Source organism: Akebia trifoliata, chromosome 8 (genome assembly GCF_017979445.1).
Source record: "Akebia trifoliata isolate Shusen 1 chromosome 8, ASM1797944v1, whole genome shotgun sequence".
NCBI lineage: Eukaryota > Viridiplantae > Streptophyta > Magnoliopsida > Ranunculales > Lardizabalaceae > Akebia > Akebia trifoliata.
This window is the reverse complement of record NC_141382.1, coordinates 16,133,886-16,205,974: the sequence shown is the minus strand read 5'-3', so window position 1 is coordinate 16,205,974 and position 72,089 is coordinate 16,133,886. Positions and strand designations below refer to the sequence as shown.

At 36.5% G+C, this 72,089-nt stretch overlaps 5 protein-coding genes across 5 annotated transcripts; all 5 read right to left on the bottom strand.

Annotated features, from left to right (window-relative positions):
- Positions 1-10,771: 10,771 nt before the first annotated feature.
- LOC147396286 (germin-like protein subfamily 2 member 4) lies at positions 10,772-12,176 on the bottom strand. The gene is made up of 2 exons (XM_086451281.1): positions 11,972-12,176; positions 10,772-11,558 (listed from the first exon to the last, which is right to left on the bottom strand). Exons 1-2 carry the CDS (start codon positions 12,078-12,080, stop codon positions 11,014-11,016), a joined length of 654 nt encoding a protein of 217 aa, XP_086307407.1. The 5' UTR covers positions 12,081-12,176; the 3' UTR covers positions 10,772-11,013.
- A 9,997-nt stretch (positions 12,177-22,173) lies between these two features.
- On the bottom strand, positions 22,174-23,853 carry LOC147396285 (hydroxyproline-rich glycoprotein family protein). Its single transcript, XM_086451411.1, has one exon. It carries the CDS (start codon positions 23,561-23,563, stop codon positions 22,313-22,315), a length of 1,251 nt encoding a protein of 416 aa, XP_086307537.1. The 5' UTR covers positions 23,564-23,853; the 3' UTR covers positions 22,174-22,312.
- A 957-nt stretch (positions 23,854-24,810) lies between these two features.
- On the bottom strand, positions 24,811-29,492 carry LOC147396284 (protein REVEILLE 8-like). The gene is made up of 6 exons (XM_086450082.1): positions 29,397-29,492; positions 28,612-28,738; positions 28,348-28,509; positions 28,064-28,198; positions 25,319-25,428; positions 24,811-24,867 (listed from the first exon to the last, which is right to left on the bottom strand). The coding sequence occupies exons 1-6, from the start codon at positions 29,490-29,492 to the stop codon at positions 24,811-24,813; spliced, it is 687 nt and encodes a 228-aa protein (XP_086306208.1).
- A 2,779-nt stretch (positions 29,493-32,271) lies between these two features.
- Positions 32,272-62,262, bottom strand: LOC147396283 (uncharacterized). Its single transcript, XM_086450081.1, has 27 exons — positions 61,988-62,262; positions 60,825-61,012; positions 59,425-59,865; positions 59,070-59,297; positions 58,782-58,961; positions 56,783-57,010; positions 56,495-56,674; positions 54,492-54,719; positions 54,207-54,383; positions 52,589-52,816; positions 48,760-48,987; positions 48,472-48,651; positions 45,033-45,260; positions 44,703-44,928; positions 44,606-44,656; positions 42,551-42,579; positions 41,511-41,789; positions 39,669-40,241; positions 39,314-39,541; positions 38,567-39,225; positions 38,246-38,333; positions 38,082-38,142; positions 37,471-37,609; positions 37,219-37,335; positions 36,887-37,064; positions 33,710-33,772; positions 32,272-33,290 (listed from the first exon to the last, which is right to left on the bottom strand). Exons 2-27 carry the CDS (start codon positions 60,961-60,963, stop codon positions 32,599-32,601), a joined length of 6,048 nt encoding a protein of 2,015 aa, XP_086306207.1. The 5' UTR covers positions 60,964-61,012; positions 61,988-62,262; the 3' UTR covers positions 32,272-32,598.
- A 1,901-nt stretch (positions 62,263-64,163) lies between these two features.
- Positions 64,164-71,481, bottom strand: LOC147396282 (protein phosphatase 2C 32-like). Its single transcript, XM_086451233.1, has 4 exons — positions 68,435-71,481; positions 66,149-66,262; positions 65,117-65,381; positions 64,164-64,867 (listed from the first exon to the last, which is right to left on the bottom strand). The coding sequence occupies exons 1-4, from the start codon at positions 70,661-70,663 to the stop codon at positions 64,752-64,754; spliced, it is 2,724 nt and encodes a 907-aa protein (XP_086307359.1). The 5' UTR covers positions 70,664-71,481; the 3' UTR covers positions 64,164-64,751.
- Positions 71,482-72,089: the final 608 nt, after the last annotated feature.

The following is a 72,089-nucleotide window of genomic DNA, read 5'->3' as shown; positions in this document are numbered from 1 at the left end:
TCATAGGTGTATTGAGTTGATTTTTTACCCGCATTATGGTTTCTGCCTACGAATAGCCTATAGGAGTGCTAGTGTGTTACCTACTACTTGCGATAAGTTTTTGTGGGTTGGGGATACCTGCGAGAAAAGCATAACTGTTGTTTGAGAGTTGCGACAGGTCTGTTAGAACTTGTGAGGGCTTGTGACAGGTCTGTTGGACCTTATGAAGGGTTGCAACAGCAGTAGGACTGCTTGTGAGGACTTGCGACAGGTCTATTGGACCTTGTGAAGAGTTCGATAGGTCTGTTGGACCTTGTGAAGAGTTGTGACAGTAGTACGACCACTTGTGAAGGCTTGCGACAAGTCTATTGGACATTGTGAAGAATTGTGACAGCAGTAGAACTGCTTGTGAGGGCTTGCGACAAATTTGTTGGACCCTCTGAGGATTTGCGACCACAGTAGAACTGCTGACTTGCTATTTGGAGACTACTGACTTGCTATTTGGTCTGCTTCTAACTATTGTATAGGTTGTCGATAGCAACATGACTATTATCTATGTGTTGCGATAGATTTGTTGGACCCTCTGAAGACCTGTGATAGTAGTAGGACTGTTGTTTGGACTACTAAGAGATCTGCAACAGCGCTGTTGCCCCTTCTACCTGTGGTTTTTTCCACCTTGGATTAATACTACGAGAGATTTCCCTTCAATCCAAAGTTTTATTGTTTATAGTGCGCTATGATGACAACTCAAGAGACTAAGGATTCTAACACAACTCTTGGGGCAAATTCCTAAGTCCAGTGTATAACCAATGCCCTATTAGATGGTCGGAATTTTCAGTCCTGGTCTCAGTCTGTGCGACTTTATTTGGGTAGTAGAGGTAAATCTGGATGGCTTTTGGGCACCGTTACTAAACCACCTCTCACTGATCTTAAATTTGAACAATGGGAGATCAATAACTACATTATTCTTGGATGGCTATTTAATTCAATAGAGCCGCGGATCTATGCAATGTTTTTGTATCACGAAACTTTTCCGTCTTTGTGGTTAGTCCTCACTCAGACATATGCTCACACTAGGAATGACTCGAAGATTTATGAGCTTTATCTAGATATTACCCAGGTTACCTAAGAGCATAGAGTATAGCTGATTATTTTGGATTTTTCTAGTCCTATTGGCGGAGGAGTTCTCTCATTATGAGTCTATGGTTGAGCTATTTTTAGAAGCAGTCGGATTTGTGGTTAAGAGGATTGCTCAACAGTAGACATATCAGTTTCTTATGGGTTTACGTCCTGAACTTGAAGTACTTCGAACTCAAATCCTTAATACCACTCATTTACCTCTTTTATTTGAGATATTTGTGATCATTAACAGTGATGAGCGTTGTCGTCATATTGTTTCATTTTAGACTCAGGCACCTGATATTCTTTCTACTCTTGCTATAGATCAAATGGTCATAACAACCAACTCTAGTTTCTCCGACTTTTAGATCTCGGGATCCAGGAGTTGTGATCGTGACAGCCGTGGTTGTAGTAAAAAGAATGGCCTTACTTGTAGTCATTGTGGAAAAACTGGTCATGAGAAGGTCCGTTGCTTTCAGCTTTATCCGCATTTGATACTATGATCTTTGTCTACTTTATCTTTGGGATAGTTTGCTCCTTGTGCCGCTACAATGGAGTCATCATCCATTTCTCTCACTGATCATCCTTCCTCACCTAGCACAATTGATTTGCAACAGCTACAGACTCGGATTGCCACTATTGTTCAGGATCAAATTCATGCTCACACTCACCCCTCCTCGACAGCGGCCTCAATTACTGCACTTTTAGGTACATCCTCTGCTTTCCATGTCACTCAGTTTGGCTTTACTCAACTGATATGGGTTATTGATTCTGGTGCCTTTGATCACATGACCGATGAATCTAGTCATTTTACCTCTTCTACTTTTCCTACCATTCATAAGGAGATTCGCCTTGCTGATGGATCTTTTACACTTATCCATAGCAAGGGTACCATCCATTTATCTTCTAAGATTTCACTAGACTCTGTGCTTCATGTCCCTCATCTATTTCTTAATCTTGTGTCTGTGAGTAGTATTACTAGATCACTAAATTGCTCAGTTACCTTTTTTCCTACTCACTGCATTTTTCAGGACCTGACTTCGAGGAGGATTTTTGATAAGGGGTATGAGAGGGATGGATTGTACTTGTTTGGATCTCAGTCTACTATTGTTCTGACTTCTGTGCTTCCTTCCTTTGGGAGTCATACGTTTTCTTTTCAGACTTTAGATTTATGGCATGTTCGCTTAGGATATGCCAATTTTCAGCACTTATGTCATTTATTTTCTACTTTAAAAATTACTTGTAGTGGACACAAATTTCAGTGCTCTATGTGTGAACTTTTTAAACACACGTACTTCTTATATTCTTCGTATGCATTGAGTTAATAAAATATTTGATTTAATTCATTCTGATGTGTGGGGGCTTTTCCCTATTACTGCTTTTAATGGTCATAGATATTATGTTACATTTATTGATAACTATTCTCGTTGTACTTGGATTTATCTGATGTGTTTTCGTTCTGAGGTGTTTCCTATTTTTGTCAATTTTTTAAAAATGATTCAAACTCAATACAATATTACTGTTAAATCTCTTCGATCTGATAATAAGGTAGAATATATATCTAATGAGATTCGCTCCTATCCTCATGAACATGGTTTGCTTCACCAATTGACTTGTCCTTATACTCATGAGTACAACGGGGTGGTGGAACGTAAGAATTGCTATCTCATGAACATTGTTCAATGTCTTCTCCGAGGAATGCATGTTCCTAACGCATATTGGAATATGATAGTCCTCATTGTGGCTTATCTTATTAATCGCGTCCCTATTCGCACCTTAGAGGGACAAGTGCCTTTTCATGTCCTTCAACCTGATAGTATACTTTTTTCCATTACACCTCGAGTATTTGGTTGCATGTGCTTGTTCAAGACAGGACACCCAATCGTACCAAATTAGATAACAAAGTCATTCGATGCGTTTTCTTGGATTACTCCTCTACGTCTAAGGGATATTAGTGTTATGATCCAATTTCTCACTGTATCATACACTGTCTTGATGTTACTTTCTTTAAAAATGTTCCATACTTTCATGCCATAACTACTTTACAGGACCCGTCTCCTATAGTGCTACCATCTCCCATTTTTCCTCAATTTTCACCAACGCTTAAGGTATACTCTCGTTGCCCTCGCCCCTCTACACCCTTGCTAACCTCCAATTTGGATTCAGGTGTATCATCTCCTACCTCCACACATATACATATTTTTAGCCCTTCCATTTTTTATTCTCACTTACTTATTGCCCTTCGCAAAATAAATGAGGGTGTGTTACTGACTATCTTATTACTCAGTTTGTTTCCTATCAAGGTCTCTCTTCCTCTTATCAAGTCTACCTTGTAGCTAATGATTCTATTCGAGTTCCTCAGTATGTATCAAAGATTTTACAAGACCCTTAGTGGACTAAAGTTATAACTGCTGAGATGGATACTTTGTAGAAAAATAATACCTGTGAGCTTGTTACTCTCCCATCTGGGAAGCGAACCGTTGATTGTAAATTGGTCTTCATAGTAAACTACCTTGCAGATGGTACTGTTAATGGGTTTACACAGAGTCCAAGGAAAGATTTTGGTGTTACGTTTGCTCCTGTCACCAAACTCTCTATTGTTCGATTTCTTATCTCTTTAGCTATGTGTAACTCTTGGCCACTTCACCAACGTGATGTGAAGAACGCCTTTCTGAATGGTGATTTGACGGAGGTTATTTATATGGACCCTCCTCCAAGATTTCGTCTTCAAGGAGAGTATTCTGGGAAGGTATGCCACCTTCTTAAATCTTTATATGACCTGAAGCAGTCCCCCCGAGTCTGGTGTCAACTTTTTTTCTGAGGTTATTTTATCTATGGAGTTTTCTAGATGTCACTCAGATCATACTTGCTTGGTTCGTCAAAGAGTGGATGGTCGTTGCACCATTATTTTGGTCTATGTGGATGATGCACCGTGGATTGACAAAGTTAAGGTGCTATTGGGTCGTGTTTTTGAGATTAAGGATTTGGGTCCACTCAAGTACTTCTTGGGGATAGAAGTCACCTGCTTTCGCCGTGATATTTCGCTATCTCAATGGAATACACATTGGATCTTCTTCAGGATACTGGGATGCTTGGTTATTGTCATGTTTCCTCACCTATGGATCAGAATAATCGTCTTAATGCTGATTCTGGCGATTTTTTATCAGATCCTTCTTTTATTAGAGACTTGTAGGTCGTCTGATTTATCTGACTAATATTAGACCGGACTTGTCCTTTGCGATTAGTGTGGTCAGTCAGTTCATGCATACTCTGCGTATTTCTCACCTTGATGTTATTTATCATATCCTTTGCTACCTGAAGTCGCGTCCTGGTCTTAGGCTTTTCTACTCTTCCACTACTTAGTTACATTTGTCTTGTTTTACAGATGCTAATTATGTTGGTTCTCTCACAGATAGGAAATCTACCTTTGATTTTTGTACTTTTCTATGGTGATAACCTTATCTCGTTGAAAAGTAAGAAACAGAATGTGGTTTCTCTCTCTTCTACTGAAGCTGAGTATCATGTTATGGCTCTTGACACATGTGAGCTAACTTGACTCCGTTTTTTATTGGCAGAGTTGGGATTTCCTGTCTTAGGTTCTTCTACTTTGTTCTGTGACAACAAGTTTGCTATTATGCTGCCTTCTAATTCAATCCTTCACGAAAGAAGTAAGCATATTGAGGTTGATATTCACTTTCTCTGGGAGAAAATTCAATTTGGTGATCTTTAGATAGTCTTCATACCTTCTTCAGATCAGCTTGCCAACATGTTTACGAAGTCTGTTGGTCCGTCAATCACTAATTCTTATCTTTGTCAAGCTGGGTTTAGTTGATATATTTCCCTCAGCTTGAGGGGAAGTATTGGAAATAATCTAATTATTTTAGCTCTAGTTGTTATTTGTATATAATTTTTTATTTAGCTTTTATTTATTTCTGATTTACAAGGGCACTTTTGTCTTTTTACTAGTTTACTAATATAAATTCCTACCAAGCTCTCACAAAGAGACTTGATAATTATCTTTCTACAATTCTTCAGATACCACACCATCTATCCTCTCAAAAACTAACTCTATCTCCTAACCCCACTTTATAAGTGATTCATCTATCAAATTGGTTGACAACCTTGAGAATCCCTTTCCACACATTACAACCATACATACTTGAGACCTCACCACTGTACCAACCAAATCTCTTCTCATCGTACTTACCATGCACAACTCTCTTCCACAAACTACTTTTTTCCTCCCCAAACCTCCACAACCAATTTCCCAACATATCTCTATGGGAAAGCCTTAGACCTCTGATCTCCAATCCTCTATTTTTTTTTGGAGTACAACTCAACTTCTAATTTATCAAGTGGTACCTTCTTCCTCCATTCTTATCATTCCATGGGAAATTCTTCATTAGGCCTCCAACTTAATCTCTGCGGAATATTGGTCAAAATACTCTTAATCAGAGTTACCTTTCCTCCTTTTGAAAGGTATCTCGCCTTCCATATGCTCAGCTTCTTTTCCAATCTCTCCACTATCCCTTCCTAGATACTCTTGCTATTGTAAGGGAGCCCTAACGGTAAGCTTAAGTAAGAAGGAAGAGTGCCAGAGGATCAGCTTAACATGGCTGCCAACATAAGAAGATCAAAAACGTTTCCCAACCCAAACAACTTGTTTTTTTTCAAGTTTATGTGCAAATCGAAGACTGCTTCAAAACAATACAATAGCACTCGCAAAATACACACTTGCTCTTTTGAGTGATCTAAGAACACCAAGGTATCATCTGCAAATTGAAGCTGAGATATTAACGATCCTTCATTGTTCACCCCAAAACCCGATAACTTCCTTAAATCTACTACCCTTTCGAAAAGTTTACCTAGAGCCTCAGCCACAATAAGAAATAAAAACGGGGATAAGGGATCCCCCTGTCTCAAGGCCTTCGTGCCTCTAAAGAAACCTGCCAGACTACCGTTTATAAGAATAGAGAAGGAGGCCGTAGTTGTGCACGTCATAATCTACCCTATCCACTTTGACCCAAAACCTATCTTACCAACATATACTCCATATGCTCCCAACTCATATGATCGTAAACTTTTTGCAAATCGATTTTTCCTACCAATCCGGTCTTTTTTTCTTTCGATCTCGAGTCAAGACATTCATTAGCTATCAATACTCCATCTAAAATCTGTCTCCATTTAATAAAGGCCCCTTATTCAGATCCAATTAAAATTTTCAACACCTCTTTCAATCTAGAAGCCAACACCCGAGAAATGATTTTATACACCGAACCAATCAAACTAATGGGTCTAAAGTATCCTAAGTCATCTGACCCCGTTCTCTTAGGAATCAAAGCCACAAAGGTACTATTCAACCCATTGTCCAAACAATTTTTCTCTTGCAATTCTTCAAACATCTTCATTAAGTCTTTCGAACTAATATCCCAACAATGTTTGAAAAAAACCATGGTAAACCCATCCAGCCTAGGGGCCCTATCCTCACTCATAGAACAAACCACGACTCTTACCTCATCCTCCCCAATTGGTCTCTCCAGCCACACCTTGTCCTCCTAATTAAGGGGGTGAAAATCCAAGTTATCAGCAAGGGCGGAACCAGGATTTTGCTCATGTGGGTGCAGCCAAGAGTAGAAAAAAATTTGTGGGGATAATTAAGAGTGAAAAAAATAGTTGTGGGGCATCTAAGAGTGGAAATTTTTTTTGTGGGGGCAATAGTTGTAAATTTCTTTATCCACCGCTAAAATCTGTTGCAATAGCACATTAATCCATAGAATTTTTGTGGTTACCAGGACGAGGATGTTTGGATTCCCTTTCCCTATACAACTCCATATAATAACCCACAACCCCTTCCCTAATCTCCTCCTCTCCTTCCACCAAAATCCCATTGATTGAAAGCTTAGAAATCAAGTTACTTAAATGAAAATTTGCCACTTTGTGAAAGAATTTAGTGTGGTTATCCCCTTCCTTCAACCATTTGATTCTCGATTTTTTTCTTCAACTAATTTCCTCCATTAACACCACCCTTTGAAACTCCGATTTCAATTCTATTCTCCTAACTCTATCCTGAATTGTTAAATCTCCCACTTCCTCTTTTGCATCCAAAACTTCAATATCTATAAGGATCCCCGCCTTCTTCACATCTAGCTTCCCCAACACCTCCACACCTTCAACTTCTCTTTCAAAAATTTGAGTTTGCTTTTAAACGAATTCCCCATGTTTCACCAAGCCTTAGTAAGATCCAAAATGTTTGGGTGACTGCCACATATTTTCAAATCTAAAAGGTGGTTGTCTATTATTGAATTGCCCCTCCTCCAAGAAAATAGGAGTATGATTTGAGTCTGGACTGCACGTGACCGAATGAACCACATTTTGAAACTTCTCCCACAACTCATCCACCAGAAATCTATCTAATCTAGACATCCTGGGATTTTCTTGGTTATTGGACCCTGTAAATCTTCTTCCTAGCACCAGTAAATCCCTTAAAGCATGCCTGCTAACAAGGCCATTGAAGTCCCATTTTTCTCATAACAAAATCTAGTGACATCAAAGTCCCCACCTAGGACCCACGGTTTGTCCCAATAAACAGCAATATCTTCCTGCTCCTCCCAAAATTGCTCTTTCCCTGGTTTTAGACAGGCCATAAATACTAGAGAACACCCAATGAAAATCATCATTGACGCAATTACACAAGACAGATAATGAAAACGCCTCCACCAAGCTATCGGTTACATGCATCAATTCCTTATTCCACATCGCAATCATACCTCCAGCTGAGCCTAAAGAAGGGAGGGTAATCCAACCAATATCTCCACCTCAAAGCTACTGAATGATATTTTTGTCGCAAACCTCTAATTTTGATTCTTGAAGCATGACTAGACTTGGGCTTTTTTATTTGATAAAAGCCTTCACTGCTGCCCTCTTTCTGTTATCTCCCAAACCTATGCTAATTCTGATTCTTGAAGAGTGATAACGACAAAATTCTAAACGTCATTGATAACCTCACTTACTCCCCCCCCTTGTCAAATTCCTTGATCCCTCCGATAAACTTGCAACCACTACAGGCTCTTTCCCCTGTCTCATGATCTCCTTCCTCAAGCAAGGTCCTGGACTCCTCCTAGCTACCTCCAAAGGAGCGATAACCACTAAATCGTTAGATTGGCATCGCTAAAGCTTCAAATTTCCCGACTTTCTAAATTGACTTGAATCGGATCTATTTTCTCCATGCCATTTTTCCTATTCATCTGATTTAGCTCTCCCATTAAAAGATTCCTCTCTCTCAAGTCCCCAATCACCACCCTTAGAATAAGAGAGGAGTCTTTTTCTTCTGTCTCTAGAACAATCCCAAATGACTGCCAAATTCATCGCTTCACACATTAACAACTCTACAGTCTCTAACTCATTTCTAACCAACCAAAACTCCTCTTGTTGTAAGGTACTCTCGTGTGTCCCTCGATCAACCCAATAACCATCGTTATACCCCTCTGTCTAATTCGCTGTAAACGCCACAGTTTGACTCTGAGTCAAGGCTAAGGACTTTGGAGATAACAAAGGAAGATCTTCCCTGTTCTCCATTCTTCTGTCCCTGATTAGAGAGAACTCACTAACTTGGGCATGATCGATCAATGCTGAAGGATTAGGAGACCTGTAACTAGAAAAAGCGCTGCACACCTCTGTGTGCAAGGAAAAATCCCAAGAAAGAAAAAAAGAAGCTGGAACATGATCTTTATGGAGACAGAAAGTGGAATTCTCAAAGGAAGGGATAGAATGTACCGAAAAATGAGAGAAGGGTCGTTAAACATACCTCCTCTCTTAGAAATACCAGCACCTACCTTCCGAGAGCCACTGTTCTGACCAGCTCATGTACATTGAAACCATATAATTAAACAGTTTATACTAATAGTTCAACACAAAACATTGAATATATTAACAATTCTTCTGGTGTAGTCATGAGATATGGGTGTGGCATGGTGTCTGACTTTGGTCTTAAAGAATGGATTGTCCTAGTAAAAAAGTATGTGAGAAACAAGGCAAATGATGCAGGGAGCTACTAAGTGGGGTCAACCATCTTTTAAATTGTGATGGTGCTCTTGGAGATGATGATGTTGGTATGGTGGGACCATTAGAAACCGTTCGGGAGCTTGTGTTGTGTTTTTGAAAAAGAGTGATCCTAGCCCAATTTATGTTACAGGGCTGATAGCCATCTATGTAAGGCTTCTATTTGAAGCAATGCTTGGGGAATTCAAGAGTACAAATATGAAGCATATTTGGGGGAAAGCGGATGTGTTTGTTTATTTTATTTCTTCTATTGTGATACTGTTTAGGGTTAATTTAATTGTGTGTCATCATGAGCTCGTTGAGAATTGTCTCAACTCAATCGATGGATAATGATCCTGTAATTCTCATTTCTCAGCAAGGCAGCTCCCTGCCCCGAGGAGCTTACCTCCCAAAACAAAAGGGTTCAAACTTTATGGCCATAAAAAATTTCAGCCAACTGTCATCACCCTTTATAGCACATGCTATTACCATTTCATGCCAGCCATTATCAGTTCAAAATGACTTTAATTGGTTATATCATCTCCTAATACACAATTGAAGTGTTTTTAAGGTCCTCGAATTCAAACACTTCATGAACTGCAGCTGAAGCTTTGTTAAAAAAACTGTGCTAAGAAGGTGGTTTCTGGGTAGGCGTGGTTTGGATCAAATTTTCTGGTTTTATGTTAACAATTCATCCAGTTCACACTCCATGGGCCGCCTCCTAGTTTCCGCGGGGGAAAAGCAAAAGAGGAATCTATTGTTGTAGTGGACCCATGCATACTCATCTTTTTAATTATCATCCCACTACAGAAGTGACATGAATGGTTAGGTATTCGGTTACCTTACTATTAAGACACCTATGAAATTGATTAATATTTCTTCCTCCTTACTAACCTATATTGATTTTATTTGGCTTAATAGTAATTAATGGAATAATAATGCATTTTTAGCATATAATCCTTGATTAATTAAGCACAACTCTGGGTAGATCACATCAGAATTTCAAGCTTCAGTTGAAAAAAATCCAGTGGCTAGAAATAATCAGTCAGGTGTGAAGTTCCAGCAATTCAATTGATGGACCAAAAGTTGGAGTCATGTGAGTAACACCTCATTTTTGTTGTATATCATAATTAAAGGATTGAAACAAATGTGCTAAAACCATGATGGGCCTAGACTGACTTGGTGTATTTATTTATTATATTCTTTACAAGTTGGAAAGAGGCCTGGGGGCCAACAATGTGGTCTCCCATTCTTTTTTTTCTTTTTCTTTTTTTCTAACCGAGTGTCCGGGCCAGCTTGCGCGCACCACAACTAATCTCGGGGAGGACTACCACAGCAACCCACCGCCATGGTCCCCCAGTTAAATCATGAGAAAAACCCAGGAGGAGAATCGAACCCGTGACGTGCGCCTAACCCACACTTCACGGTCCCCCAGTTAAATCATGAGAAAAACCCAAGAGGGGAATCAAACCCGTGACATGCGCCTAACCCACACTTCACGTGCTTGCCCTTACCACTTAGGCAACCCATGGGTGGGTGTGGTCTCCCATTCTTATCAATCTCCAGTCCAATATGAGAGTGATAAATACTTAATTAAAAACAATCAATTACGTACTTTATAGATAAAGTTCCCAAATGATTGATCAATAATGGTGATGTAGTACCACCTCCTTTCATATTTCTTTATTACAACTTAAAAAATTATCATCTCCACAGATACAAATACAAAGTCAATTAAAAATTTCACAAATTTTTAATTTTTTCAGTCGAAACATACAAAAACAAGTTTGGTTTGGCCAGAATCTGACATTCAGTGATGGATGGAATTAGAATTTGATGATTCCAGCAGATAGATACATGAAATATGAACATAAACTTCTACTTTTTGGGAGCAAGCTTTGACTTGATCTTCTCAACCTCTTTGGTGCCCACCTGGAAGGCCTTGGTGAGCACATTGTCAGGCACCGATGGAGTTGCTGCAAATAGAGTTGTAGCTATGGACTGTGTACCGGGCAATTGGCTATTAAAGGCAGCGATCACCGCAGCAGGCTTATCCCCATTGTTCTTCTGGAAATGGACTAGACCCTTTGGAAAGACAAAGATCTCACCTTTCTTGATTGTGTTGGAGATGAGAACATTAGCGGTGGTAATGAATCCCACGTCCAATTGGCCCTCAAGGACGAATACGATCTCGGTCGCACGAGGGTGCGTGTGTGGTGGGTTTAAGCCACCAGGTGCGTAATCGATACGGGAGAGGGAGACGCCCAGTGTATTGAGGCCTGGAATTTTCTGTACATTAGCCGTGGTTACAAGAGACCCCATTGAATTGTTGGTAAGTCCAGGTTTAGCTAGACCGGCAAAGAAGAAATCTGCAGCTGTTACGTTGGCCACTTTCTTGCAAGCAAAACCATTGAGCTCTACGCCTGTGAACCAATTTAGTTACAAGTATGTAAAATTCAAATTTAAATTCCATAACATTTTGTGTGTAATTAATGACTTAATTAATTATAAAGATCCAGCTATGTGTTTTGAGTAATTGAACAAAGCTATTAGAGACCAACCAAACATAGATGTGTGTGTGTGTGTGTGTGAAAATTGGACTAATCAAACAGTTTTATTGGATGATATGAAGAAGAAGAAGAAGAAAATAAATATAAGGAAAACAAAGCTACCCCATTAAGAAAAGATGTTCCTTTTTTCTCTTGAAAAGCTAGGAATATTATAGTTGAAGCAAATGAGGAATTAGGGTAGCCACATCATCTTCATCTTTTTTCTTTTTCTTAGGGGAGAGAGAGAGAGAGAGAGAAAAAGTGGGTAGATGGAATGATTATAATACCTGAAGAGGGATCGGCCACACATACATCTTGGAGCATGTCCGGATCTGACACAACAGTGCCGGAAATGATAGCAACGAGGAGGAGGAAGAGGCCGACCAAAGCCGCCATAATTGAAAACTATTAAGGGACGATGATGGGAGAAATTAAAGTGGAATGATGTTTTGTTGAACAAGTAGGGTGAAGTATTACTTACTTATAGGCAGCGAGAGCGTGGTGGGTCATGGGTTGGTGTGAAACTAAAGGTATGAAATAGGCCTTCTTCCAAACAAAGTAATAGTCTCCTCTCCTCTCCTCTCCTTATTATTCCAATAATAATAATAACGTATTAAAGAGGCGTGGTAGTGGGAAGTCTCTCTCTATCTCTATCTCTGTCTATCTCTTTTAATCTTAATCTTATATTGATTATAATGGTGACACCATTTCGCGTCATCTACGGATCGTAAATCTGTTTGACTAATAAAGTAAACTCAAGTAAGGAGTTAGTATTTTATTTTACTAATTATAAGTGCCAGTATCAAGGGTAAATTAGTCATTTAACCAAGCTGGTGTTGTGTTATTATGGTAGTGGCACTATGTTAATAATTGTTAGGAGGGATCGATCAGCCAGCAGTAATCACATCTTCACTTTATAAATAAATAATAATAATTTTCATTAAGTATAAATACCAATACCACAGTTGATGATGTTTGTTTCTTGTATCAGTAACCCAACCACCTTGCCTAACAATTGGGCAATAAAAAATTAATTAATGATCAAATTGTTTCGATCGATTGATCGATCATTAACTAGATCTATGCAGTACTACTCAATCAATCTCATTTTTTTTTTTTTTAATTTTACAGTAAAAAAAAAAAATTAGTGGAGAAACTTACAATCAAAAATGGATTGCCTTCTACGGATGAATATATTTGAAATTGACATCTAAGCAAAACATAGTGTCAAGGGAGGGAGGGATGCCTGCAAAGTCAAAAGACCGATAACTTCACCTTATCCACCAAACTAACTCAACACAACACAACACCATTCGCCATGTTGTCTTATTTCTCCAACTCGCCCTCATAAATTGGTTATTTTAATAATACTTAGGACTTGTCCAATGGTTTCAACTTTGAACTGTTCCACCTTCTTCAACCATTTTTTTACAATTATATAATATTACAAAATATTTCCCATTGTTAAGCTCATATTTTAAATTTTCTTAATACGGCTATTTGCTAATGTGGATTATGGTGTCACTGTCACTATCACTATCACTACATCCATTGGAATTTTATTCACTAACCCTTTCCTCACTTAACATAATGAGGAAAAAGACTTTACAAAGTCTCATACACTGTCAAAAAAAAAAAAAAACCTCAAGATTTGTTATCGATCTCAAGTTCTTTTGACGGTGCATGAGACTTAATAAGATTAATCGGACTCAATTTTATTTTTATTTTTATTTTTATCCCTATAAAGTACCACACAATCATGCATACATTTAACTACTTACCCTATGATTAGTATAAAAGGATCATGTTGGGTTGCCTGATCCAAACCCCATCCATAGGCACTCCTACTCTTGATCTGTGGCTAATGCATGGTAGCTAGGTGCGTCAATGGTCTGGTTTGAGTCGATTTCATGTATATCCAAAATCGGATCTGAACTTGAATATCGATTTCGATATCAATGGATTTTGGTTTCGTGTATGAGACCCTTAGAACCAGAATTGACCTAACAAATACCCGATACCCATTGGGATGCGTATCCGTTAATCTAATTTTTTTTTTTTTTAATATAACTTAATATCTAAAGGTCATTTTGCTCAAATGGATTACCACATTAGCAATCCAACACCACAGTCCTCTAAATTTCATTTAAAAACTAGTATAAAAAAATAAAAAATAATATATTTTAGGTTTGATCCTAGGTTTTGAGAATGGATGGCTACCAAACTTCCACCTAATATTTTAAAAATTCAACAGTGAAAATTAATTTTATTTGAATGTTTTTTTTTTTTCAAAGTGCATAGAATTTTATCTTCTACAATCATAAATCATCAAATCATGTTTTTTTTTGTATCACAAGATGAGACCAAGGACCCTTAGAAAGGGTGAAATCCTTACGAACTTAGTAAGACTAATCAAACTTCTATTTGTTTGTATTATTTGAACTTTGAATGGCGTGTTCTAATCTTAAAAAAGAATATGAGAAAAACCTAACTTGTAAGTATATGAATGCAGTTATGTTCTTTGAAGTTGAAACTTGAGAAGGAGAGAAAGGAATATGGATAAGGTTTATAAAATAGAAAGGATTGAGAATTGATAATTAAGTTATTTGTTTGAGAAGATATTAATTATTGAAATATTTATTATTATTAATTATACTACTGAATAATTAATATAAGCATCCTCTTAAATAATTTTTTTTTTTAAAAGACTTTATTTACCCATTTACCCAATGAGTACCTGATGTAGACTCAATTCTTAATGGATCGTTAAAATTACTACCCATAATCGACCCAAAAATTAATCGGGTCTCTCATAGTGACCCAAAACCGATTAATCAGTGTCGGGTACATTGGGAAATCTGGTACCCATTGACACCCCTAATGGTGACGTTGTGCAGGAAGGACTTGACAATATCTGTCCTATAGCTTATAATTAATTATCGTTTGACAGCATCTCACAAAAGAATTTCATTATCTCGACACTAACAAAAGATTAATTCAAAAACCTAAAAAATGGATTACATCTCAAAAGGGCCACTTTTTTTTTTTAATATTCAAAATAGGGCTTTTTGCTATAATAACTTATGTTGTTAGACATAAATACCCTCACCTATAATTTCTCTAATAAACCCTTGAAAGATAATCTTCTAAATTCTTTACTCCCAATATTTTATACCATCGAAATAGAGAGATTCCTTTACTAAAAAGTCATTAGAGTTCACCAAAGAGGCTCTAGCTTTGAGGAACAATAGTGAACTTTGTTGAGTTCACAAAACGCTAATGATTTTTTGACTCGGAAATGTTCATTTGGTCTGCACTCGGCTGATGTGGCATAGGTACAAAATCATTGATCATTTTCCTTGTGTATCCCAAAGAAAATGATCTATGATTTTGTGCCCTTGCCATGTAACCAAATACAAACTGAGTGGAAAAAATTTAGTTAGAAAATAACGACTATATAAAAATATATAATCTAGACCTTAAATTCTAAAAGTCCGAGTTTTGAAAAAAAAACAGACATAAATAAAGAATTATGATTTTTCAACATCCCTCTCTAACATACACCCCTTGACATGGCATATGCCAGAACCATAGATCTTTTTCCTCAGGATACACAATTGCACATATATTACGAAGATGTGCAATTGTGTATCCCAAGGAATTATATGTGGTTTTAGCCCATGCCACATCAAGAAGCGTAGGGGGGCGTATGTTAGAAGGGGCGTTAGAAAATCACGACTCATCAATAAAAGAGCAACCAATTGGGAATTACTTGCAAATTCCAAAAAGGTTTACATGGAGTTGATCTTTATACTTCTCTACTTGTCAATACCCGTAGGTCGTGAGTCCGATACTCACTATGATCATTAATTCCTTAGGGGCCACCCGAGAGGGCACTCCTTCACTTACTTGGTGTGGGCATCGCATGTGCCCTAAGACTAGTCCTTGCACAAGACCATGGTCTATGGACTTTGCAAAAACTCAGATACCATCCACTGTCTACAAGGATACCCATCCACTGTCTACAAGGATACCCGATTATCAAAAAAAAAAAAAAAATTTACTTCCCTACTTAGAGATATGCCTTTCAAATTTTGGCTCAATAACCCTTTGCAAAACTAATTCACCATATTTTTATTTAAAAGTGACTAATTCCTCCATAAAGTTTAGCGGGAGTTTAATAAAAAAATATCCTATATTAGGGTGTATTAAGTAATTTTATTTTATTTATTACTATTATAATGCCACTTTCCAATTATCAAAACGTTTGAACACTTCATTAAGATTACAAAATTGATTCTCCTACAATTTCAATAAAAAATAAACTAAAAATAACAGTAACAAGGCAAGCCCCATCTATTTCCTTTCCTTCTCTTCCCCGTTAAAATGACATTTTAAGCTTAAATATCTTTACTATTGTAACGAGAGAAGGCAGAGTAGAAAGTGGTTTGACACCAGAAATTTAGATTTCAAAAACGCCCCCACCTTAATATAATATAATCAGGGTCATTTGAGTAAACAAAATAAGAAAAACACTAAAACCATAGTTAACAAAAGATGATTGCGCAATCAATATCTAATATCAATATAGCCAAATGAATTTATGGATTCTAAAAATCAATTTCCATACCCTAATGGCAATTACCTTCAACCTTAAACCGACTTGCACATGAATTATCATATAATTATTTGAAAAATTAAATAACTATTTAAAATAGGTATTTAAAAAAGAGTTAAATATTTTAATATTCACAAAACATAATATATATTTTTTTTAAATTGACAAAAATAAATTAAATTGTTAACGTCTTTGGGTCTATTATTTACAGAAACCAGCTCTAACTCCAGAAGTTGACTTCTGAAAGAAGCAGAAACCCAGAACCTAAAAAGCCACATCCAACAAAATCTTATTCGTTACAAAAGCACATAAACCAGAAATTGATGTTTGTTTGACAACTTTTTATTGTTGGATTCTGATAAAATGACCAGAATACCCTTAATGTTAATAATGTACAAAAAATGATTAGAATACCTTAATAAATATATAAGTACACTAAATATGTATAATAAATTTATATTAAAAAATTATAAAAATAATTATTTTTAATTTAAGTAAATTTTCTAATTTTATTGAAATTTCGACAATATTTCCTCGTAAAAATGGACATATGATATTTTCTTGATAAAGAAAATACCTGCATACACAACCCTTTTACAAGAAAAATTCATTTTTATAAACTGTAACAACTACCTATAATTTACTTTTAGTTTCTTATAAGCTAACGTAAATACTTTCTTAAAATACCCCTCCACATATGTGGAAACACCCATCATCCCTCTGAAACAAAAGATGTAATTTAAATCACCAAACCAACTGAAACTTCCACTATATTAGATTGAACAATATGTGGTCATAGAACAAGTTATATTATACGAGGAAAAACTATAACTTCTCCCTTCAAGAGGTCATGAACAAATGCACATTAGAGATTTATTCAAACAATCTTAAGATCCAAACTAACATACTATTAAAATTCCCATAAAATCATAAAAAACAACAAAGAATAATGTCGTTAGCTTCACACAACCAACCATTAGAACTTCACAAACTTTAACTTCATTTATTGGACAAAATATTAGCAAAGAAAAGATAAAATCTTTTAAGACCCAAACTACCAAAATATCAAAATTCAGATAACACCATAAAAGCAACAAAGAACATTGTCTATAATTTCACACAACAAAAATTAGAACTTTACAAACGATAACTTCATCTACTTAACAAAATGTTAGTGTAGAAAAGATAAAATCTTTCTTTCGAGAGCTGCTATCGACACCCCAAATTTTTTGCTTATTACACTCCAATATTCTTAAATTATTTATCACACCCTAATTAAGGATTAAAACACACACTTACAACATTACAAGATTTTAGCTAAAATTATAATCTCAACATTACAAAACATGTAACACCCTTTGAAATAATTTCAGTACTTGTTTACAATTATGATTAGGCTCATACAAAATCCTAAACCCAAAAAATAGCAATCTAGCTATAAAAAACAAATGAGAGAGGTTCTATTGGCACCCCAACTTTTACTTAGTTCGTAGGTTATAAAAATGACGAATGCATATTTTAGGTTTGAATTGAAAGATTTTACAATTTCAAAACGCTTTTTCTGGTTCAACAGAGCCATCCAACTACAAGTATGTGACATGCTTTGAAGTAAGAATCCAAATATTAGATAAAATTGTGGGTGCCGATAAACATTATGAAGTTGGTTTACAGCTACAAAATCAGATTAGGAAACATACTCGACATCTATACCCCAAGTAATATAATATTTTAGTTATGTTCATAAATTTTTTTGTTTCTTACATAAAAATGACAGACAAAAATATTAAAGTAGATCAGTAAGATGGAAGTCTATCCTATGATTGCAGAACTGTGTTTAGCAACTTGATAGTTGGATCAACAAACTCATGAGTTCATAAGTTTAGATCCAAGCTAATAAGCTACCAAAATTCCAATAAAATCATTCAAACCAGCAAAACACATACTATAATTTCACACAACCAACAATTAAAACTTCAAGTGGAAGAAAAATTGAAGAAGACCAGACCTGAATGAGGAAGAGTTGGGTAATTCCTTGTCAAATCCAGTTGAGGTAAACTCTAAGTTGCTAGATTTCTTGGATACATATTTCTGTTAAGAGGCAGAGGTAGCATAGAGTAGCCATTTCACTATGTTGACATATTTGATTGTTTATTTGTTTTGATTTGATTTTTTTTTTTTTTTTTTGATAGGTACAAATTTATTATTCATGGAAAGAGAAAGGAAGTGGAGAAGATCTGTCGGTACAAGCAGAAAAGTTTAAACTAGCCTTGAACCGAACACATAAGGTCTCAATTGCACAAAAAATACAATCTTAAACTCATAAAAGACCTTATGCTAAAAGAATAGTAACCCAAGAATGTTGATGATCGCTTCTCGAAGCAATTAAGCTGAGTAGGATGTATGTCACACCCTTAATGCTTGACATCTTCTATACCTCATAAAATTACGTGTTGTGCATCCAAACTGCAATGGGTGTCATTGGATCAGCTGGATTGAACAGTCACTATAAATTTATGGGTATAAATCTATAGAACTATGTAGGCATCTATTAAACATAAATAAATATGGTATCTGACATTTATGCAACAAACACCCTTTAATGTTTGTCAATGCAGAGGGTTCCTGCCATGCAGTGAATTATATTATACTACTCAAAATGCATCTTGGATTGTAAAATACACATTTCCCCCTAAACATTCCATTTTACATTGGCCTGTAATATGGATAGGCATGCCTATTAAGCCTGTTTTAAAATATGCAAGGAAACTTTAGATTGTTATATTTCCATGCAAACGGTAATTCTGATGTCACTTTAATAATCATCAACAGCCTTATCCCCAATATTTGGAGTCTATATTCTCATGAGGTGTTGACTAAGTTACAAAATAAAGTACTTGTTGGGGGATTAACCATGGTTTAAAATATCATAACGATTGAATGTTTCGGTTAATAAAAAAAACCGATATGGTATCAGCCTATACATTCGATACAAACCAATACATTCCTATATTTTAAACCACAGGTATAACTACTACACTAAGTGAGGAACCAAGTCCAAAAAGACACCACATTGGTTTCTCTATTGCACACTATCGGTTTCAAAAACTTTCAAAGCTTTGCTAACATTGGTGTTCCAATACAAATTATGTACAAAAATGAAAAAAGGGGTTCATAATTAACTAAATTACTAAACTACTAAGGCTCCGATTGATTCAGCTACCTGAATCTACTGTCAGAATCTGAAACACTGGAAAGCTTGTTTGATAGTACTTTGTAAAAGTGTTGTGCTGTTTACCAAAATCTGGTAATTATTGTTTGATACAGCTTCTAGAATCTATTGTTTTAGGGTAAAATGAGCAAAATACCCTTCAGGTTGATAGTGCACCCCAAATGCATCAAAAATTACCAAAATACCCCTATAAATATATAATTACATTAAATATATATAAATATATTAAAATTATATAAAAATTAAAAAAATAATTATTTTTATTTTAAAATGTTTATAATTCTAAAAAAAATTTATAATTCTATAGAAATTTCGACAGCATTTCCTATTAAAAATGGACATATGAAATTTTCCTGATAACAAAATACCTACATAGTATGCAATTCACATTACATCATATATACATAAGACATTCAATTTATAAACTATATATATATATATATATATATATATATATATTAGATTATCAAATACTCGATAACATTCGATTCGATTTATAATAAAAAAAATTATAAATTTATAAATTAGATTATCGAATACCCGATAACATTCAATTCAATTTATATAAAAAATATTATAAATTAGATTATAGAATACCCAATAACATTCGATTCCATTTATATAAAAAAAAATATTTATAAATTTATAAATTAGATTATCGAATACCTGATAAATTAGATTATCAAATAAGTTACAGATAGTAGTACAACATAGTGAGGCAATTGGAAAACTTTTCAAAAATAGAACTCAGTACACAAATTTCTTTAAAGAAAGCAAAGTATTCACCTTTAACACACAATAGAAAGAAAAAGAGAAGTAAAAAAACCTGCCTAAAACACAAATAAATATCGAATAAGTCTAAAGAGAATATAATTCATCCATGGATCAAAGCAATGAAATTGAGCAACATAGACCAAAATCAAATAAACACCACCACCCACAACTCTAATTAGAAAAATAACCTAGAATTCAAACAGGTGTTCAAGCAATCAAATCAAACAATAATTCATAGGACCACCACTGTAGATCTGATCATCGAAACTCACAAGAAATATAATCAATAAAAAGTTGATTTTTTCAAAAGAAAAATAAAACCCCCTTCTTTATTTCGAAGAACACATAATTGTATTATATTTTTTTTTTCACTAAAATCAACAAAAAGGAGCAAAGCAGATCTCAACAATCCCGATTCAAAGTCTGGGTCCTATAAGTATGATAAAGGGGTTCTTAAAGAGCTTGCATACAGTTACAGCCAGGGAGATGGGGCTAAGGCCTACAATAAAAACTGAGACATCCCATTACCTAGGTTCAATGAGAAAACAAATACTCACATTGATGCATTAGAGAACTACCTAGGACTTCCATCAATGGCCATCCTTATCGTGTGATAACCCATAACAAAAGAAAGCCGTGAAAAAAAAAAACACTCAATGCCACAAATAGTTGACTATTTAGTCGGTTACATAGTTACGGAGATCTAGTGATGGTCTCACCTATTGCTACTCAGGAACAATTGTGATCGATGTGGGGACAAATTCAGTTGAAGTAAACTCTTAGTTCCTACATTTCTTGGATACACATTTCTGTTAAGAGGCGGAGGTAGCATGGAGCAGCCGTTTCACTATGTTGACATGTTTGATTGTTTATTTGATTTGATTTCTTTTTTTTTTTTTTGGATAAGTACAAATTTATTCATGGAAGGAGAAAGGAAGTGGAGAAGATCTGTCGGTACAAGCAAAAAAGTTTAAACTAGCCTTGAACTGAACACATACGGTCCCAATTACACAAAATACAATCTTAAACTCATAAAAGACCTTATGCTAAAAGAATAGTAACCCAAGAATGTTGATGATCACTTCTTGAAGCAATTAAGCTGAGTAGGATGTATGTCACACCCTTAATGCTTGACATCTTCTATACCTCATAAAATTACATGTTGTGCATCCAAGCTGCAATGGGTGTCATTGGATCAGCTGGATTGAATAGTCACTATAAATTTATGGGTATAAATCTATAGAACTATGTAGGAATCTATTAAACATAAATAAATATGGTATCAGACATTTATGCAACAAACACCCTTCAATGTTTGTCACAGCAGAGGGTTCCTGCCATGTAGTGAATTATATTATACTACTCAAAATGCATCTTAGACTGTAAAATACACATTTCCCCCTAAACATTCCATTTTACATTGGCCTGTAATATGGATAGGCATGCCTATTAAGCCTGTTTTAAAATATGCAGGCAACTTTAGATTGTTATATTTCCACACAAACGGTAATTCTGATGTCACTTTAATCATGATCATCAGCCTTATCCCCAATATTTGGAGTCAATATTCTCATGAGGTGTTGACTAAGTTACAAAATAAAGTACTTGTTGGGGGATTAACCATGGTTTAAAATATCGTATCAATTGAATGTTTCGGTTAATGAAAAAACTGATATGGTATCGGCCTATACATTCGATACAAACCAATACATTCCGATATTTTAAACCATGGGTATAACTACTAAACTAAGTGAGGAACCAAGTCCAAAAAGACACCAAATTGGTTTCTCTATTGCATACTCTATCAGTTTCAAAAACATTCAAAGCTTTGCTAACATTGGTATTCCAATACAAATTATGTACAAAAATGAAAAAAGGGGTTCATAATTAACTAAATTTCCAAACTACTAAACTTCTTGGCAAAACTACAATATGCACTGGAATACAGAGAAAAAACACTCCTGAACAAATAAAAAGCATAGAAAACACCTCGACATAAGCGATTTTTCAATCTTCACCTTCCTCTTCAGAGCTTCCCACATCACTACTATAATCGCTACTATAATCATCCTGATCCGGGTTAATATCAAGTTGAACAAATCGAACCTGTATTGGCTCAGCCGCCTTGGGTGGCATTTGAACACTCGGTCGTGGTTGTTGCTCCTCAGCCTTACTGGGAACAAGACCATCCAATGGGGGTAACGGCACCGGGTCTCCAGGCTTCCATCCAGGTGGTGGCATAATTGGTAAATCGCTCGGCAATTCCACCGCCATTCCTGGTCTCCAACCCGAAGGAACCATGAGGCTCGGGGGAATTAGCCCCTGAATAGCCGCTAAGTCGACAAGCGGATTAGTGTCTGATGGTTGTGATGCAGGAACCTCAAGCAACGTCTCGACAGTCTTCTCATTGCTTTCGACCGTCTTAGGTAACCCAACATCAAGATCAGCCATAGTATATAGCTGTGAAGCCCGCATTTGCTCTTCTTGTGGGGCGGGTGGGAGAGCCCCACGAAGCGGAGCCTGCCCAGCACCGAATTCAGGTGGGGCGAACGTTGTGTAACTTATCCGGTGTGCATATGATAAAATATCCGATAAATTTAACGAAGTTCCAATATCGATGGTACCTTCTGATTTGGATCGCTTGGAGGGATGATATTCGGAGTAATCATCGACTAGGACGTCGAGAACGTGTTCAGCTTCTTTGAGCTTGTTAGTGAAAGCGAGGATAGCGGAGTCTTTGGAGCGGACATCGCGGGCAATTTTTTGTTTGGCATCTTGGAGGTCAAGTATTTCTTGGAGTTCTGCGACAGCTTCAAAGAGTTGGGTTTGGAGAGAGATGAAAAGGGTGAGGATTTCTTTGGAGGATGAAGGAGATGAATCAAGAGGAGTTGAATTTAGGGTTTGGGTTTGGGAAGAGAGGAAGGTCGGGAGTGAGCCTCGGAACGAAGCGAGCCATAGTGATCGGTTAGGGGACACTTCGAAGAGCTTAGAAGCGAGGGAGGACATCTGGAAAAGGAGAGATTGAGCTCGGGAGAGAGGTGGGAGGAGAGAGAGGAGAGTTGAGGAGGTAGTTGTGGTAGTTAATGGAGTCTGCTGTTGTTGTTGTTGTTGTTGTTGTTGTGGATTTTGGTAGTGGAGTTGTGGGTTTTGGGATGAGAGTTTTGGAGTGTTAGGGTTTGAAAGAGATGGTGAATTAGGGTTTGTTAGACCTAATCTGGCTGGTGATGGAAGAATTTGGGATGGGTGATTTTGAAGCATTTTGAACCGCACACAGTTTCGATGGTTTTCTGGAAAACAGAGAAGAAAAGGGAAAAGGAAAGGGGGAGAGAAGAAGAAGGAAGAGAGAGAGAAGAACTTGGATGAAGTCGCTGATTCTCCCAAGTAACACTTACGTCGTCGTATTTCCCCACTCGTCTTCTTCAAGGGTTTTTTTTTTTCTCCCCAAAAACGAATAATAATCCTAATATGTCGTTGATCGTCTCTTGAAGAGATTGCTCTTTCCCTTCAAATGTTCTTTTTTGTTCCTTTAAATTAACAAAACGCTTAAGGTGTTAGGGTCCCACAACATTATTCTCTCTTCGCGTGAAGTCTTTTGTTTTTGCCAATTTTTTTTAAATAGAAAGAAAAGATTCTGCGAATAATGGAACAATGATAGGCAATGAGATCAAATCTCTTTTAAGGATGAACAAACATTTGTATCATGGACTAGGTACTATGTTTCTTATAGATTTCTTATATTCATTCTAAGCAATAAGTTTGGTTTGGGTTGAACTACATTCTTTGTAGCTTGCATGCACTTGGATACTAAATGGCACAGATGACAAAACTAAACTCACTCAAAGCAGCATGAAACCCATCAGAGAAGCTATGGGAGGGTCAAGACTAGGAAGTTACATGGAAATTTGTATTGACCGATCGAACTATATGAGTTGAACAAGACCATATCTTACCTAACCATGAACTATAGGGGATAAAACTCTTTTGAAGATCTTGTTTAGAAACACCAAAAAAAAGAGGAGCTGCTATTGACACCCCTATTTAAGATTAAAACACACTCTTTAAACATCACCAAGGTTTGCCTCAAATTATAATCTCAAAATTACAAAATATTAAGCACTTCAAACAATTTCAGTAGTTGTTTATAATTATGATTAGGTTCATATAAAATCCTAAACCCAAAAAAATAGAAATCTAGAAAAAAAACAATACTTTTCTGAAATAAACAAGGCGTTGCAGCTGCTGTATTCAACGAAGCCACGCACTTGACTTCAGTCTTTCATGAAAGACAGAGGTTATTTAGATTAAAACCCTATATTGTTGTAAATATTTGAGAAACCCTATGTTTCAAATTAATTGAAATTCATTAGATTGATTGAAATTCAATATGCCATTTCGTTTTATACAATTTTGCACTCAGGAGCAAATCACATTAAAATTATTAAGTGTCCTCACAGAAGAGTCGAGATCCTAAAGAAAGTCAATTTGAACTTCAATCATTCACTCTTTTAATTATTCACATCATTATCAAGACTTGCCATAACCAAGCCCAAATGCAAATAAATCTGGAAAGTAAAACAATAAATTTGGAAGTGCAGTTATATTGGGAAAAATGTAAAAGAAGTGCAAATGAGAGAGAGATAAGTTGGAACCCTTTTTTATGTTGTAGGTAGGCATGTCCTCCAAATGCTTGCCTACAATGTTCTCAGATTCTCAGAAAGAAATCATAATTTGCAAATCCTTTTAATTTCTAGCTAGGCAACTCCAGAAAGTACTGGCATACTATGAGGTCGAAGTCCAGCCAATTCTTTCAATTTCAAGTAGATTAACCATTGGCCACAAAAAGACTAGGTCGTATGAACTCCTTTTGTCAATTCGACCACAAAGGCAATTACATCCACATATCTAGTGATTCTTTTGCTATCCAAGTATGAATTATTCATCATTGACATTATCCCCCCAAAGCTATGAAACATATTAGATCATAATGATCGAAATAAGTTATGAAAAACTCACAGTTTCATTATTGATGGGTTCCATCTCCTTCAGCTTCTGCAAATGACCTTTTGTGTCTGGATCGAAGACACTCCCAATGAAGCTATATACTTGAGCAAAGTCTGTTATGCCTAGAAGTATAGACACAACGGCAGCCAACCAACTTTGACAAGAGAAAATGGCTGATTTTATAGTCTATTCATGATAAACAGGTATGCAAAAGGAAAGCAGGAAAGAGACGCATTTGAGGAGAATTTGTTATTATATCCATAGTCATCCTATTTCCAAAAACTATTAATTACTTTGCTCAACAAAGAAATCTTCAAGAATCCATGAGAAAATCACACAGATAAGGACACTTGGTGGTGGAATAATGATGTTCAAAAGCTCCTTAGAGAAAAAAGCATATATAACGCTTGAAAAATGACGAGGAACAAAGAAAACCAAACAAGATATAAAATGCTAAAAAAAACAAACAAACAAAAAAAGTAGTAAGTGAAGCTAAATATAAAGAATATGATGATGATCTATCTACATAACAAGATGTATGCATGCTGCTGCTGGAATGAATTAAAGAAAGAAAAACTTAGATCATGTTTAATGTATTAAAGGTGGAGAAAACAACCTTGGTAAAAAAAATGAAGAGAATGAAGAAATGTGGAGGGAGTTATTTCAGAAAATCATTAAATAATGACCAACATGAGGGACCTTTGGACTAGGAGGAGACATATGGGAGACCAAAGAGCACAAATACTTCTGTACAATTGGCATATTAGAAGTGAAACAACACTACTAAAGATGAATACATATGTGTGTAATCTAAAATTCTAGATAACAAGTTGGGAAATTAAGAGATTGAGAAAGATGTATACAAGCTGGAATGAATTAGAGAAAGAAAAATACAAGACTTAAATCATATTAGATGCATTAAAGGCAAGTATAAGTGTCTTGGTAAAAAGTGAAGAGATTAAAGAAATTCAGAGGTGGATATTTTCAAAAATCATTAAATGCAGACCACACTAGAAACTTTGGACCAGGAGGAGAAATATGGGAGACTAAAGAACACAAACACTCATGTATAATTATAGTTATCAAATGTGAAAACAACACTAACAAAGATGGAGACAAGTGTGAATTTAGGACCAAATGACATTAAAATAGAAGTATGGAAATGGCATGGGATGTATTTGACTACATTACTTAACAAAGTTATAGATAATATTATGAAGACTAAAAAATGTCGGAGGATGGAGAAGAATTTTGCGTAGTACCCATATATAAGAAAAAAATGAGTATGCAACTGCATGAATTATCAGAGCATCAAACTTATTATCTGAAGTGACCATTTTTTTCAATCAGGTTCCTTATCCATAAGAATGGAGGCTTCAGTCTATGGTCATATATCATCGTTGCATCCCAACCAAACTAAAAAATAATAATTATACGACTGATGTGATTATGAATGTTGGGCAATCAAGAAACAACATATTCATAGATTGAGAGCATAGTAGAAATGAGATGCTAAGATAGATGAGGAGAAAATCTAAGTATATTTAAAAGTGAACGCATCCATGAAAATGTAATTGTCCCAACAAGGGATAAAAGAACTGAAAGTCAATAGAGACGGTTTGGTTATGTGCAATGATGGTTGATTATAAATATGGTTAAAATGAACACCCAAGTAGAAGATTTTAAAAGAGTAAGAAGACGGCAAAAAAGAACTTGGATTGACATAGATATGAATACAATTGAATTAACAAAAGGATATGGTTTTAGAACGAATTGACTAGCAGAACTTTTGTTCATCTGACCTCAAATTTTTTAGATAAGGCTTTGATGGTAATGAATAAAATTCATTCACATTCTCTATAAATAACAAAGAAACCTTTTTTGGACTCACTAGTGTCCAAACCATCCAATAAACCTCTCATGCACCATAAACATTATAAACTGACTCTCGAATGGACTACTTCCATTTAGGTTACTACACTCTAGCAAGGATTTGTGCAAAACACACATGGCTTTCACATTAAACAAATGTTAATTAGTTAGGACACTTCAAGTTACACAAGAGACACCTAAACACATAAAAAATTTGATTGTACAAAGGGAAGCAACTTGATGTAGGGAAACTTCTCTTGAGCTGTTTCCTTGTGGGAAGAGAGAAGAACAAAGTAAAGTTGATAAGCGGATAAAGAATGCGAGAGAGAGAGAGAGAGAGAACATGCTGTAATTTTTACCTTCATGATAGTGGTCATCAGTCTGATCGATAGACCTTCATAGACAACTATTTGAGTGAATCCAACGGTGAACAATGAATATATGCTCTCTTTCCTTTCCTTTTATTTTCTGTAATTTTCATTTTTATTTGATTATTTACTAATGATAAATCCAACACATTTTTTGATATGTGTTCTAATTGTAATCAATATTGGTGCACATCTCAAGGTGACCAAGCTGCTGAGCCTGATTTGTGTACCCCACATTTTTCTGACATCGATATTACCTTCAATAAATTAAACAAAATCAACAGCTAAAGAATAAAATGTGGACGTTCTATGTTTTGTTTGTGTGTGTGTGTGTTGTTGTTGTTGTTGTTGAATAGTGAGTTCCACAGTGAAACACATTTTCAAACAAGACCCTTAGGAAAATGCATATGAAACAGACGTATTAGCATGCAAGTGAGTAATTAAAGTGCAAGATACAACCATAAAGACTATGCCATATATTTAGCTTTTGGCAATATTTGAGAATGAATGAATTTACAGTCATTAAGACGAGTACCATGAAGTAAAGAACCTAGCTTTGGTACGTCACTAGTCCGTAATGTTTTACTCGAGCTTCCAGTTCCATTAAAGATGTCGTTACCAGTCCTTGCTACTCCTTCCAGTGCACTATCAGCTGAATCAGTGGCATTGTAAGACATAATAAGGGCAGTTCCCATAAATCTTGAAATTTATTTTGTGAATCCCATCTAATCTAAATTTTAAAAGAACAACTTTATCATCGGGATCAACATATTCAAAAAAATGCATATAAGATATGGATGCCTTCAACTGTTTGAAGATTGGTGTATTCCTCTTGGGATAGCATGTTTCCATTTGATGCAGTATTCATAATCATAGATATGCCATCCCACGAGGAATCTCCAGGAAAAAGGTAACTCAGTGTAGACGGAGAAGTAGCCAAGGGTGCTTGCAGTGGCATTAAAGCTGCCAATTAGTCCAAAAGTAACATGTGACGATGTCAGAAATCGATCTCATTCACTTCAAGTTCCACAACATAAACATATTAGCCTAGCTATTAAAACTAACTAATCATTTTTAGTTGCCTTCTGTGGATAGCATGAGAAGTTTTGCGTTTGGGGCGAGGAGGAGGGACATGTGCTATTGCACCGGTCTTTTGAACCTTCAAAAAGTATTTCTGTGCATGATTCCTTATCTGCAGGAAACATAAACAAGGAAATGCGAGCAGACGGTACTAATGTCTTTAACAAACCGTAAAATGTAGGAAACAAAAAACAAGTTAACACTATGTTCATACATGATGCATGAACTTTACGTGCAGCAGTGCTGGAGAATAACAATTCGAAATGGAAGGCATAAAGTGGAAAGTCAATAAAGCTCCAGTATAGAAAAATAAAAGCATTAGAGACAGAATTTGTATCTAAGAAGCAATAAAATGTTTCGTGATTTCTTCATCATTCTCCATTAATAGAAATATGAAATACCAACCTGGAGAGATGTATCTATCCAAAAAAAAAAAAAAAAACAATGAAGCATTAGAAAAACCATGTATTATCACAAACGACCTCTATATACATATAGCTAGATTTTGCAATTATTGGTATGGATATCTTGAACATAATGCTTATTTAATCTCTATGGTGACAGCCAAATTTCGAAGAACTTACAATAAACAAAATGACATGTGCAATGCAAAGAATAGTCAAACATTCTTCTATGATACGAAACATAAAGCCTCGCAATGTTTAAGTGTACTAGAATTTCAGAATATGAGAGAATTTACATTATTACCTATGGGCATTGAAAGGGTGGGACTCTAGACTGAGTGGAATGGAGGAACAAGATCCATTTACCCAAGACCCCAAATCTGTGGGATAAGGCTTTGAAGATGAGGATGACAATCTCTCCTCTGATCTTCCATCACCTGAGGTAAGTGGTAATGGTGACATAGAATTATGGGGCTCAAACTTTTTATTTAAAACATTTTGAAATAACATGTTTCAAAATGAAATTTTTTGAAATCTTGTTCGAAATTTGAACAAAGTAATGGAAATAACAGACACAAACAGCCATTAATTTACCGAAATTGCTAAAATAACAGTATCACTCAAGTCTAAATATTTTTCCAACAAAAAAAGGGAAAGTTACAAAAAAGGGTTAAATATCTTAATATTTACAACAACAACAAAAAAAATCTATTTTTTCAAAAATTACCAAAAACGAATTAAGTTGTTGGACAGTCCAGCGTTTTAGTAACTCACTGGGCTGCTCAGAGTTTTAATGTGTAAAAATACATTGCTTTACCAAAAATGCCCTTTGAAAGCTTAAAAAGCTGCACTTTCCAGCGTTTTAATAGCCTGTTTTAACACCCCAGCAATTTAGCGTTCATTTAAAACGTTGGACAGTCCAGCGAGTTACTAAAATGCTGGACTGTCCAACGACTTAACTTTTCTTTTGAAAAAATAGATTATTTTTTATAAACATTAAAATATTTACCTCACACTTTGACATGAAAGTATATAGGAACCATAGATGATTTTCATTAAGATATAAGTGAAAAAACATCTATGATTTCTATCCACTTTCACGTCAAGATGTGCGATATGAGGTCCAACCTTGAGGTCACTCCAACACGACTCTTTCTAAAAATTAGTTCTACAATCTAGAATCAGAAGCTCGTTTGCAACCACTATTTCTAAAAATTGATTTTTTTAATTAAAAAATAAATAATAAATAAGCAACAAAATAAAACTTATCAAATTACTCCTCCAACATTTTTTACAAAACAAACAAACTGACTTAAAATCCCAATAATACAAAATCTAAAAATGGGTATAAATAAGCAAGATAGACCAATGGGCCTCTTTCAATAAATAACTAATTTTGAAAAGAGGCCTAATTTCCAATTAAAAAGTGGTCGAGGACGACTGACTAGCTGGTGAAGTGGACTGATACCCACAAATGACGCAAAAACTAGGTGAGATCATCGATCAACCATGTGAACAAAATTCGGTTCACCTCCACTGGACCATATATTTCCTCCATTATAACCAACCAAGAAAATTTCGTGGACCAAAATCAATTCTAAAATTAAATTGAATCTCAATGAAGGAACAATAGTGTAGTAGAGTTCACCAAAGAGGCTATAGATTTGAGGAACAATAGTGAACTTTGTAGATCTACGTACTCTCATATTCGATCCATGGTGTATTGAAGATTTTCATAATAATTTATTAATTTTTCTAATCTTCATACATTTCTTGTCCATAGTTATATAAATTGAAAATGGTAGCAAACAAATTTGATCTGATGAAATTTTCACTTAAAGAAACTTTTGTTAGACAATTTCATCAAGGTTCGACAATGGGTAAATTTTATGAACAAAATTATAATTTTTTTGTGAAATCAATAATTTTTTGAGAAAATTACACAAAGGACCCTAACTATGGGATTTATTTCTAAACAATCTCTAAGTTTTGCAAAGTAACTTGATAGGACATTTAGTAAACCTTTTTTTTCTTAATGGCTCCTCGTTATTGACGAACTCACCGCTTTTTTATTTTTTGTCAAATTCACCACTTTTTATTTATTGTCGAACTCAAAGTTTTTTTTTTATTTAGTGTCAAGTTCACAATTTTTGCTTTTGAGCTCATCACCATTTACTATTGAGTTCACCACTATTTATTTACCATCGTAACTCGACGCTTTTTAATTACTATTAAGTTCATCACTTTAAAAATAGAAAGTGGTGAAATCAACACTGGTAGAATCCACTCATTTTCAATTTTCAAGTTTGTTCGACTAAATTACACGGAAAGATCAACTAAAAACTTGAGATAGCAACTTGTTTAGATGATTTCAACCCAAAAGAACAATTCTTTATCAAAAAACAATTTTAACAGTAAAAAAAAAAATCGATCAAGAATGGATTTTTTGGGTTGAAATCATCTAAACAAGTGAAAAAGTCCTAATTTTTTACATATATCTTCAAAATATTTGAATTTTTTTTTTGGAAAATGGCTTCTTCTTCCTTCTTAAACCCCTTCCGATGGAATGGAGTCTTTGAAACTCGATTGAGATTCCAAAAATTCATATATATTTCTTTATTTATGAAAATAATGAGTTCGAACAGTAAGGCATTTAATCATGAGAAATGTGGGAGAAGAAGTCCAAGGACTGTTAAGGAAGAAAAGTTTACTAAATGAACTACTAAGAGCCCATCCAAAACATCGGGATTATGTAGAAAAAAAACACTTCTACCAGGATCCTTTTAAGTTATTTTCCCTAATTTCTTTTGCTACCATTTTCCATTTGTATATGATATAACTATAGATAATAAAAATATATCAAGATGATAGAATATATAAACAATTTAAAAAATAAAAATAAAGCAGAGATTGATAACCTTTTGTAAAAATCTTCAATAGATCTTAAATCAAATAGGAGTGCATAGATCTACAACATTCACTATTATTCCTCAAATCTAGAACCTCTTTGATAAATTCCAAAGGCTTTTTTAGTAAATTCTCATAAAGAAAATAGATTTCTCAATTTCAATGGCATAACATGTTGGGAGGGAGTAAGTTACAATTTAGCAAGATTATTTTTAAAAAATTTATTAGAGAAATTGTTGGTGAGTGCATTTCTGTCCAAATAAGTAACCGTAGCAATAGGTCTAAAAGTCATTGATTTAATTCGAGAAACTAATAACAAACATCAGTAACACTCTTAGTTAGAACACCGTTTTCATTTAAAACCAACTGCAAAATGGGAATTTCATTTTCAAAACAGCTGGCCCCTCACGTCTTCCTTAAGGAAAAACCAAACTGGAAACAAAAAAACAAGAAGAAAAGAAGCAACAATTAACATCTAGATGGACCCAAACAAAATCCAAAGAAGAAAATACATCATCACAACTCATACCGACACACAAATTAACGCACCCAGCATTTGACTATACGCATTTCATCCATCCTTTTGACTTCTATACAAACCCAATATGAACTCTCTCCTGAAAGACGCATCATGCTCAGAGCACCTAAATTAACTTGGTAGTCAGCAAACTGATGGGACCTGCACATCCAAATCCACTTCATCTTCATCTCCGAGATAATACTTACTGAAGTGGTTTACCTTGAACTTCCATTCACCTTTGAATGGATCATACGACACAAACTCAGCACCTTGGTCTCGAGCCTTCTTCATTAGCATTTCCTTGTACTTCTCAACCTTTGGCCCCTCTGTGAACTGTTGGCCTGTTTTCCTGTCAAAGCATTTGATGTTGAGTAGAGTCACCTCGGCAGGCTTGTTGAGACCCTGCCCCACAGGAGGCTTCTTGCTCTCATCCATGTACACGATAACCTCCCGGTTGTTGAACTGTACAAGGGACTCAAGCTCAAGACGCCGAACATCTGTCTCCCCCACGAACTTGATACTACCATACCCATGTCGTCCAACCACAAAGTCCTTCACACGGCGACAGAACCCCGGCTCAGCTCTCTCCTTCGCTGCCAGCTCTTGAATCCGAGGCTCTGTGTAGTAATCAGAGTGCCTGAGCTTCGGCATTAGTGCTTCGATGTCAGCCCCATGCTCATATACAATAGCAGCTTCACCGGCTCTGTGCCCAGTAAGTGTAATGTATGAGTCCCCCTTTTGGGCGGAATGATCCTCATGGACCCCATTTGGCTTCTGGTAGGGTTTGGCAGGATGAGACCGCTCCTTGTCAGAGCCATTTTCGGCTGGATTCTCTGCACCATTGCCAGAATTGTAAGATGTATGAAACAGAGAAAGGAATAATAAATAAACCAAAGGCTATGAAGGGAGAGTTACAAGCACAGAAAAAAGTAAAAAATGTTAAAAAGTATTGTTCTTAGTTGTGTATTCCATCATATGTCATAAAAAGGTAGTGTTGCCCATGGCAGAAACACCATGACTTCCGTGTTACAGTCCTCTAATAAACGCAAAGATAAAGTTTCTTCGTTTCTTTTTCTTTTGCCTCATTAAACATGCCTTGAAAGCTTTTAAACCTATTAAGGTCAAGATTTTAGGTGTGTAACTCAAATGTGAACAAGGAATGTAGAAGCTAAAGAGAGGTCAACAGCACAAAATACAAAAGATAGGGGGTGTAAACCTAAAAAACTGAACTTCAACAGAGACGAGCACTTACTATCTTTATTCTGATCGACATAACCATTTAAAGTAGGGGCTGACCGTTCTTCAGAGATTTTACCTGAATGAGAAAAGCACAGCTGTCAAAAATAATAATGAAGGAAAAAAAAAAAAATAGACATTCACAAAGGATTTGATGTTCTACCAAAATCACAACGCTAAATATCCTTCGACTGAGAATGCAATGCCTAGTCATTATTGAGAAGTCATTATTGAGAAAACCAAATGGCTCTCCCCAGTTTTGACTAACTTCAACACAAATTTCCTAAGCCAAGCACAATTGCCTCCTATGCAAATCCCACCTCAAGTTGGGCCCACAAGTTTGTTCAAAGAGTGATAAACACTACAAACAAGCTGAGGCTTTGTGTGTGTGTGCACATGCGTGTGCGTGTGAGAGAGAGAGATCTCGGCAAGCTTAGTGACCAAAACCTAAGTCAAATTGATTTATGAATTCAAAATTCCTAGGGCATTCAGGTGGATTGGCCCTCTGTCAGAACGCATATCCCCAATCAGTAAAATAGGATGCATCTATTTACTTCTCCCGAGTAAGACTGGAGCAAGTTTGAGTAAAGGGATCCTACATTGAGATAACCTTTCCAGGGATACGAGAAATTTGAGGAAGATCACATTAGAGAAACAACAACCAACAATGTGATAGAGATCCAATGGCAGGGATGATTAGCATTCACTACTGGAATATCAAAATAGTAAAGACTGCAAGTTCTACATTTTACGTGTGACAGTTATATAGAATATGAAAGACAAAATCTCTATTAGGCAGAGAGACCAACAAAATACCCAGCCCTCATCAGTATCAAAAACTTCAAAGCAGCTAGCCCGCTTCAAAGTTTTGAAGGAATCCTCCATGTTTTGGTGAACATTTGTGATACCCCTTTTTTTTTTTAAATTGGTGACCTACAAATCATTGATTTTTCTTCCCAAAATCAACAATCTTCAACCTCTTGGATATGATGATGATGATGATGACAACGAAGAGAGATGGTGGTGGTCGTGGTGGTGAGGGCATTGATGTCATTTTCTATTAATTCACAAGAGAAGAACAAGGTCAAAGGTAGAAGGGAATTTATTCATTTTGAAAGCATGAGAGGGAGGGGGGGGAAGGTATAACAGAAAGAAGGGGTGTGGAAGGAGTTCCTCCAAAATTTTAAGGCAGGCTGATCACTACAAAGTAGGACTCCAGTGTCAATCATTGCAATCCTAGTGTAGAAATATTTACTTCTATTGACGACACTAGAATTGAAGAGGAAGTACAAAGCCTATAAGAGAATGGGCACCACTCAATAACTACACAAAGATTCTAAAATTGAGCTTTTAGCTATCACGATGCTACTCCATAACATAAAAAATAATTAGCATGGATAGTAAATGTACACAACCTAAGGACCACCTACGTTATAACTCATTGCCAAAGAGTAAAAGATGAGGAGAAGAAAGTACTTTCTAGCCCTCGTCTAATATCTTTTGCTAAGATCGAAAGACTCATGAAGAATTTTTTGTGGAATGATAATAATGTTGGTAGAAAGTATCATTGGGTGAATTGGAAGATGGTTTGCACTCCCAAGAAGAATGGAAGCTTGGGGATTAGAGGGCTAAGATTAACTAATAAGGCTCTACTACTTGACTTTGAAGATTCGGGGAAGAAAGAAACAACCTGTGGAAGAGGGTGATTCATGCTAAATATGGAGAAAAGAGGTTTGGTTGGCATAGTGGTGAGGTTAAAGTATCTTACGGGTGTAGTGGGTGAAAAGGTATTCTGAAGGGTGTTGATAGGTTTGATAGGGAGATTGGATTCAAAGTGGGGTTGGGGGACAAGGTTAGATTTTGGGAGGATATTTTGTGTGATATTTCGTCTCTGGCTACTCAATTTCCATCTTTGTACGCTTGTTCATTGAAAAAGTACAATTTTGTGAGACAGTGTTTGATTCGGGATAATAATACGGATACTTGGGATCTGGATTTCAGGAGGAACTTCAATGACTGGGCATTAACTGAGGTCACATCTCTCCTAAATCTTCTTAATTCGCTCCAATTCAGAAAGAATGAACAGGATAGGTGGGAATGGTTCAAGGCCAAGGACAAGAGATTTTCTGTTAAATCCCTTTATAATTGCTTGCTTCCGTCGTGTGAGGTCTCTTTCTCATCGTCCATCATTTGGTCCGCTATTATACCACTCAAGATTTCCTTCTTATGGCTTTGCTTATTTGGGTAGAATCCTAACCTTGAACAATATGATCTTTCGGGGGTGGATTACCCCAAACTTTTGTTACCTGTGCTCAAAGAATGGGGAGTCCACTTACCACATTCTTATTCATTGTTCCTTCTCACATGGTATTTGGGTGTTCTTTTTATCTCGTTTCCAGGTGGTTTGGATTTTCTCTCTTTTTCTTTTCGCACTTTTGGAGGTTTGGAGATTCAATATTTTCTCTTCTAGAAAGAGGTATCTTTGGACTATACTTCCTTCAGCCATTGCATAGGGTCTCTGGAAAGAGCGCAATAACAGAGTGTTCCAAAGCAAGGTGAGCTCATCTCATACGATGATTTTGGAGATTTTGGGGTTACTCTTCTCTTGGTCGAAGATGGATAAGGATTTCGAGGGCATGTGCTTCCAAGATTTTGTTTTCAATTGAGATACCATTTGTGACTCGTAACCCCCCTTCAGGCGTGTAACTTTCTTTTCCTTTGTTCTTTCTTTTGTTTTTGACTTTTTTCTTTCTTTGTTTTTGGCATGTTCGTGTTCTTTTTTTTTTTTTTTTTTGTCGTACTATTTAGGGACCATCTCAGCCACCTTTTCTCATTTCTTTTCAATGGAAAATTTTATATTTATCAAAAAAAACAAATACATATCTTTTGCTAAGTTGCCCATTAATATTATGCCCAAACCATTCTTGGAAGCAATTACTCAGTCCTGCTCAATGTTGAAAAACTAGTGCACAATTCTTTAAGTGCCATTTAGGTGTAAAACGAAAAGGAAAATGCTGAACTGACTTCCTTCGACACTGCGCTGATGTGGCAGTGTGCAGAGAACCATAGTTTTTTCCCTTGTATCTTGATGAAAAAAAAATATGGTTCTTTAGACACTGCCACATCAGCACAGTGTTGAGTGCAGTGTCAAAGTAAGTCAGTTTACTATTGACTAAAATGAAAAATAACTTACCATTTTCATGTACAGGAGTGAGTGTATCCTTTGACAGGGGTGATTTCTCTGTACTGGTTCTCGAGGTCCATTTTTCTGTCGGACGAATTACAAGTGCTCTTGGGTTTTCCCTTGGAATAAAAAGAGCATCTGCCTTTGGCGTGCTGGGTGCTTCTTCGTCATCACTAAAGAATGGTACCTGCATGGGAACACTAATTAAGCAAAATTTGATAGAAAACAACTTCCATACTTGGGAATAATCCTGAGAAAAGGAAACACGGCAATTCTATTAAGTTGGATGACCAAATATGATGACCATTTAAAACTACAGTCAGGAACAGAATCATTCTCACCATCGGACCATCATTTTTTGGGTGATATTTCCTTGTTGGTAACCTAATCCTTCTTTGAGATAAGTGTCTTGAAGTCAATAAGGAGGAGACTCTGACAGGAGCAGGTTTGTCAGCAACCTGTTTGGGAACACGAAACCCCACATGAACGCATAAAACTTCTATAATTGAAAAATTAAATTACAGGTAAAGAGCTTAGAATTGAATCAAGTTCCTAATAATTTAGACCAAGGTCAAAATAGGTATAAAACTTACAGGCATGCTAGAAATTCCATATTGAATTGAGGGTGCAGATCCAGTGTGACCAATTGACATTTGTGGCATTGCAGGTAGAGTTCCAAAAGGATTTGTAACAGGAGTTGGCTGCATGACCATAGTGCTCTGACTGGCAGGCCTGTTAAAATATAATGTTTTACCAGTATGAATCATGAAATGGAGTAAAGAAACAAGACCCATGCGACATAATTCAATCTAAACATTCAAATACATGCATTCAATCTTTAGCATATGCAAGTCCTTTCTCTTTTTCTTTTTTTCTCTTTTGGTTTCACAAGATTAAATAGAAATTGTCAAACTACAAAAGAAACCATTTTTTTATGCAAATCCAACACATGGAATAAGAAATAAATAGAGAAAATGAATGCTAAGTCAAGAAATCCGCATCCAACCTCTGACAACCAACAACTTACAGCATACTTCATGCAAGTGCTGGCCACAACCCATAATGCAATGAGCCCAATATAATATAAAAGATCTCTTAGCCCAAAAGTTGCCTCTAGTAAACATCCAACCATCCATGCTTTATGGTCAAAAGTAGCAAGTAGTCCAGAAAAAAAAATGCAAGTAATAAAGGAGATAGAACATACGCTTGCCCAAAAGTACCCTGACCAAAACCACTTGGCATGCCACCGAAACCACTTGAAGGCACTGAAATGGCACCAAAGACAAGTTTCAGCAACATGGAATAGAAAACTTGCAAGATTTAAATCAGAAAATATAAAAGAAGTATAGCAATTTCCTCTTAGAGTACCTGCTTGTGTCTGACCGAAGTTACCAAAAGAAAAAGCACCTGATGTCTGAGTAGGTTGCACTGGTTGAAAAGGAGTGGAAAGAGAAGGCTGCAGATACATAAGTGTACAAACTAAACATAGTATATAATCCAACAAACAGCACATAAAAAAACCCTCAAGGAAGCTGACAGAAATAACACAAAGGTAAAATTGGTAGAACTTTCCAATAACACAGTGAACATGCAAAGGGCACCTTAGGTTCCTCATATAACATGACAGCCTAACAAGCTTTATGAACATAATCAATAGAAGTAATCAAAAGAACTCCATCAGTAACTTACAGTTGTTTGACCAAAACCCACTGGATTGCTTGTGGAAAGTAATGACGGTGTTGAATTACTTGAGAACAAGTTTCCCCCAAACCCAGTTGGCGGTGTACTGAAAAGGTTTGACTGACCAAAGGAAGGAGTGGTACTCTGTCCAAAAGCTGAAGTAGTCTGTCCAAAAGCAGAATTTGTCTGCAAAAGTGAAGGTGTAGTAGACTGGAATAATCCGGCTGATTGGGTGTTAGCAAAATTCAGGCTAGACCCAAATGCTGAAGCTGTTGTTGGAGCTGAAGAAGAACCAAATATTGAAGGAGATGACCCAAATGCAGGTGAACTTGATGAACCAAAAAGAGATGGGGATGAATTAGCTCCAAATGCAGGGGTAGAAGGTGCACCAAATAAAGATGGGGTGGGTGACGGAGTTGTCCCAAAAGGGTTAGTTGTTGTTGATGCACCAAAGGGTGATGAGCCAAAAGCTGGAGTGGATGACCCACCAAAGCCTGAAGAACCAAAGGCTGGTGTTTTTGAAGCAAATGGATTGGAAGATGAGCCAGAGGAAAACAGATTTGTAGGCGACTGGCCAAATGTTGGTGAAGCACCAAAAGGGGTTGACTGCACAGCAGGTGCACCAAAGCCAATCCCACTTGTCGACTGACTAGAAGGATTTGGCCCACCTAAAATTGGAAATTATAGGTGTAAGAACATAGTTAGTAGATAAATGTCAAAATATTGCAACATTTAACTGTAGTTAATAATGCATACCTTTATCTCCCAACTGGTAATCATCCCACCTCAATTCTTCATGGCTTTTGTCTTTGTAGATAGGCATGGCTGATATAGATTCAAGCTTCCCAGCAGGCTGTGTACTGCTGCCACCATCGACCTCAGGTGTTGGGGTGTAAGAAGCTGCTCTGCTTCCCCCACGTTGCCCCCCAAAAGTTGACTGACCAAAGCCAGTACTGCCGAATGTTGGTGTTGTAGCTTGGGACCCTGCAGGATAATCAGAAAAGATGAAATAAGGTCACAAACATGAAACATCAACTGCAAGAGTTCCTCATAATCTGAAATGGAAGGTTTATCCCTCGATATTCTAAATTGTACAAGGAAAAGAACTAACCGAAAGGGGAACTCTGGGCTCCGAAGGGTGATGGAGACGTTCCAAATGGGCTGCTGCTACCAAATGCAGAACTTGATTGACCAAAAGCAGGAGTAGACCCAAAACTAAAGGATGGAGTACTTGAAGCACCAAATGCAGGAGTACTTGAAGCACCAAAAGCAGGAGTACTTGAAGCACCAAATACAGAACCAGAAGACGAACCAAAAGCAGGAGTACTTGAAGCACCAAATGCAGGGGTACTTGAAGATCCAAAACTAGGGGTGCTTGACGTGCCAAATGCTCCTCCAGATCCAAATGCAGGGGCACTCGATGCACCAAATGCAGTACCTGTGCTACCAAATGCTGGAGTTGTTGTAGCTCCAAAAGCAGGGGCGCTCGTAGAACCAAAGGCTGGTGTACTTGTCGATCCAAAAGCTGGGGTGCTTGTTGCACCAAACGCAGAGGGTGTAGAACCAAATAAATTGCTTCCAAATGCTGATTGTGTTTGTTGAAACGTGCTTCCAAATGGACTTGTTGGACTAGGTGTTGACCCAAAGCCTCCAAAAGCAGGTTTCTGCCCAAATACAGATGATCCTTTCAAAAAGAAAAACAAAGGAGTTTTTACTCAATGAAAATTTTCAACAAGCAGCAAGTCAGGGAACAAGAAATCTTGACAAATAGATATGGCAGAGACAAGAAAAGCAAACTGCTACACACCAGAACATGAAAGTGCATGACATCAAATGAAGAAGATATGCAAAGCAACAGCACCATGAAAGGTGAAAGCATAAGGAAGTACACAATCTTATGTAATTTCAAGAACTACTGAGAAGAAAGAAATGTGTTTTGATCATTATGTTATATTCTTAAAAAGAAAAGGCGAATGAATCAAAGACCCATATGAAGACATAGCCCCACTGGAATGCATGTCGGACCCAAAACAATAATTAGAAGCAAAACACAAGCAATTGAATATTCACCAAACAATCTACCATCAAGTACATTCTTTTTATGAAACTATCCAAATTTCTAAGCTTTTATTTTAGCTTAGTAAAGATTTCTTTAAAATAAATCTATCGATCACGAAGGAGAACATCTATAGACTTATAATAAAAGTTTAATCAACCAGGACCAATACTTAAAAAAATTGATAATATGTATCTTATGATATTCACAGAAACTATCACAAGATGCATGAAAAATAGCTACAAGCAGTTTTTTTCTCATATTTATTTAGTATGTTTTATTTAGATATGTATTCCCATTTTTCCTAAAGAAAATGGTAATAGTATCTAAGGAACTGCATAATGTTTCACCAAAGCAGGCTGTCAGGTATCATCATAGTCATCACAGCCTCATCCAAAACATTTGGCAGCAATCTATTAGCTATTTATTTTTCACTTTCAAAGTTCAGCCAGTATTAGTTCCTATTTGGTGATTTATCAAGATGGAACTCAAGGATTCAACAACTCCAATTCACTCACTAACTATCAAGGAAAACATAAAAATCCAATACACAATCTCTACCAACCCATATTCAGATGAGTGAGTTCCAGATGGAAATGGATTTTTTATTTATTTTTAAGTGATGATGAGAGCCTTTTCACGCCATGGTATGTTTGTATTTTAATTTTGGCTTTGGTCTTTTCTTTCAACAACAACAAAGCCCTTTCCTTAAGATTGGGGTCAGTTAAATGGAGATGTATTTTAATTTTGGCTTTGGTCTTTTCTTTCAACAACAACAAAGCCCTTTCCTTAAGATTGGGGTCAGTTAAATGGAGGGACGACAGGAACAGACTAGTAGTCAGGTAAAACCTATAAGGGAAACACATTACTTATGACCAAATGGATAGGAACCATTACCAAAAGCAGGAGTGGAAGAAGCACCAAAAGCAGGAGCCGAACTTCCAAAAGCAGGTGTTGACGAAGCACCAAACGTAGGAGTGGATACTAATGGTGAAGAAGACTGAGTAGCACCAAACACACCAGTTGATGTGCCACCGAATATAGATCCCCCAGTCTGTGAACCAAATGGTGTAGTAGTACCAAAGGGTTTTGGTGCAAAAGGATTGCTACCAGCATTGTTGGCCTGCCCGAAAACTGACTGGGACCCAAATGGACTATTTGATGACTGCCCAAAAGCTGTTAAATGACAATAAAAGAGTAATTACTGATTAATATAAATAATATCCAAAGATGCAATTCAACAAAAATAAAAATCCATAAACCTCGAAAAGTTTATTAATGATGACAACCATACTCTCACAACTAGAATGCAAAACATAGAGATATCAAATAAATAATAACATTTCTTTGTCAGTAAAGGCTAAACAATTATACCAATTATACAAATATTTTTGGTAGACCTGAAAAATCTAGATGATTGATGTGACGAAAAATCATTGCTTAAATGATGTGGTTATCTAAATTTTTGAACCATGTCAACCTCTACAAAACACACCCAAGTAACAATTTCACTTGCCAAACCAAAAAATTAGCATAACTCATGTTTTTGCATATATATATATATATAGAGAGAGAGAGAGAGAGTTAATCAAGGATGGTCCAGAGTTTCGAACTCACAACCTAGAGGAGCAAACTCTAGTCATGCGTCTTACCGCTGAGGCACACCCTTGGTGGGAACTCCCAAATAAGATCTTCACTACCAGAATGCAATAAAATTGAAAAAGTAAAGAAAATGCATCCGAACTATGATACTCAAGAATGTGAAAAAAGTAAAATCGGAGCATAATGCAGCCAAACCTTCTAAACCCATTACTCACTCCTACAATCCCAAAAGAAGAAAAAAAAAATCCATGAAGATTCACACAAACATCAAATCTAAACCAAAACAACACAAACATCAAGAGAGAGAAAAAAAATGAGTGGGGATAAAATCTTACGATTACTTGAACCAAACATTTTTTCGATTCTTTAATCCGAACCCCACAATGGATTCTGCAACCCAAACTGAAACAGAGGGAGATGAACAAATCAAAGACGGTTAAGTAGCCAAAAGAATAACATTAAATCGATCTTGTCTATTATTATATATATAGTGGTTCGATCGGCTGACGCCGCAAGGCTTGTCTGCTTAAATCCAACGCTAATTAAATCTACGCTAACTATATATATAATAATTTTAAAAAGATAATAATGGATCGATAGAAACTCTTACCTCCTCACGCGTTTTAGACACCGAAGATCAAAACCGTTTAGATCGAAATTGCGGAGATTATGTATGTGGAGAGGCGTAGAAGATTTAAAGAACCTGCAAAGGACAGAGGGAGACGGGGGAGGGAGGGAGAGAGAGAAGATGGTCTAGTGGAAGGAAACCCTCTCCAAGACTTCAAGACAAAGTTTTTAAACTCGTCTCGACCTCCAATAATCCAATATGACTCGTCCGATCCATCTCGTTTTGTACGAGTCGAAGACAAACAAGCTTGCACTATGGTTGTGGGCCTTGGATCTGTTCTGCAATGATATAAGACAAACAGGCTTAATCTACGCCATTGGCCCTATTTTCTTAGTAGGGCTTAAAATGGGTCGGATTTTATTTGAAATCCGAGGGAACCGAATCTGTTTTTTAGTGGGTTTGGGTCATTCTAGTATATCCGAATTAACATATGGGTTGATGTCCATTGACCTGAGTCGGACATAGGTCGGATATGAATCCATCCCTATATCCGAATAATATATTATTTTGTATATTATATTTTTATATTTTTTTTATTTTATCATTCATTAACAAATGTGTATTGAGTGTAGTGGTAAAAATTTCTCTTCAAAAGGGAAGAGGTATTGCGTTTAAGTCACATTTAAGTCACATTTTTTAATAAATTACTTTGAAATAGTTTGAAATTATCCGACCGACCTACCCAAATCAATTAATTCGATCAGATTGGATCCGAATATGTATTTTAAAAAAAAAAAAAAAAATCGGATATGATTTGAGTTAGTTAGATCCTGATTTGGACCCAAATAAAAAATCGGACATGGATATGGGTAGACAGATATCGGCCCCAAACCTAACCCATTTTAAACCCTATTTCTTAGGGATGGTTAAACATCTAGGTAGGCCCATCACTGGCTCCTATAGATATAAAATTGGTGTTGGACCCTAAATGGCCATAATGGACCTTTCGGGATTTGGTTCGGAGTTTGGACTTTAGTAAAAGATTGTTTTGGTTGGGCCATTATTTTTCACGCAGTAGAGGTGATAACCCTTTATGAAAAGGAAAATGCTTTACTGCCTACTCCAACACTGAGTTGACCTAGTAATGCATAAAAAACCATTGATTTTCTAACTTGTATCTCGAGGAAATAAATTGATGGTTATCTGTGCATGGGCAAGTCAACTCAGTGTTGGACCCAGTGTCCAATGTAGGTAGTATAGCACAACTCTTATGAAAAGGGTTAGGATCCCTAAAAATGCACCTCAAACACTTTTAATCTCTATCTTCTCTTCTTTATTTTCTTCTATAATCTTGTTTACCATCTTTCATTTTTTTTAGTGATCATGTAGAAACCTCAATTTGCCCGGGTCCTACTAAAAAAGGCTCATGAAAGTTAGGTTAAAACCTAATTGTCGATCAAAAGGTTTAGAGGCTTAATCTTTGAAAATCTAACATTGTACTCTAATAAAATAGTCTATGTCCTTTAATTAGTCCATGGACTCACAAACAAGTTTTTTCTTTTTTTTTTAATTTAATTTCTTGTTGCGTCCATGCATTCTCATTACATCAAATGTTGTAAGATTCATAGTTTTATTGTGCTTTGTTGGAAGGCAAGAATTGAACTCAAGACATATTGAGAGTTAGTTGTGTAGAGATTTCCTTATTTGGTGAAACCTGATGCGAAAGAGATTTTTTCCTTTTGTGCGTAATTTGAAAGTCAGATTTATTTGCCTTCTTGGTTATAAGAGTTGTAGAAACAAATTTTCCAAACTTTTGTCTCACATTGAATAATTACAAGAGTGGTGTTCACATATAAAGGATTCCACTTTCTCACTTGTAGTGAATTTAATGCATGTAAATCTATAAAATTGTCACTAGCTAGTTAGAAGAACCAAATGACAATGAGCCAAAAGTAGGAGTGGAAGGCACACCAAAGCCTGAAGAACCAAATGCTAGTGTCTTTGAAGCAAATGGATCGAAAGATGAGCTAGAGAACTGATTTGTGGACGAGTGGCCAAATGTTGGTGAAGGACAAAAAGGGCCTGACTGCGCAGCACGTACACCAAATCCAAACCCACTTGACTCATTATAAAGGTTTGGTCCACCTAAGATTAGAAATTATACATGTTAAAAACATAGTAGATAAATGTCGCTTTAGGAAAAGGAACAAAAACTATCCCAACATTTAATTGTAGTTAACGATACATACCTTTCTCTCTTAACTGGTAATCCTCCCACCTCAATTCTTCGTGGCTTTTGTCTTTGTAGATAGCCATGGCTGATACGGATTCAAGCTTCCCAGCAGGCTGTGTATCGCTGCCACCATTGACCTCAGGTGTTGGGGTGTAAGAAGCCACTCTACTTCCCCTACATTGGCCTCCAGAAATTGAAAGGCAAAGGCCAGTGCTGCCAAATGTATAGACTGAAGCTTGGTCCCCTACAGGTTAATAAGGTCACAAACATGAAGCATAACTGCAAGAGTTCCCAATAATTTGAAACGAGAGGTTTACCCCCTGATATTCTAAATTGTAAATGGTAAAGAAAGTGGAACTCAAGGTTCCGACAGGAGATGGAGATGTTTCAAATGGGGTACGACCAAATACAGAAGTTGATTTATCCTTCAACCTACCTAAGTTGCAGCCCTAGTAACTGTGGAGTCGTTTTTTATTTCAAAAAAACAAAAAATGGAATGGAGAAAGCTTTGCAATGATTTATACAAGGTAATTTCTCATATTTGGCTATGGTAAAATACTTACATGTAAAAAAAAAAAAGTTTATGTAATTCAAGCAATACAACTTTTCAAACTAGTCAATATAATTAGATCCTTCCTGATGCTAATCTAGTTCTAGCCTAATGGTTAAGCATGCCAATAAATAGGCCATACCTAACATATCTTAACGAATAAACCAAATAATCTAAAAAATTACAAACTCATATCTAATCTAATTGATGATAAAAGTCCTATCTTGATCTAGTTGATTAGAGTAAAATCAATCGTAATAGGAAATGGTCCCACTTGTGATGAAAGTTTGAGGCAACTATCCTTTCTTTGTTTTTTTGTTTAAGTTAATTATTGAGATCAGAAAGAGATACAACCATCAGTCAAGATGACCAGCCAAAAGTAAAAATAAGCGCACCAACTAACAATCATGACATCCCATCTAAACACGAAACCCTCAAAGAAAACTCCTATTAAGTGGGAATACAACTGCACAAAAAAAAAAACACCTTGTCCCTTGAGATGTCACTAAGAATACTATCATGTGAAGTGTGAATGGCATGCCGACATTTGGTTTACAACAATACAATGAAAACGATCGCACAACCACAACTTGTTAAGTTTTCTAAGATTTCTATTGAAACACATATCAAAATGAAAAAAATAAAAAATAAAAGATGTTTTAAGAGTTCAAACTGTCCATTCCACAAACAAAGGGAGGTCAACTGGCATAGTTAACTTGGCTAGGCACCCTGGTCATCAAGTCAGAAATGAGCATAGCTTGCTCTACCATTAATAGTTGGGATGGGGTGATTGAGAAATTGGAGAAAAGATTGAGTACTTGGAAGGCTAAGTATCTGTCTAAAGGGGGGAGAGTAACTTTGATAAAAAGCACCTTAACGAGTATTCCGGTTTACTTTCTCTCTTTGTTCACGCTTCCGAGGTCCGTCGAGTTCAGATTGGAAAAGATTATGAGGAATTTTTTATGGAACGATAGAAATGGGAGAAGGAAGTATCACCTAGTCAGGTGGAAGGTTATTTGTAAGCCCAAGAAGTATGGGGGCTTGGGGATTAGGGGTCTTAGACTAGCTAATAGAGCTCTGCTAGGGAAATGGCTTTGAAGGTTTGGGGAGGAAAAGGGTAGACTTTGGAGGAGGATCATCATGGCCAAATATGGGGAAGAGAGACTAGGTTGGTATAGTAGGGAAGCAAAAGGCACATATGGGTGTAGTATTTGGAAGGGGATTCAAAAAGTAAGAAAGGAGTTTGAGAAAGGAATCAGGTTCAAGGCAGGAAAGGGGGACAAAATCAGATTCTGGGAGGATATTTGGGGTGGCACATCGCCTCTAGCAGCTCAATTTCCGTCTTTGTACGCTTGCTCTCGGAAAAAAAATGAATCTATAAAACATTGTTTGAGTAGCAATGATTCCAGCTCTTGGGATTTGGGGTTTAGGAGAAATTTTAATGATTGGGAGCTAACTGAGGTGACATCTTTCCTTGAGCTCTTGAACTCGCGACTTCTCGATGTGAGTAATCAGGACAGGTGGGAATGGACGAGGACGAAGGACTTGAGATTCTCTGTTAGATCCTTTCATAATTGGCTCAACACTCATACAGATCGATCATTCATGGGGACCAACATTTGGTGCAACTCAATTCCTTCTAAAATTTCCTTTTTTGTGTGGCTGGCTTGTCTTGGTAAAATTCTAACATTAGATAACTTGATTACTCGGGGTTGGATTACGCCTAATTGTTGTCCGCTTTGTTTGAAGGATGGAGAGTCTGTTGACCATATTCTAATCCATTGTTCCTTTTCTCATACTATTTGGTCTTATTTTCTTGGGTTATTTCGTATTCAGTGGGTCTTTCCTTGTAAGTTCTCCTCGTTGGTAGAAGAGTGGGCCATTAATGATTTCTCTCCCAGAAAAAGATTCCTTTGGGCTATTCTTCCCTCGGCTATTGCTTGGGGGGTGTGGACCGAGAGAAATAATAGGGTGTTCAATGGCAAGATGAGGAGTGATCACGGCAACTTCTTGGAGATCTTGGGTTTATTGTACTTATGGTCCAAGCAGAACATTCAATTCAAGGGGACTACTTTTGATGATTTTATCTTTCGATGGAATTCTTTATGTAATTGTTGACGCTTTTGCTTTCTTTCTGTAGCTGTTTGAGAGGCTTTCTCAGCCTCCTTGTATTCTATTTTCTTCCTTTTCAATATATTATACTTTTTCAAAAAAAAAAATAGTTGATCCACCAGACTGCTCACTAACAACTAATTCCTTAATAACGAAAAAGCCATAGGAGAAAGTGCTTGGATCGAATCCATGACTAGTTTCTGCATCAAGTATCAAATCCGTTTTGATTATGCAGAATTAATCAACAACCGTTTTCTCATGTTAACTTTCGAACATCGATTTTTGTCATGAAATCCCCTAAGGATCAAACTGAACTTATAAATTAAAAATCAAGAAAATAATACCTACTTTTTTATAAAGCCTTGGGTTCTATTGAAGTTGCATTTTTCATTATGGCTATATAGATGTGAGACTTCTATAAAGAGGAACTTGGCAACACAAATTGATTAAATACATGTACAAGGATCAAAGAGTTTATTGAGAGAAATTAACCTTTAAGTTTCGAACAAGGCCATTAAGAACCATTGGGAACTATATCCATGCTCAAGTAACCCACACTCAATAGTCTCCATCTAATGTTTCCATTTTTCAGTGCAAGTAAAATGTTTTTGGTTCTACTCATGGACACTGATGGGGTTTCACTTGTGTTTCTCATGTGATAATCTCATACATTAGGTGAATAAAAATGATTTTTACATGCAGTGAATTTAATGCATCTAAATGTATAAAATTATCACTAGCTAGCTAGAAGAACCAAAGGGCAATGAGCCAAAAGCAGGAGTGGACGGCGCACCAAAGCCTGAAGAACCAAACACTGGTGTCTTTGAAGTGAATGGATCGGAAGATGAGCTGGAGGAGAACTGATTTGTGGACGATTGGCCAAATGTTGGTGAAGGACCAAAAGGACATGATTGCGCAGCACGTGCACCAAATCCAAACCCACTTGTGGACTCACTATAAGGGTTTGCTCCACCTAAGATTAGAAATTATACATGTAACAAACATAGTTAGTAGATAAATGTCGCTTCAGGAAAAGGAACCAAAACTATCCCAACATTTAACTGTAGTTAATAATGCATACCTTTCTCTCTCAACTGGTAATCCTCCACCCTTAATTCTTCATGGCTTTTATCTTTGTAGATAGCCATGGCTGATATGGATTCAAGCTTCCCAGTAGGCTGTGTATCGCAGCAATCATCGACCTCAGGTGTTGGGGTGTAAGAAGCTACTTTGCTTCCCCCACATTGGCCTCCAAAAATTGAAAGGCAAAGGCCAGTGCTGCCAAATGTATGGGCTGTAGTTTGGTCCCCTACAGGATAATCAGGAAAGATGAAATAAGATCACAAACATGATGCAAAACGACAAGAGTTCCCAATAATTTGAAATGAGAGGTAAATCCCTTGATATTCTAAATTGTATATGGAAAAGAAAGTGGAACTCTGGGCTATGACGGGAGATTGAGATGTTTCAAATGGGCTATGACCAAATACAGAAGTTGATTTACCATTCAACCTGCCTAAGTTGCAGCCCTAGTAATTGTGGAGTTGTTTTTGTATTTCAAAAAAACAAAAAATGGAATGGAGGAAGCTTTGCAATGATTTATACAAGGTCATTTCTCATATTTGGCGATGGAAAAATACTTACATGTAAAAAAAAAAAAATGTAATTCAAGCAATATATCATTTCAACCTACTCAATATAATTAGATCCTTCCTAATGCTAATCTAGTTCAAGCCTAATGGCTAAGCATGCCAATAAATAGGCCATACCTAATGTATCTTAACAAACAAACCAAATAATCTAAAATATTACAAACCCTTGTCTAATCTAATTGATCATAAAAGTCCAATCCTGATCTAGTTAATTAGAGTAAAATCAATCATAATAGGAAATGGTCTCACTTGTGATTAAATTTTGAGACAATTATCCTTTCTTAGTTTTTTTGGATAAGTATAATTCTTGAAATCAGAAAGAGATGCAACCATCAGTCAAGATGACCACCTGAAAGAAAAACAAATGCACCAACCAACAATCATGACATCCCATCTAAACACGAAACCCTAAAAAAAAACTCCCTTAAAGTTGGGATACAACTGCACCAAAAAAAAACATCATGTCCGTTGACATGTTATTAAGAATACTATCATGTGAAGTGTGAATGGCATATCGACATTTGGTTTACAACAATACAATGAAAAGGATCGCACAACCTCAACTTGGTTTATTTTCTTAGATTTTTATTGAAACACATGTCCAAACGAAAAAAGAAGAAAAAAAAGATGTTTTAAGAGTCTAAACTGTCCATTCCACAAACAAAGGGAGGTCAACAGGCATAGTTAACTTGGCTCGGCACCCAGGTCATCAACTCAGAAATGAGCATAGCTTGCTTTACCATTGATGATTGATCCACCCGACTACTCACTAACAACTAATTCCTTAATAACGAGAAAGCCATAGGGGAAAGTGCTTGGATCGAATCCATGACTAGTTTGCGCGTCAAGCATCTAATCCCTTTTGATGATGCAGAATTAATCAACAACCGTTTTCTTATGTTAACTTTCCAAAGTCGATTTCTGTCATGAAATCCCCTAAGCATCAATCTGAACTTATAAATTAAAAATCAAGAAAATAATACCTACTTTTTTATAAAGCCTAGGGTTCTATTGAAGTTGCATTTTTCATTATGGCTATATAGATGTGAGAATCTATAAAGAGGAACTCAGCAGCACAAATTGATCAAATACATGTACACGGATCAAAAAGTTTATTGAGAGAAATTAACCTTGAAGTTTCGAACAAGGCCTTTAAGAACCATTGGGAACCATATCCGTGCTCAACTAACCCACACTCAATAGTCTCCATCTAATGTTTTCATTTTTCAGTGCAAGTAAAATGTTCTTGGTTTTACTCATGGACACTGATGGCGTTTCACTTGTGTTTATCATGTGATAATCCGATACATTAGGTGAATAAATATGATTTCTACATGCAGTGAATTTAATGCATGTAAATGTATAAAATTGTCACTAGCTAGCTAAAAGAACCAAAGGACGATGAGCCAAAAACAGGAGTGGACGGCGCACCAAAGCCTGAAGGACCAAACGTTGGTGTCTTTGAAGTGAATGGATAGGAAGATGAATGGGGGAAACTTTGCAATGATTTATAAACGGTCATTTCTCATATTTGGCAATGCAAAAATACTTACATGTAAAAAAAACAATTGTTATTCAAGCAATATAACTTTTCAACCTACTCAATATAAATAGATTGTTCCTGATGGCTAAGCATGCCAATAAATAGGCCATACCTAATGAATCTGAACAAACAAACCAAATAATCTCAAAAATTACAAACTCTTATCTAATCTAATTGATCATAAAAGTCCTATCTTGATCTAGTTGATTAGAGTAAAATCAATCATAATAGGAAATGATCCCACTTGTGATGAAAGTTTGAGACAACTATCCTTTCTCAGTTCTTTAGGATAAGTATAATTATTGAGATGAGAAAGAGATACAACCATCAATCAAGATGACCAGCCAAAAGTAAAAATAAGCACACTAACTAACAATCATGACATCCCGTCTAAACACGAAATCGTCAAAGAAAACTCCCTTAAAGTGAGGATACAACTGCACCAAAAAAAACATCATGTCCCTTGACATGTCACTAAGAATACTATCAAGTGAAAGAATGGCATATCAACATTTGGTTTACAAAAATACAATGGAAAGGATCACACAACCTCAACTTGTTTTGTTTTCTTAGATTTCTATTGAAACACTAGTCCAAATGAAAAAAAGAAGAAAACAAAAATATGTTTTAAGAGTCGAAATTGTCCATTCCATGAACAAAGGGAAGTCAACAAGCATAGTTAACTAAGCTCGGCAACCTGTTTATCAGGTAAGAAATGACCATAGCTTGCACTATCATTAATGATTGATCCACCAGACTGCTCACTAACAACTAATTCCTTAATAACGAGCAAGCCATAGGGGAAAGTGCTTGGATCAAATCCATGACTAGTTTCTGCGTCAAGTATCAAATCCTTTTTGATGATGCAGAATTAATCAACAACCGTTTTCTTATGTTAACTTTCGAACGTCGATTTTTGTCATGAAATCCCCTAAGGATCAAACTGAACCTATAAATTAAAAATCTAGAAAATAATACCTACTTTTTTATAAAGCCTAGGGTTCTATTGCAGTTGCATTTTTCATAATGGTTATATAGATGTGAGAATTCTATAAAGAGGAACCCAGAAACACAAATTGATCAAATACATGTACAAGGATCAAAGAGTTTATTGAGAGAAATTAACCTTGAAGTTTCGATCAAGGCCCTTAAGAACCATTGGGAACTATATCCGTGCTCAAGTAACCCACACTCAATAATCTCCATCTAATGTTTCCATTTTTCAATGCAAGTAAAATGTTTTTGGTTCTACTCATGGACACTGATGGCGTTTCACTTGTGTTTATCATGTGAGAACCCGATACATTAGGTGAATAAAAATGATTTCTACATGCAGTGAATTTAATGCATCTAAATGTATAAAATTGTTACTAGCTAGCCAGAAGAACCAAAGGGAGGTGAGCCAAAAGCAGCAGTGGACGGCGCACCAAAGCCTGAAGAACCAAACGCTGGTGTCTTTGAAGCGAATGAATCAGAAGATGAGCTAGAGGAGAACTGATTTGTGGACAATTGGCCAAATGTTGGTGAAAGACCAAAAGGGTCTGACTGAGCAACACGTGCACTAAATCCAAACCCACTTGTGGACTCACTATAAGGGTTTAGTCCACCTAAGATTAGAAATTATACATGTAAAAAACATAGTTTGTAGATAAATGTCACTTCAGGAAAAAGAACCAAAACTATCCCAACATTTAACTGTAGTTAATAATGCATACCTTTCTCTCTCAACTGGTAATCCTCCCCCCTCAATTCTTCATGGCTTTTGTCTTTGTAGATAGGCATGGCTGATATGGATTCAAGCTTCCCAACAGGTTGTGTATCGCTGCCACCATCAACCTCAGGTGTTGGGGTGTAAGAAGCTACTCTACTTCCCCCACATTGGCCTCCAAAAATTGAAAGGCAAAGGCCAGTGCTGCCAAATGTTGAGGCTGTAGCTTGGTCCCCTACAGGATAATAAGAAAATGAAATAAGGTCACAAACACAAACGATAATTGCAAGAGTTCCCAATAATTTGAAATAAGAGGTTTATCCCTTGATATTCTAAATGGTAAATGGTAAAGTAAGCGGAACTCAGGGCTCCAACGGGAGATGGAGATGTTTCAAATGGGCTACGACAAAATACTGAAGTTGATTTACCCTTCAACCTGCCTAGGTTGCAGCACTAGTAATTGTGGAGTCGTTTTTGTATTTTAAAAAAACAAAAAATGGAATGAGGGAAGCTTTGGAATGATTTATAGAAGGTCATTTCTAATATTTGGCGATGGAAAAATACTTACATGTAAAAAAAAAAAGTATATATATATATATATATATGTAATTCAAGCAATATAACTTTTCAACCTATTCAATGTAATTAGATCCTTCTTGATGCTAATCTAGTTCTAGCCTAATGGCTAAGCATGCCAATAAATAGGCCATACCTAATGAATTTTAACAAACAAACCAAATAATCTAAAAAATGGATCGCACAACCTCAACATGTTTTGCTTTCTAAGATTTCTATTGAAACACATGTCCAAATGAAAAAAAGAAGAAATAAAAGATGTTTTAAGAGTCCAAACTGTCCATTCCATGAATAAAGGGAGGTCAACAGGCATAGTTAACTTGGCTCGGCACACTGGCCATCAAGTCAGAAATGACCATAGCTTGCACTACCATTAATGATTGATCCACCAGACTGCTTACTAACAACTAATTCCTTAATAACGAGAAAGCCATAGGGGAAAGTGCTTGGATCGAATCCATGACTAGTTTGCACGTCAAGCATCTAATCCTTTTCGATAATGCAAAATTAATCAACAACCGTTTTATGTTAACTTTCTAAAGTCGATTTCTGTCATGAAATCCCCTAAGGATCAAATTGAACTTATAAATTAAAAATCTAGAAAATAATACCTACTTTTTGTTAAAGCCTAGGCTTCTATTAAAGTTGCATTTTTCATTATGGCTATAAAAATGTGAGAATTCTATAAAGAGGAACTCAACAACACGAATTGATCAAATACATGTACAAGGATCAAAAAGTTTATTGAGAAAAATTAACCTTGAAGTTTCGAACAAGGCCCTTAAGAACCATTGGGAACAATATCCATGCTCAAGTAACCCACACTCAATAATCTCCATCTAATGTTTCCATTCCTTAGTGCAAGCAAATGTTTTTGGTTCTACTCATGGACATTGATGGCGTTTCACTTGTGTTTATCATGTGATAATCCGATACATTAGGTGAATAAAAATGATTTCTACATGCAGTGAATTTAATGCATCTAATTGTCACTAGCTAGCTAGAAGAACCAAATGGCGATGTGCCAAAAGCAAGAGTAGACGGCGCACCAAAGCCTGAAGAACCAAACGCTGGTGTCTTTGAAGCGAATGGATCGGAAGATGAGTTGGAGAACTGATTTGTGGACGACTGGCCAAATGTTGGTGAAAGATCAAAAGGGCTTGACTGCGCAACACGTGCACCAAATCCAAACCCACTTGTGGACTCACTATAAGGGTTTGGTCCACCTAAGATTAGAAATTATACATGTAAAAAACATAGTTAGTAGATAAATGTCGCTTCAGGAAAAGGAACCAAAACTATCCCAACATTTAACTGTAGTTAATAATGCATACCTTTCTCTCTCAATTGGTAATCCTCCCCTCTCAATTCTTCATGGCTTTTGTCTTTGTAGATAGGCATGGCTGATATGGATTCAAGCTTCCCAGTAGGCTGTGTATTGCTGCCATCTTCGACCTCAGGTGTTGGGGTGTAAGAAGCTATTTTGCTTCCCCCACATTGGCCTCCAAAAATTGAAAGGCAAAGCCCAGTGCTACCAAATGTCGGGGTTGTAGCTTGGTCCCCTACAGGATAATCAGGAAACATGAAATAAGGTCACAAACATGAAACAAAACTCCAAGAGTTCCCAATAATTTGGAATGAGAAGTTTATCCCTTCATATTCTAAATTGTAAATGGTAAAGAAAGTGAAACTCTGGGCTCTGACGGGAGATGGAGATGTTTCAAATGGGCTACGACCAAATACAGAAGTTGATTTACCCTTCAACCTGCCTAGGTTGCAGCCCTAGTAATTGTGGAGTCGTTTTTGTATTTCAAAAAAACAGAAAATGCAATGGGGGAAGCTTTGCAATGATTTATACAAGGTCATTTCTCATATTTGACGATGGAAAAATACTTATTTGTAAAAAAAAAAATGTAATTCAAGCAATATAACTTTTCAACCTACTCAATATAATTATTTCCTTCCTAATGCTAATCTAGTTCTAGCCTAATGGCTAAGCATGCCAATAAATAGGCCATACCTAATGAATCTTAACAAACAAACTAAATAATCTAAAAAATTACAAACTCTTAGCTAATCTAATTGATCATAAAAGTCCTATCTGATCTAGATGATTAGAGTAAAATCAATCGTAACAGGAAATGGTCCCACTTGTGATGAAGGTTTGAGACAATTATCCTTTCTTTGTTTTTTTGGATAAGTATAATTATTGAGATCAGAAAGAGATGCAACCATCAGTCAAGATGACCACCCGAAAGAAAAAACAAATGCATCAACCAACAATCATGACATCCCTTCTAAACACGAAACCCTCAAAGAAAACTCCCTTAAAGTGGGGATACAACTGCACCAAAAAAAACATCATGTCCCTTGACATATCCCTAAGAATACTATCATGTGAAGTGTGAATGGCATATCGACATTTGGTATACAAATATACAATGAAAATGATCGCACAACCTCAACTTATTTTGTTTTCTTAGATTTCTATTGAAACACACGTCCAAACGAAAAAAAGAAGAAAAAAAAAGATGTTTTAAGAGTCCAAACTGTCCATTCCACAAACAAAGGGAGGTCAACAGGCATAGTTAACTTGGCTCAGCACCCTGGTCATCAGGTCAGAAATGAGCATAGCTTGCTCTACCATTAATGATTAATCCACCAGACTGCTCACTAACAATTAATTCCTTCATTATGAGAAACCCATAGGGGAAAGTGCTTGGATCGAATCCATGACTAGTTTGCGCGTCAAGCATCTAATCCCTTTTCATGAAGCAGAATTAATCAACAACCATTTTTTTAAGTTTAACTTTTCAAAGTCGATTTCTGTCATGAAATCCCCTAAGGATCAAACTGAACTTATAAATTAAAACTCTAGAAAATAATACCTACTTTTTTATAAAGCCTAGGGTTCTGTTGAAGTTGCATTTTTCATTATGGCTATATAAATGTGAGAATTCTATAAAGAGGAACTCAACAACACAAATTGATCAAATACATGTACACGGATCAAAAAGTTTATTGAGAGAAATTAACCTTGAAGTTTTGAACAAGGCCTTTAAGAACCATTGGGAACTATATCCGTGCTCAACTAACCCACACTCAATAGTCTACATCTAATGTTTCCATTTTTCAGTGCAAGTAAAATGTTTTTGGTTCTACTCATGGACACTAATGGCCCTTCACTTGTGTTTATCATGTGATAATCCAATACATTAGGTGAATAAAAATGATTTCTACATGCAGTGAATTTAATGCCTATAAATGTATAAAATTGTTACTAGCTAGCAAGAAGAACCAAAGGGCGATGAGCCAAAAGCAGGAGTGGACGGCACACCAATGCCTAAAGAACCAAGCGTTGGTGTCATTGAAGCGAATGGATCGGAAGATGAGCTGGAGGAGAACAGATTTGTGGACGATTGGCCAAATGTTGGTGAAGGACCAAAAGGGCCTGACTGCGCAGCACGTGCACCAAATCCAAACCCACTTGTGGACTCACTATAAGGGTTTGGTCCACCTAAGATTAGAAATTATACATGTAAAAAACATAGTTAGTAGATAAATGACCTCTCAGGAAAAGGAACCAAAACTATCCCAATATTTAACAGTAGTTAATAATGCATACCTTTCTCTCTCAACTGGTAATCCTCCCCCCTCAATTCTTCATGGCTTTTGTCTTTGTATATAGGCATGGCTGATATGGATTCAAGCTTCCCAGTAGGCTGTGTATCACTGCCACCATCGACCTCAGGTGTTGGGGTGTAAGAAGCTACTCTACTTCCCCCGCATTGGCCTCCAAAAATTGAAAGGCAAAGGCCAATGCTGCCAAATGTTGGAGTTGTAGCTTGATCCCCTACAGGATAAGCAGGAAAGATGAAATAAGCTCACAAACATGAAGCATAACTGCAAGAGTTCCCAATAATTTGAAATATTCTAAATTGTAAATGGTAAAGAAAGTAGAACGCTGGGCTCCGACGGGAGATAGAGATGTTTCAAATAGGCTATGACCAAATACAAAAGTTGATTTACCTTTCAACCTGCCTAGGTTGTAGCCCTAGTAATTGTGGAGTCGTTTTTGTATTTCAAAAAACAAGAAATGGAATGGGGGAAGCTTTGCAATGATTTATACAAGGTCATTTCTCATATTTGGCAATTGACAAATACTGACATGTAAAAAAAAAAATGTAATTCAAGCAATATAACTTTTCAACCTATTTAATATAATTAGATCCTTCCTAATGCTAATCTAGTTCTAGCCTAATAGCTAAGCATGCCAATAAATAGGCCATACCTAATGAATCTTAACGAACAAGCCAAATAATCTAAAATATTACAAACTTTTATCTAGTCTAATTGATCATAAAAGTCCTATCCTGATCTAGTTGATTGTAGTAAAATCAATCATAATAGGAAATGGTCCCACTTGTGATGAAAGTTTGAGACCACTATCCTTTTTCTGTTTTATTGAGATCAGAAAGAGATGCAACCATCAGTCAAGATGACCAACAAAAAGAAAAAACAAACATCATGTGGGGATATAACCATCAGTCAAGATGACCAACAAAAAGAAAAAACAAACCAACAAACAATTATGACAACCCTCAAAGAAAATTTTCTTAAAGTGGGGATATAACTGCACCAAAAAAAACATCATGTCCCTTGACATGTCACTAAGAATACTATCATGTGAAGTGTGAATGGCATATTGACATTTGGTTTACAACAATACAATGAAAAGGATCGCACAACCTCAACTTGTTTTGTTTTCTTAGATTTCTATTAAAACACATGTCCAAATGAAAAAAAGAAGGAAAAAAAGATGTTTTAAGAGTCCAAACAATCCATTCCACAAACAAAGGGAGGTCAACAGGAATAGTTAACTTGGCTCGGCACCCCGATCATCAGGTTAGAAATGAGCATAGCTTGCTCTACCATTAATGATTGGTCCACCAGATTGCTCACTAACAACTAATTCCATAATAACGAGAAAGCCATCAGGGAAAGTGCTTGGATCGAATCCATGACTAGTTTGCGCATCAAGCATCTAATCCCTTTTGATGATGTAGAATTAATCAACAACCATTTTCTTATGTTAACTTTCCAAAGTCGATTTTTGACATGAAATCCCCTAAGGATCAAACTGAACTTATAAATTAAAAATCTAGAAAATAATACCTACTTTTTGTGAAAGCCTAGGGTTCTATTGAAGTTGCATTTTTCATTATGGCCATATAGATGTGAGAATTATATAAAGAGAAACTCAGCAACACAAATTAATCAAATACATGTACAAGGATCAAAAAGTTTATTGAGAGAAATTAATCTTGAAGTTTCGAACAAGGCCCTTAAGAACCATTGGGAAGTATATCCGTGCTCAACTAACCCACACTCAATAGTCTCCATCTAATGTGTCCATTTTTCAATGCAAGTAAAATGTTTTTGGTTCTACTCATGGACACTGATGGCGTTTCACTTGTGTTTATCATGTGATAATCCGATACATTAGGTGAATAAAAATGATTTCTACATGCAGAGAATTTAATGTATCTAAATGTATAAAATTATCACTAGCTAGCTAGAAGAACCAAAGGGCGATGAGCCAAAAGCAGGAGTGGACGGCGCACCAAAGCCTGAAGAACCAAACGTTGGTGTCTTTGAAGCGAATGGATGGGAAGATGAGCTGGAGGAGAATATATTTGTGGACGATTGGCCAAATGTTGGTGAAGGACCAAAAAGGCTTGACTGCGCAGCACGTGCACCAAATCCAAACCCACTTGTGGACTCACTATAAGGGTTTGGTCCACCTAAGATTAGAAATTATACATGTAAAAAACATAGTTAGTAGATATATGTCGCTTCAGGAAAAGGAACCAAAACTATCCCAACATTTAACTGTAGTTAATAATGCATACCTTTCTCTCTCAACTGGTAATCCTCCCCCCTCAATTCTTCATGGCTTTTGTCTTTGTAGATAGGCATGGCTGATATGGATTCAAGCTTCCCAGCAGGCTGTGTATCACTGCCACCATCGACCTCAGGTGTTGGGGTGTAAGAAGCTACTCTACTTCCCCCACATTGGCCTCCAAAAATTGAAAGGCAAAGGCCAGTGCTGCCAAATGTTGAGGCTGTAGCTTGGTCCCCTACAGGATAATAAGGAAAGATGAAATATGCTCGCAAACATGAAGCATCAACTGCAAGAGTTCTCCATAATTTGATATGGGAGGTTTATCCCCCAGTATTCTAAATTGTACATGGAAAAGAACTAACCAAATGGGTAAGTGTGGGCTCCGAAGGGAGATGAAGACAGAGATGTTCCAAATGGGTTGCTACCAAATGCCAACATTGTCTGGCCAAAAACAGGAGTAGATCCAAAACTAAAGGATGGAGTACTTGATGCACCAAAAGCAGGTACTTGAAGTACCAAATGCAGGGTACTTGAAGATCCAAAACTAGGGGTACTTGACGTGCCAAATGCTCCTCCAGATCCAAACTCAGGGGCACTTGATACACCCAATGTCATACCTGTGCCACCCAATGCTGGAGTTGTTGCAGCTCCAAAAGCCGGGGTGCTTGTTGCACCAAACGCAGGTTCACTTGATCCACTGAAGGGTGTAGAGAAACCAAATAGATTGCTTCCAAATGGACTTGTTTGACTAGGTGTTGACCCAAAGCCTCCAAAAGCAGGTTTCTGCCCAATTACAGATGATCCTTTCAAAAAGAAAAAACAAAGGAGTTATCACTCAATGAAAATTTCCAACAAGCAACAAGTCAGGAAACAACAAACCTTGACAAATACATATGATTGAGAACAAGAAGAGCAAAATGTTATCCATCAGAATACAAAAGTGTCTCAAGGTACAGCTACTCTACCAAACAATGGTGAATAAAGTCCCATAGCATGAATCAAATGTAGAAGATATACAAAGAAGAAACGCCATGAAAGGCGCAAGCAATAGGAAACACTCAATCATATGTATTTTCAAGTACTACTGAGAAGAAAGAAACGTGTTCTTGATTATTAAGTTATATTCTTTTCTAAAGAGAAGAGGCAAATCAATCAAACACGTTCAAAGACATACCCCCACTGGACGTAAAACAATAATTAGAAGCAAATACAACCTATAATGGAAACACATTACTTCTATGACCAGTAAGCAGTACAGCACAGATATATTGGGAGGGCGAGAAACAATTAGTTGCCAAATACAACCTATAATGGAAACACATTACTTCTATGACCAAATGTTACGTACCCACTTAAATCGGAACACAAAAATAATTTAAAAAGAAGAAAAAGATTGAGATTGATCTCATTCGAGGGAGATCGGACCTCCTAAGCCACCAATTCGAGATGGTGAATCTCGGATCTTAATAATAATTTCTCTCCATATTTTCATTAATCTCATAATTAATTTAAATACAAAGAAACACTACCTTAACTACCCACTTATCCAAACTACTCACTCTCCTATTCATTCAAGTAACTATCCCATAACCATAACTACATAACTCCTACACAATTCGTAACTACCCTTACCTATTACCTAAGACTCCTTAACTAATTGAAACTCTAAAACAATTAAAATAAAATGCATCAAGATGCATCAAATGTTGATACAAGATAATAATTTCTAGGCACATAACACCAAATGGATATGAAGCATTACCAAAAGCAGGAGTCGAACTTCCAAGAACTGGTGTAGACGAAGTACCAAACGTAGGAGTGGATGTGCCACCGAATATAGATCCCCCGGTCTGTGAACCAAATGATGTAGTACTTTGGAACGAAAGGATTGCTACCAGCATTGTTCGCCTGACCAAAAACTGATTGTGACCCAAATGGGCTACTTGATGACTGGCCAAAAGCAGTTAAATGACGATAAAAGAATAGAAACTGATTATTATAAATATTCAGAGGAAGATGCAATTCACCAGAAATAAAAACGTATAAACCTCAACAAGTTTATTAGAAATTATGGACATATCCTTACTAATAGAATGTTAGAACAGGGATATCAAATAAATAATAGCATCTTCTTTATCAGTAACGACTAAACTTTTTTTTATCAATAATCGAACTATTCGACAATTACACATATTTTTGGTAACCTAGAAAAATCTAATCGGTGGTTACCCAACAGTGTCTCAATGATTCAAACCCGCTAATTTGCTTAAATGATGTAGTTCGATGTATCTAAATCATAGTTTCAAATCTGGTCCGAGCAAGATGACTTAGGCAAGTCATCTTGGTATCGTCCATCAATGAGACGGATAGATAAGGCATCTCAAACCCACGGAATCTCGTGAGATAAACAAGATGACTAGACTGAGATTTTGAAAATCTTGACCGAATCAGTAAAACTCATCTGAGTCAATCAGGATTTTGTATATTTTTATTAAAAAATTCACTTTTTTGGAGTTCAAATACATATATCCAAATAAAATGTGATTTCATGATTAAACATCTTCTAATAAACCTTATTTTATATAAATAAAAATTATAATTATTTTTATTTTAAATGGTTTATCTCATCTGAGAAGAGTTGAATCGTCCAAGACAACTCGGTCTCGTCAACCAACGAGATGAGACGTCGATGTGAGATTTAAAACCATGATCTAAACTGTTGAACTATGTGAAGTGTGAACCTCTACAAAACCCACCCAAGTAACAATTTCACTCGCCAAACCCAAAAAATTAGAATAACTCATGTTCTTGAGAGCATCCCCAGACTCCCAAAAGAAGAAAAAGAAACATGAAGATTCACACAAACATCAAATCTAAACCAAAACAACACAAACATAAAGAAAAAGAGTTGAGACAAAAGCTTACGGTTACTTGAACCAAATATAGTTTCGATTCTTTAATCCGATACCCACAATCACAATGGGTTCTGCAACCCAAACTGAAACAGAGGTAGATAAACAAATCAAAGATCAAAGATGGTTAAGTAGCCAAAACATAAACATCGAATCAATCTTGTATATAAGCATATATAATGGTTCGATCGGTAAGGCTTGTTTGCTTAAATCCAACCCTAATTGCAATTATAGAAATATAATAATGGATCGATTAACAGGGGCGGAGCCAGGATTTTCTTGTAGTGGGGGTATAGAAACTATGGTTAGTTATATAGTCGAAGAACTTGAAGAAAAGGTTTTTGGTGAGAAGTTGAGGAAAAGGATATTTAGGTCATTTTCAATTAATATATGACAAGTCCCGGTCAAGGGGGGCAAAAATTGGAGGGAGTGAGGTGAGGGTGTTGGGGCAAATGGGGAGAGAGGTAATTAGTTGAAAATATAGAGGGGTATCATGAAAGTACTGTCAGGCTAAATTAGTTGCACAATGGTTGTGGGCCTTGGATCCGTTCTTCCCAGGCTTAATCTATTCCATTGGGCCTATTTCCTAGGGTCATTTACAGAGCTAGAATCTGGCCCATCAATAGGTCCTATAGATATATAAAATTGGTGTTGGATCCTAAATGGATACGTTGAACCTATCAGTGTTTGGTTTCGGGCTACAATGTAATGTTTTTGTTGGGCCTCTTAATCTCAGTCTTTTTTTTTTTTTTTTTTGGTATAATCTTGTTTATCTTGTAAATTTCATTTTTCAGTGATCACTAATTATTGATCATAGTCATAAAATGTTCCAAGTTTTTTACAAAAACTCATAAGATTTTCCCAATAAGAGATTAGCCAAGTAAGTTGGCAAATCAATGAATTGCTTTATGATTTACCGATTAATCATGGAATATAGTAACGTTTTTGCAAGTCACCCTCAAAATTTTATTTTCTTTAAACATTCAAATCTCAAGAACAAGCTCGGCTTTTTGAGAGGTTGTAGATAATAGGTTGTGGTAAGAAACCCAAGAACATCATTTATATATTTCCCAAATTTTCCCTATTTTTAACAAAATTTCATGAATTTATCCAATTAACAAAATTGAAACCTTGGTGTATAATTACGGAATCCAAACTTATTACTATAGATCTATTTTACCCATGATCTTCGATAAATGATACCAATTGCATCCACAAGGTTTATCCTGACTTACCTGGTTTTGTGGGGTATTGCATTTAACAGGGGGTAAGATATGGTGCTGTAAGGGGCCAGTTGCCTTGCAGCTGCTAGTTACATCCCATAATTATTATAAAAAAAAAAAAAAAACCGTTTATGTTAGCCTATCATTTTTTTTAAAACAAAAATATAGTTGAAATATATAATCATTGATTAATATTGATCATTTAAACTTGCAGTCATATTTTTTTACAAGCTGGTGTTATCAATTTTTTGTTTTTTTAATAAATGGGTAACTCTGTAGACAAGGGACCGGGCCTATATCTAGGCTTTGCCCAATCCATAGACCATAGTCTTGTCCAAGGACTAGTCCTTAGACATGTGCAACGTCTACACATCACACACACCAAGTAAGTAAAGGTGCCCTCATGGGTGGCTCCTAAGGAATTAATGCTCATATTAGGTATCGAACTCATGACCCTATGGACAATAACCACTTATTGGTCCAAAATTGCAGTTGAACCAACCCCTCAGGGTTTACTTTTTACCTTAAGAGGCTAGAAATATCATTTTGACAAAATCCAGCTACTAGAAAGTATTTTACTAAGAAATAAATTCAGCTTCTGCAATAACATTTCTCCAACATGGTTGCCAAATTGCCAATCTAACTCAACAGCACTTTTCAGCCTTTTATAACACTCCTTCAAGCTTCGAATCTCCTCAACATTAGAATCAAAAAGTATTTCAAAATAGGGTCCAAGTAACTCCATGGAGTTCTAATGAGTTTGTCAACAAAAACAAAAAAAGTGACAATGCAAAGACCTCAAGCAATCCAATTAAACCAAGTTGTCATTGAGTGGAATAAGAGGCCTTTTTTTTTTTTTTTCTTTTTTCCTTTGGACTATTCGTCTTCTTGACCAAACAAAAAAGGGAGACACAGGGGAGTAACGAAGACAAGTCGATATGAAAAGCATGTATTCTCTTGCCTATTAGAGTAAGATGGAGACGTAGTTCACAACTGTCTTTGGATCCAATTGAGGGCTGAAATCAGTGTGGTTGTTTTGTTAAATGCCATCTGTGTAGTCCCTCAATCGAGGGAGCAAACCCAATATCAAGTAGGGAAATTTTATTGGCATGCCCAAAAACTCTAAGTCTCCTCATATTTTTAGGGGCACCTCTAAAAGTAAAAATAAAAATGTTGTAGGCACTTCATGTCAAAGGGCACCCCTCATCCTCCAACTATTCTGACAACCTCAGGCAAGAAGAAGAAGAAGAAGAAAAAAAACAGAGAGGGAGAGAGACAGAGATTGGAGGAGAAGAAGAAAACAGATAGAAAGAGAGAGAAGAAGAAGAAGAAAAAGGTGTCGGTGTTGGCCCGCCCTTAAGCTTTGTGGAGTGTCAATAAAATTTCCATATCAAGTAATTAAGATCATCCAGGGATGGTTTGGGGGTACAGTAAGACAAAAACACTACAATTTAACGAAAAGGTCAAAAGCTAAGATTCGGGAAAAATATGGATGCTTTACTTGATTTAAAATTGTCTCATTGTGAGGAAAGACGGATCCACATACAAAAATAATCAGCCAGATGAATTCCAAATTCTTCCCTTGAAGGAAACCACCATAACTGAAACGTCATCATGGTATTTCCGTCGGTCGCCATGAGGAATATCAAGCAACTCATGAAAATCCATTCCTGAAACAAGCAATGATAAAACATCACTGGAAGGTAGGACAATAAATCAACCCAAAGTTTTAAGTAATTCACCTCATCATCCAGACTCAGGATATTCTGAACTAACACAAATGACAAAAAAACACAAGGATCACCATGTTCTACACATGGGGCAATGGACTCTTCTCATCCTCCCCTCTAAAATATCCACGTTAAAATATAAAGCTAAAGAGATCAAAGAATCCTAGAAGCTAATGTGAGCCAACTGACCATTTTTTATGGCAGCACGAAAGAGAAGCTCTGCGATGAGGTACTGTGCAGGATTGCCTTCGGGGGAATTTTCCATGAACCATGTGACATGAGAAACCACCTCTTCATTACTGAAGTATTGGTAAAGCCCGTCAGAGGAAAGGACCAAGAAGCGGTCACTTGCACAAAGTCGGTGATGAAGGAGAGAAGGAATGCAGCCGATATAAGGAGCAGTCCCCAAGTAATCAATGCGAAACATCTCCAATAACGCTTCATTGAATCTCGGCTGCACCCAAATGAAATAGAACCATGGTTTATCAGCTTTTTGCAGGAAGGGGCCAAACTCTGGAAAAAAAGATTGTGCAAACTTGCATACATGATCTAAAGCTAAATAGAAGCAACGTAACAACCGTATCTATCAAAAAGGTAATAAAAAAAGTTTATATTTAGAAAAAAGAAGTTTTATTTCAGTTCCATACTATCCAAATGCTTCCAATGCTATGCCAAAGGTGCCACCTTGGTGAGGTGGTAAAGTTTGCATGGGGGAAGGGATGTAATATCATAGACCTTGGATCAAAACCCCACCTTCACACTTCTATCAAAAAACTAAAAAATAAAAATAAAAGTAATGAATTGACCAGAGCCCAAAATTAGTATCAACAAAAGCAACCTGAACCACTGGCCAAATTCCCCCATTTTGGAGGACCAAATGAAGGGCATAAAGGTGGTAAAATGTGCCATGTCCTTGCTGCCTTACGTCCTCAACTCTTGCATATATCTATGCATGTATTGGGCAGTTCATTGAGCAACTAAAGACATAGGCAAGAAGAAACACATGCAACAACCTATTCACTGAAGAAAGCATGCTTAGATCAAATCCCTAGCTACCTAAGAGAAAGAAAGCAACACTACAACTTGCATGCTGCCAAAGTCATCAATCATCAAAGCCTTAATCAAAGATTTGGGGTAGGCCAAACGAATACTGTTCCTCCATTCAATTCTGTTTAAAGCATTGTTTTCTGTAACAGTGTGAGAACCATATGAGTAACTGACCTCCTTGAGAAACCCTGCGCCAAATGCTCTAGTGACCTTCAACTGCCCTTTTACTCTATCATTCATGATAGCTTGGTTATCATCGACATGTTCAGCTTTTATCCTCATAACCTCCTGTAGCATTTAAAAAGAGTAAATGGTCATTCCCAGAATATTAATTTCGGTTGCTTCCATATGAAGAACAAAAGAATAGTTCTGAAATATCAATCATCTTTTGTCCATAGAGAATGTATAGAAATTTCACCTTATTCACTAATGTTGCTGTGAAACTGCTTCAGCAAAATCAAACAGATAATGGGCATAAGGAGCATAAAAATTCCCCAGCTACACATATCCTTTTATTTTTTCTGTATTTTAAAAGTGATTATATTAAAACATCATATCATCATCTAGATCTTATTCCAAATAATGGGATCAGCAACATAAATTTATTTCAGTTTTTAATTATATCTCAACTCATATTCTCAAGAAAATCCTAAGTTTTCATATTTTTCATAATACCTTCACCCATCCATTTTCATATTTTCTTCTTTACTTGGTTGCAATAGAGCTAGAGAGTAATCCCTCTTAGGAGGTGATTTTCTATTACTAAGTCCATCCCATGCATACTCATTTGCACACACACCACATTTTATTTTACAAATGGGTCAAGAGTCAAAAGTGATGATCTCTTGAGATCCCTACCTAGCTCTTTAAACGAACAAAAAACAGTCCCATTGAGGACACAACTCATGCATGAAGGTCCCTAGCCTTTCCAATGGTGGTGTTCAACTCATGAACACCTCGTAAAGGTTAAACCAACAAAAAAGATACTCCTAAGTGAGCACGTAAGTTTCCAAAAGAGCTTTTAAGTTCAAAGTGATGGAATCCATGTGGATTCTCACCAAAATCCTAGGCTCACAAAATATTCCAGCAAGCTTCCCTTTTCACTTTTAGCTTGCTCATTAGCTTAGTTTGTCCATTTTCTAAAACTAAACTATTGGCAATTTTTCCTAAAATTCTCTATAACTCCCTCTACTTTCAAAACCTTAAAAAAGAGAGTTTTAAATGCTTCATTTATGGTCATATTGGTAACTATCGTTAGATGGGAGGGACAAGGTGTCTAACACCTTCATTGTCCTTCAACTGAACTCCCTTACCTTAGAATTTTTAGGTAGACCAAAACCCCCTATCATTTTGGATATGCGAGTCATTACAAACCAAGAAAAACAAATTTCAAGACATTTTTATGGTGCCCATTCACATCTTAATTGAATGGTAGCGACTCCAAAACCCAAGTAAATGAGCTCAAATCCCCAAAGATTTTGAAGCCCATGTATCTACAACGTGTTTCTAGTATTTTAAATTTACTTTAGAACTTTATTTTGCTTTATTTTACAATTGTTTGAGACCTTTTTAGATGCATTTGTTTTTTAATAAACTTGCATTATTTATAAGTGAATATGTATGATTAATCTGCATATTAGGACTATGTGTGCGTATCCTGTTGGGTAACTCCCCTGTTACTCACCCTACCAATCATCTCAATTTCAGGAAGTTCCAGTGATCAAGGATTAGTTTTAAGATTGTTGCAATTTTGAGATTAGTAGGTTTGTGTGTTGTCAACTTCAGTAGATAAAGTAGATTGATTTGTGTTGAGAAAGCAAGTTAATATATTCTTGGCAGTACGTGCCAATATTTCTTTCTGTTATATATTAATAAAGGGAGTTGTGAGATAGAACTGTTTTTTTTGTTTATGTATCGTATTTCGTTATACTTTCACTGCAATATCATTGTCTAAAATCATTGAGTTATATATGTTTATCATTGTATAGGAATTATCTCACACCTTGAGATTCTAACACTTAATCATGGGGACGCGTGTTAGAATTTTGAGGCGTGACATGCAATGAGGACAAATCAAATCAATGACAAGTGTCCCTTGTCTTGTTTTTGTTCAAGCCAACCGAAACCAGAGGGAGTAGGCACCCCACGGTACTAAATGTAGGCCAAGATTAATGATCAAGTGTCAGTAGACCAAATTGCACTTCCATGATACTAAATACTAATCAAACTACAAAATCCAAATATGGAGATGTAACCCTGGACAATTGTAGGAAACCAATGGCCACAACTTTACCGATTGGTATTTATTATGAGAGATGTTTTACACTTGCTCAATAATTTAAATCAAAATAATGTTGGAATAGTAAAAAACAAAAATCAAATCAAATCCTATATGAAAGAGAATATATGAAACAATCACTGGATTGAACCTTTAAGAAAAGGAAAGAAAAACATACATACCTCCTCAACACTTGCGCTGTGATCAGTGGAAAGCTGAACAGCCCTCATCTTTAATTTGCACATGGAGATCTCTCTGTTCTTGTTGACAGTGTTAACCTGGTTGATCTGATTATGCATTGGAGATTCCTCCGATATTCTGTCCAGCTCTACACGTACTAGTGACTCCCTAGATCTGTTCCATTGCCTCATGTCATCCTTCACAAGATTTGGATTTGAGTGACGATCACTTGGCCTCTCTTGTGCCAAAATGGCACGGCTATCTCCAAGGTTCATGACATAGACATCCTGATCCTTCATTAACATCACTAGAACACATGAGCCCATCAGAGCAAGCTCTGGGTTTCTGTCGAGTGTTTTCTCCACCATTTCCATGTAAGCCTCCTCGGTGGTTTGAAGAGCTCGAGCCATCGAGCTCAAGACCGCATCATGATCACGCAATCCTGACTTGCACTTCCTTATGGGCCTCAGTGACTCCATGGTTCTTTCATCGCCTTGGGTCTCTTCTCTGTGCCAATCATAACTCCAAGGGAACAGCTTTTTACGCAAGGATTTCTGCTTTCTGTACATTTTTCTAATCATCGACAGTGACAGAAACTTCCTTGTAGTCATCTGGTCTGCGATAGAAAGAGAAGCAACCGTGCCTTGTTTAGATTCCACCCCAACAGCCACTCCATCTTCTCGCAAAGCACTGACATCTGCAACCTGACAGCTAAAGCTATCTCCTGCAGGATTCACTGAGCATGACATAAGCTGTGCTTCTGGAAAGGTTTCTCTTGAAGACAAGCCATCTGATCTTAGCCCCAAATCCCATAGACCTTTTCTTTGGTTTCCAACTTCTGAAAATAAGGTAATATCGTGTACATCCCAATGTTCCATCTGAAATAGCTCAAAAAGCCGTTTACTTTTCCTGCCTTGGCCAGCCAATTTTGTAGTTGAATAAGGAAAAGCTTCTGCACATGAGACACTTGGACCTTCAACCCTCGGCTTAACTTCATCTTTCACCTCAATTATCTCATGATGAGATACTTGAGCTGTCGCAGTTTCTAGATCAAATGGTTCTCCTAAACCACTGCAATCAATCCCTTTACTCGATTCAGAAATTTGAAGGTCCTCTTCTCTGCACTCCAAAGACCCAACATTTCTGTTCTCAAAAAGTTCAGAATTTGATACATCATTTACAGATTTATCTTCACAATCCCAAAGCAGTCCTTCCAATTCCTTATCTATAGCCCTATAAAGATGGTTCATAAGAAAATCAGGCGCATCAGGGCCACTAAAGCCATCATATATACCAACAAATAACCATCCATGTTCTTCGGAGAGCACTATATGAACCCTGTCTTCACCAGCCTTGCCGTGAGCCCATTGCAAGCAGTGGGTATTCCTATATTCTACTTTGGATGGGCCAAATTCGAGACAATTTTGTAGAGCTTCAGGTCGGAACTTTGGCTCCTTAGGATGCCAGACAAACTGAGTCACTGGATTCAAGAAAAATCGTTGCATCCAGCCAGAACCCACCCCATGTCTTGAGAAGGTCTGAGTCAGTGAATTCTTCATTGGCCCACTCAGGCTCTTCACCAGACCCCTGAGACCCTCTTTGCCTCGACCATGTGCCAGAGGAGCTGAGAAGTTAGTTTTATCGATGCCATCCAGAGGACCTGACATGAAGGCCCCCTTTTCAATAGGACCAGACATGAACCCACCTCCCCTTTCCAAAGGACCTGAAGCAAATCCTCTCTCCAAAGGTCCTGACATGAACCCATGCAGAGGTCCAGACCCACGAGGCATGGGCTGTAGAGGGATCGCGGCAAATGAAGAAGTGCTCTCGAATGATGCAGCGGGCTCTTGGGTGTCACTGGAAAACCATGCATTCTGGTTTCCAGACCTAGCCGTGGTGGGATTGGCACTGACTGATGCCCCCGAGATGGTTTTGAATGAGGTTTCAGGAAAATACTTGTTGGGTCTCTGCGAACCCCCCGAGTGATCTTCTACAATGTCATGTCGGAATGACCCACTCATTGTTTCAGAATCAAGTGTGCTTGAATCAATTGTGAACCTCTCAGAGTTTGATGGGGTTATGGCGGGAGACTCAAGAATTACGGGTCTAACATAACAGAAGGAATGACCCAATCCTCCATCTAATGGTTCTAAGAACTCTAAATCAACCCCGCCTTTTCTTTTACCCGGCGGCACAAAACACCCCACGACATGGGAAGTGCTATTCCCCATGACAGATTACACTATATAGAAGACCTCTGAAATGGAGGGTTTCTATGATTCTGCACCATAAGCAGGTACAGAAGAAACAAGCTTAATGGAAACCAAGAAAGCCCAATATATCCCTCAACCTTGTGGGTTTTCTGGTAACAATGCATCATCTATCTCTGAGTCTCAGATTAAAAGCATAAATATGGGAATAAAAAAAAAATATGATATAGGTTCTAGTGTTTCCTCAATCCAACTAAAATTCTCTAACTAACTAAGAACATGGCAATGAGAAACAACAACGATTATAAATGATAAAAGCCCTATTCTGACTTTTTGTGTGATCACCAAACTTGTGTGGGTGTTAGGATCATGAACCACAGCAAAACAGATACAAAGATAATAACTAAAACATCTCAAACAAAGAAATCAGACAGAATTCTTGGAATTTGAAAGGTATCCATAAGAAAGACAAGCTGAGATTGAAGGAAGGCAATAAGAATTGGAGAAAAACCAGCCCAGATGCAGATATAAATCAAAATAAATGAGCTTAGTAAAGAAAGACCCAGATAAGATTTACAGAGAAAGAAGGAGAAAAGGGAATCCAGATGAGATTAAAAAAGTTGGAAAAAGAGTCTAAGAGAAGATAGAAAAAACCTGAGATTTTATGTTAGTCTTACTATGATGAAACATCTATGTTAGAAGTTCATCAAGGATGGTCTCTTTCTTGGGGTTTTCAAATGGTTTAGGAGGGTATAAGGAAACCAAATTATTTTTCATTTTAAATGATTGGGGACAATGGTGCTGTTTTTTTCTTTGTTTTTTCTTGATTAGGGGTGTTGGTGTTGTTGGAGTCAGTAAATAACCACTATTATCTGTCATCATCATGGTCATGAATAAAATGGATGGAGTAGGGGAGACTTTCAATTTTCAAACAATGGGTAATGGGTATAGAATATGGATTCCCACCCAAATATGCCTACACTCACCTGGATAAAAAAAAGTCAAACATACTAAAGTCCAAAATCTTAAAATTGAAGAAAAATAACAAATTTTATTTAAATAAACCAAGATTAAAGATAACTTTAAAAAAATAAAAATAAAAACTTAGTGAGGAAGAGATTCCTCTCCTTATTCTTAACCAAATGACATTATAGAAGTGAAAAAGTAAGAAAGAGGATGTAAGAAAAATCACTAAGTCAGAATTTTAGAAAGAAAAAAAAAAAAAAAAAACTTGGGTTGGACTGACTGTCATCTCAAATCTGGTTCAAGACACTTTCATTTCAAGGCACATAATTAGGATAATTGTTTAAAAACTCAAGTTATGTTTCTATGGATGATTGACAACCTAAGACTGATGTGATGTTTTGGATTGTACGATATTTTATCGTTTTAGTTTTGACTAAACACATTTGAGTAGTTACTTGTCGTAATCAGATTTAATGTACAC

Excerpts from the sequence above, each read along its gene's own strand:
- LOC147396286 (XM_086451281.1), bottom strand. The coding sequence starts at position 12,080 with ATGGCGGCTTTGGTCGGCCTCTTCCTCCTCCTCGTTGCTATCATTTCC. Across the intron at positions 11,559-11,971 it reads TGTGGCCGATCCCTCTTCAG|GCGTAGAGCTCAATGGTTTT; the intron begins GTATTATAATCA and ends ATTGGTTCACAG.
- LOC147396285 (XM_086451411.1), bottom strand. The coding sequence starts at position 23,563 with ATGCTTCAAAATCACCCATCCCAAATTCTTCCATCACCAGCCAGATTA.
- LOC147396284 (XM_086450082.1), bottom strand. The coding sequence starts at position 29,492 with ATGTCACCATTACCACTTACCTCAGGTGATGGAAGATCAGAGGAGAGA. Across the intron at positions 28,739-29,396 it reads CCACAGATTTGGGGTCTTGG|ATAAGGAATCATGCACAGAA; the intron begins GTAAATGGATCT and ends TGTTTCCTGCAG. Across the intron at positions 28,510-28,611 it reads AAGGCAACTAAAAATGATTA|CTTTAATGCCACTGCAAGCA; the intron begins GTTAGTTTTAAT and ends ACTAATTGGCAG.
- LOC147396283 (XM_086450081.1), bottom strand. The coding sequence starts at position 60,963 with ATGCTGGTAGCAATCCTTTCGTTCCAAAGTACTACATCATTTGGTTCA. Across the intron at positions 56,675-56,782 it reads TTACCAGTTGAGAGAGAAAG|GTGGACCAAACCCTTATAGT; the intron begins GTATGCATTATT and ends TTCTAATCTTAG. Across the intron at positions 39,226-39,313 it reads TTACCAGTTGGGAGATAAAG|GTGGGCCAAATCCTTCTAGT; the intron begins GTATGCATTATT and ends TTCCAATTTTAG.
- LOC147396282 (XM_086451233.1), bottom strand. The coding sequence starts at position 70,663 with ATGGGGAATAGCACTTCCCATGTCGTGGGGTGTTTTGTGCCGCCGGGT. Across the intron at positions 66,263-68,434 it reads ACAGCGCAAGTGTTGAGGAG|GAGGTTATGAGGATAAAAGC; the intron begins GTATGTATGTTT and ends TAAATGCTACAG. Across the intron at positions 64,868-65,116 it reads TCGTGCTGCCATAAAAAATG|GAATGGATTTTCATGAGTTG; the intron begins GTCAGTTGGCTC and ends TGCTTGTTTCAG.